Here is a 67,819-nt window from a genome sequence, read left to right on the forward strand (position 1 = left end):
ATTACTGAACATCTAATCATTGATAGGAAAACAGAAAATGATGATATGATAGAAGAAGGGAAGCAAATAAGATTCAATAACAAACTTGCATCATTGCAGCCTATGAGAGGAAAAAGTACCTTAGTCTTTGATGTCCTTTCACAAATGCAGAAACAGTTGTCCACAAATCCTGTGGATAGAGTTGCAGGGCTGGCATTCCTTTCCTACTCAAGTCATATTCAAAGATATAATGAGAATTGGCCTACAGAGGATGCCTAAGAAGACCTCATAGATGTAATGGATCCTTTTTATCATGTAGAATGGCTCTTCTTGTATTCTGAATATGGAAATAGAAACAAGTGTTGATGACTATTATGGAAGCAGATGATGATAAAAAGGCTTTCATCTTCCAGTGAACATAGGTTGATGGAGAGGATTATAATCATTGACTCCTATGCAGGACTCTATATCAACTCAGCTGATATGCAAGGATTCACCAACAGAGCATATCAGCACCACAACATGACTATTTGATTGTCAAAGATGACACTGAGATAACTCATGTTTACACATTCAAAATTGTTGCTCACACTTGCCCAATACCTGATGAGTCCTATAAGTAGTGAGAGAGATGATGATGTCTCAGAACATGACTGAAACAATTTCATGAAGGATTGGATTGTTAGGCATAAAAGACAGGATAGAAAGTTTGAGAAATTTTCAGTCTTCAGTATGGCAGACAGTAGACAACAAATAAGGCATCAGGAACTTCAAGTTGGAAAATAATATGTTAAAACAGATCTCTGTTGATTTAATCAGTTTTAAAGCTTGCTTGATGCAGGTTTAATTATGGAAAGTCAGAATGTAGAGTAGATACTATTCAGACTCACCAATTGACACATACTAGTCTCAAGTTTTATATCTCTTTCTCTTTTTCTGCTTACTTTTCTCTAACTGTATCATCATGTATATATATAAGAGCTTGTTAGCCTCATTCCTTTTCTGTTGACCAGTTTTTATTGGTTGGTTACCAAGACTATCTTAGTTATTATAAACTTTTATTTGTCTATTTTTGACCCTCTCAGAGTGAGCCTCCTAGGCTGCTCCTTCATAGAATACAAGACTGGTATGCTCTATTTCAAGTGATGTGGTGCTTTAGAACCCCCTAATACTCTTCTATTACTTCATATGTTAGTTTTCAATTAGCTAATATCTAGACATAGATTAATACTTTTATATAAGAATATTTTCTGCTTTTGGATGCAATCTTGGGTGAGATGTATATATAATCTATTGTGAGCATAGAGTTTAATTAAGAATAATAATAGGATTATACTGTAGTCTGTTGGTATCCAGATCAAAGCTAATAGCTATATAATCTAATCAGACTATTGATGTGCTTAGCAGTGGTGAAGTGACTGAGAGAGGTGAATAAGGAATGAACTCTCAAACACCAACACCTAACCACTCAATACACAATCACTAAATACAGTTAAGGTTGGTTGTTTGAGTACAATAGAAGCACTCTTACAGTCTTGAATAAAATCAAAGAAACAGTCAATAAAGACAGTTATTCAACTCTATCTTGCTTTCAAAGATGCAATACTCATGAGAGTAGTTTATAGCAATGTTTAAGTATAATTGGGACTTAGAATCAATGCAAAATTGTGCTCCAAATCAACTTAGAATATTCCAAAACCCAAATACTAAGTCTATCAAGCACTTAGGCTTGACTAGCTGCACTCTTGGCTGGCTAGCAGTCCTCAAAACCAAAGAACTTGCATTCTGATGCCAAAACCCTTATAGTTTCAAACCCAAATTAATCTGAAACCCAAGATACAGTTATTATTCCAATCCAATCCTCTCTCTAAGTGACAAAGCAACTTAAATAAATCACTAAGTCAAAGCAGAACTCAAAATCCATTGTCCCAGGGACTTGCTACAGTGGGATAGAAGGCCTGAATGCAGGGTGGGTCGCTTGCTTGCTATTTCCCCCCCATTCCCTTCTTTTATACATAAACAACAGGTACAGAATCTATAAATAAAGTATTCAAAATAATATTTCTCCTGTTTAAAGCAGAATCACGCCATTATTCCGGAATGGCAGCACTCCTGGACTCCTCTAGGCTTCCTCAGACCCACCTGACCACTGCACAGCTTTATTTTAAGCCTACAGTGCCTGTGGGTATCTAACTCCTCTCTGTCTACCCAAAGTTTTAATCCTCTGAGTTATTCTATTATGATTTTTCCCATTTCTCCCTACATTAACCCTTCTTTATGCTTAGTCAGAGTGCCTAGGCTAGCACTTAGGACCATGAAAAGGGCTTAGTCAGCACAACAAACTAATCCATCCTTGTCCTTCAATGTAGCAATCAGCTCTTGATGATGCACAACCAATCTTTTGTGTACAGTGACAACATCCAAGTGAGCTTTCTTATACTGTACACTATCTGGCTAAATATAAGACTACCTATTGTACATTTCCAAGTTCTTGTGCCCAACTTTCACTGGTAATCCTCAGCTTCAAGCTAAAGTTTATTCATCCTCATTCTACTCTCAAGCTACTCTATAAAGCCTTGAAGCACTTGGAAAACTAGACACAACAAGTGAACTCTGATGCAAAGGTTCAAACTTGAAACCATGTCAGTTTATCACATGTTTAGATCACATGTGGCTTGAGCCTAACATATTCTTAGTAGCTCATTTGATCAGGCCTAGTCAGATCCAGTCAACCAGTTCTATCCACTCTATTCCTCTCAATTCTAAGTCTCTTAGGTCACCTGATACTTAGAAAATTTAGACTTAGGCATTTGAGTCAAAACTCACAGTGCTAGCCACAGATCATTCGGTCCCTCTTCTTATTACTCCTGGATGATGCTGTCTTTACTCAATACTCCACAACTGGCTATGTTATTACCCTTAGCTGTCTTGGAATATACTTGTCTTAATGGCATATAGAATTGGCCCTAGTTGAGGTATCATTTCTAAGTCCAACTTGGACTTAGTATTTCCCAAGGTGTGATGCTAAACTTTCTAAGTTCAAACCTGACTTAGGATTTTTATCCTTAGGCTATGTTATTTTACAAAGTCTCTTTTAGACTTAGTATTAGTGACTAGCATGACTATCAGCTTGGAGTCTCAGCCATAATCCTCTACTAGCTAATGGTTCTCAGTTACTAGCATATTCTAGTGTCTTATACAGAATTTACAAATTATAAGGCTGAATGTGTTCTGAGCATATCAATAGGTTGTCTGATGCAGCCACTGATGATCATCCCACAATTGATAGATGCCCCTGATAAGCTAGATGCTCTGATAAGAGAGAAGATTATAAGAATAGACAAGATAAGATAAACAGAAAAATCATAACAAGTTAAGAATAATAATAGGCTTATTCTATAGTCTGTTTATATTCAGATCAATGCTGACAGCTGCATAATCTAATCTGGCCATTTTCTGAATATATGGTCTCAAAATATACAAAAACTGAGTGCAATGTGAACAATTAAACTTCTCAACTTTAAGCACAAAAGATCCTATCTTTCATATTAGTTCTTATCTATTTAGGCAATAATCTGATAATGAATATCAAATTGTAATCATAATGAATATAAAATACATTTCTGTTGTATAATACTATAATCTTATGTATCTCTTAAGTTATATGATAGATGGTGGTCAAGTTGAGTGTGTAATTTTTAAATCACATGATTTTTATCATCTAGCTTGATGAGCTGCTTTGTCAATATATTTGAAATTCACTATTGAGCTATAAATATTGGCAAAGTCAGCATCTGTATTGGCCCTTTAAGCTAATATTTTTTTCACATTTGTCTATGACTATCCAGGCTTTCATTGAGAATGTACTGTATGTATTGCACATCTCTATTAATTAATATTGCAGGATATTATAATTATACTTATAATATTTGTTTTTTATATATGATATTCTTTTAGCTACTACTTTTCTGTCATAGCTTGAAAAACAAGGCTGATACTATATTAAGTGTCTGTAAAATAGTTTTCATCTGGTTAGTGTCTTAAATAAAGAGTTTGACAAAAAATAAACAACTTCAATCATTAATTGTTCATATATATATTTGTGTCAGCATCTTAGAAAGGCTTTCACAGAGTCAACATAGATGTAAGGGCCTAAGATAAAGCACACTTTTGATAATTCCAATTAAGATAAAAATAGCAATAATAAAAATTATCTATTGTAGACATTGTCTCTGGGATCATAGTATCTTATATAAAAAGAACAAATATACGTAAATACTGAATATTGATATAACTAGTGTATAACCAGAGTATACCAGTCTTCTATTTCATAGCTCAGAGTATCAGTTAGAATCAGAGCAGGCATCAAAAAAAATATAGATGTATACACTCCACTGTAGCTCAACAAACTTTTTGACAAATTTTCTAAGCTCTTCTGCAGGTGTGGTATTGTGAAAGTCTGGGAATAATAGCAGGCTAGAAGGCAGATGCTTAAGAGTATTATACTTCTTGCAATTCAGAGAACAGTTGTTTAGCATTCATTCAGATTGCAGCAAAGAAATGATAGAGATAGAAATGTATATAGTATAGTTTTAGTATACTTGACCTAACTGTCTATGACCCTATCTCAGGACTCTTCTGCATTGAATAGAGGGCTACCCATCTGTTGTGGATGAAACACTGAATAAAGTCTAGTTCTGTATTCTGAAACCCTACAGAGCTTGAGAGTGAATACCTTTCAAGATGAATATTTTTATGCTTATTATGATATCCAAAGAAGAGGGTTAGACTGGCATTGCTGACTTAGTGAAGACCCTCACCAATTAAACTATTGAGAATACTAGTCATATTATATGCCAGTTAACATTGATTTCTATTTACCTTGTTAGAATATTATTGATATGCAAGCTGGAAGGAACTTGCTGATATATATCTTGCCCCACTTCCATGTCTCTCACTTGCTTATTCCATTCTTCTTTCTCTATACTGCTTATAGCATAAAAGAATTTCTTCAACTTGAATTGAAAGATAGTAGTATAGTGATAGTGATTGACTCTACATTTCTCATGCTTCAGTCTAACCATCTCATTGATTTTTATTTTATCTTCAAAAATAAAAAGATTCTGTGCAGAGACAACAAAGAGAATTTGAATGAAATACTATAATATCATAATGTTACAATTTTCTATTTTCTTCCCTTGACTTGACCTCTATTTATGCTTAGTCAGGGTGCCAGAATAAGCACTTAAGGCCATGGGATAAGGCTTAGTCATCACAACTAGCCAAGTCTGTCATTGTCTTTTGATGCAATAGCATTGCTCAGTGACACACAATCAGCCTTTCATGTATGGTAATGATGCTCCAGGACAATGAGCACAGAAACAGAGAGATATACAATAAGTAAGTAGTATTATTAGCAGATCTTGTTTAGTATTTAAGAAGCTTGCTCTTGCTGGTAATCCTCAGCTTCAAGCTAAAGTTTATTCCTTCTCATTCTACTCTCAAGCTAGTCACACAAAGCTTTGAAGCACAGGGAGTCAATACTAGTATATACAGTGAACTCTAATGGAAGGCTTGAACATGAAGCCATGTTAGTTTATTACATGCTAATTGATCACATGTGGCTTGAGCCTAACAATTAGCTCAAAGCTTCACCTTCCCTTTTTCAAGCCCAATTGTGCTGAGAAACCAAATGCCACCAGCAACCACTGCTGACCTTAATTATGGCTTCTTTGAATTGATAGCTTCCATGATCAGAATGCTACTAGGGCTTCTAGCTATCATTACTCTTTACTGCAGACAACAATCAGTTACTGCTTGGATAGTCAGGCACTATCAGGCATTTCAGCAGATTCGTACTATTCTCCAAAATGTAACCTCAGACTTACCTTTCCATGACATCCCCACCTCCATCAGAACATCCTTCCAGCTGCAAGAGCAACCCATACCAGAAACTGGGCATAGCAACCAGCCTTCAGGAAGAAGAAGGACCTTGATACCCCCCTCAATGACCCAGCAGAGACTGTAATCCTGCTCTCACAGGATTCTGGAACCCTTGGACAATGAATGTCACTCAGGAGCTTGAGGAGATCTCTGGTGACATCCCTTTGAACCCTCCCACCTCCAGCCATGCCATCTTCCCAATCACCTCAGGGATTGGAAACCATGCTCAAGACTCTCTTGATGCCACTCAGATGGCTTCAAGACTCCAGACAACCCCCAACTCCCCTCACCCTTCCCTCTATGCTACCCCTGAGTCAAGCCCATCCATCAGCAGGCTGGGGCTTGACAACCTCCACAGAAGGAGCATCCACCAGGATTTCATGAATATAGAGCTCACCATCACTGTGGCAGAGGACTCCCAGAACAATCTCCATGTCAGAAGCCAGCCAGAGGCAGGGACAGCTAGTGCAAGGAGGAGAATTGCCTGGGACTGAATCATACAATGAGTTTTCCTGGACTGGGATCTTAGAGTTCTCTTTGACTACAACCATGCAGTACAGCAGCAGCAGCAGATTTGAGCCAAAGAAGCAGAGGTTGAGTGAGCTCAGGAGGAGCTTGCTGAATATGCACAGGCAGAGGCACAGCAAGAGTATGAAGAAGCCAGGTACAACTGGCAAAGGCAACAACAAGAACAATGAGAAGAGGCTGCCAGACTGGGATCAGCCTCCCCCAGTTACTATGGCCTCCAAACTGACACTTCAGGTTCCCCTTTTAAGGAGTCCAACTCAGAAACTGACTTCTGGGCAGGATCAGTTGAAAGCATCATCAACAGAGAAGAGGCCATCTGACAAGACCAGGCCAGAAGAAACAGTCACCTCCCCTGCCTCCAGTACCCTACCAGAATAGATACTATCTCCTCTGATGCCAACTCTGTCCTCAGAGCCTATAGGCTCCAGGTATCTGACAACATCCATGTCTCCGACTGAGCTCTCCACTGGTTCTTGGGAAGTAGAGTTGCCCACCAGTTTCTCGATCCTGAGTTTTGACAAAACTTCAGCCTCTATAGCCAGAAACTGGAGAATGAAAGAGCATGTGGCAGGATGCGATACAGTCAGCTCCTGAACATCCCCATCCAGCAGATAGCCCCTGGATCTGACCCAAGTACCACCAGGCCCAGCACTAGGATCGACAATCAGCTCACTGGTGACACTCAGGCCAGCCATCCCATCCATCTATGACCCACCTGTCAGTTCCCTCCTCGAGGAAGGAGACAGTGGGGAAGAAGGCGACAAGGAGGACAGTGAAGGCCTCTTCAGACTTGAACAATTTATGGAATATGCCAATGAAGATACTGATGAAGAAGCACTAAGAGGGCAAATGGAACAAGAAGGAGAGAAGGAATACCAGGAACTATATGAGCAGGGGATATGCTTTTTATGGAGGGATGCCCACTGGAGGGCTATGCCCTTAGGACAGAAGTATAAATATGCAGATAATACTGAAAAACAGGATATTTTACAGTATGCCATGACAAGGTATGCTTGGAAAGAATACAGCTGATGGCATCCAGAGGATCCCCTCAAGCTGATACCCTCATATCAAACCAAAAACCAGCTGAAACCAATGCCAAGCTCCCCACCCACCCCACCAAAATGAGCCATCTATATGGCACCATCTATTTGCAGTTGGGCTGAAGCCTCAGACCCATCAATCCAAGAAACAGCCACCTAATTCACCAGGATCTGAAACCAGCTGACTCCCTCAATACCATGGCATAAAGGGTTTTGAAATGCCTGGACTGGTAAAAGAAGCTGACTTCTTGGTGGACAGCCACCCCCTGACCAAGCAGGAACCAGTGGAGCAGAGAAAGAACCAATATAGGATGACCCCAAGGCCATCTGTCTTGGATTCACCATATGGGATGGGGTGATCATCCAAAAAGATGCTGCCCCAAAAGAAAGTCCAGTTGCTGATGATCACTCTCTCCATTCATTCCCCAGGCCACCACAGAAATGGGAACAACCTCCATTCTCAGAATGGCCCAATCCAATGGGCACCCTTCCAGAAAATGCTGCCATTTTACAATACCAACCTGACTTACTGTGAAAGCCCCACCCCTTTAAGGGGGCCTCAGATGACATTGACCAATTCCTGGTTGATTGCAAACAATACTTCAAAGTTTATGTTGGATATCTCAGTACCAATATGAACAAGATAGCATTTGCCACCTCCTATCTTGAAGAGAAGGTGAAGATCTGGTGGATTCTAATCTCCCCAAACTTCTGATCATCGACTCAGGAGCATTACTGATATCCCTCATAGCCAGTATTCAAATGAATGCTGAATGACAAATTTATTGACCCTGCAGTACAAGAAGTTCACAAACAAAAGATCAAGGAATACAAGATGGGAGATAAGGCAGCTATGGACTATTTTGATGAGCTGGAATGCCTTGCAAAGCTCACCAGAATTCAGAATGATATAGAAAACAATGGGCAAATAGTTGAGGCTCTTAAAAGAGGTGTCCCCTCTTTGTACATTATGATAATCTCTGCAATTGGCATTAAAGCATTAATGCCAGTCAGATATGATGAATGGAAGGAATGAATCATCAAGATGTACAAAGAATAACAAAGCCAGAAAGCAGAATCATCAATGCTACAAGACTATACTAAAAAGTCAACCCCACCAACCCTGAACAAGTCAGGGCAAACTGCCAGAAAATCATTGGGACCCCTGATGGCCTCTACCTATGGAAGTCAAAAAACCAGAACAGAAACAACATATACAGGGACCAGAAAGCCAATGGATATAGACTGGATGAAGAAGGAGGGCAAATACTTCAATTGTGGCCAGAAGGGCCACATGGCAAAAGACTGCCCAAAGAAAAAATGGACATGTGAAGACATCAGGGCACAGATCACTGAATTACAAAAAGAGGATGAAGAACTTGGCAAAGAAACAAAGGTGGAAGAGGTAAAAGAAGGGGCCAACCAGTGAGCAATTCCACTGAGCTGGCCAAAGACTTTTATGGTGTGCAAATACCAGCTGCTAGTCAGACTGATAAAATCTCTGTATTTACTCCTATGCCTACTTTACCAGTGTATTCAAATATACCCCAGACTTTTAACCCACACACTGAAGAATCCCCTGAAAAAACTCAACTGCCTCTGGGCTGAACAAGGGCAGAGGGCCCTAATACCTGGCTAAAGCCATTTGATGCTGAATGGACTTGGCAAGCCATTAAGGATGCCAAGGATAAAGCAGCAGCCAAGGCCATGCTCAAGAATTGGGTCCACTGAACCCAAGCTGAGGAAGTAATCAATGAAATGGTGGAAGGAATGAAGAAGGCCAAATGATGCCAAGCCTTAGAGTGGCTCAATGAACTTCATGGACTATGAAAGTTCATCTATTGATCTAAAACAACTGGATGAGACCTACTTGCTAAAGCCCAAATCAAGACTCTTACATATCGATCCACCCACACAGTAACTGCACTCATTGACAGTGGATGCACAGGGAGTTTTATAAATCGAGCTTTGGTCAACAAGCATAAACTCCCAACCCAGGCCACCACAGCTCTGATCCCAGTTTACAATGCTGATGGGACCAAAAACCAAGCCAGTTCAATCACCAAATTTACAGAGCTTAGGCTCATGATCAGTGATCACTCTGAATGAATCAATTTGGTGGTCATGAATCTTGGGACTGAGGAAGTTTTCCTTGGTTATGATTGGTTAATACATCACAACTCACTGATCAATCAAAAAACTGGGTGAATCACATTTGTGAGGTGCCAGTGTCAGAAGATCCCATTCAAATTACCCAACGAAGACCTGGAAGATCGATGGGATGAGAAAATGGAGGATGGAGAAACCATCCTTGCTGTTGACCTACAATGAGAACTACATATTCACACCATCCACCATGCCAACAACCTCGCCACCAAAGCCAATGAATGGAGGGAGGAAAAAACCTTTGAAGAAATGGTGTCTGCATGGGCATGCAACTTCAAGGATCTGTTCGAAAAAGAAAGCTTTGACAAACTACCAGAGCTGAAACCATGGGATCATGCGATTGAATTAATCCCAAATGCAAATGCCAATCTGGACTGCAAGACATATTCACTTGGCAATAATGAGCAGCAGGAGCTCAACAAGTTCTTAGATGAGAACTTGTCCAGCAGACACATCAGACTCTTGAAATCTCTCATGGCATCACCATTCTTCTTCATCAAAAAGAAAGATGGCAAGCTCTGACCAGTCCAAGACTATTGAAAGCTTAACAAAATGATGATCAAAACCGATACCCTCTCCTATTGATCTCAGAGTTAATGGACAAACTCTGGGGTGCTAAATATTACACCAAGCTCAATGTCCAATGGGGATATAACAATGTCTGCATTAAGGAGGGGGACAAATGGAAAGTGGCATTCAGGACAAACCGAGGACTGTTCGAGCTGATGGTCATGTTCTTCAGACTCACTAACTCCCCAGCGACTTTCCAATGGATGATGAATGACATATTCAAAGATCTTATCACCACCAGGAAGGTTACCATCTATCTTGATGACATCTTAATCATGTCCAAAACAAAAGAGGAACATCGGAGACTAGTATGGCAGGTATTAGCCCTCATGAGGAAGCACAAATTATTCCTCAAGGTGGAGAAGTGTGAATTTGAGGTGCTCAAGACAGAGTACCTTGGGGTCATTATCTCAGAAGGAAGTATTTGGATGGACCCCATCAAAATTGCTGGAGTAATGGAGTGGCCAGAGCCAACCAGGAAAAAAGAGCTGCAGTCATTTCTTGGATTCACAAACTTTTACTGGTGCTTCATTTGGGACTACAGCAAAACTGTCCACCCAATGACGCAGCTAACCAGTAATGCCCCATGGACCTGGGGATTATCCTAACAGAGTGCATTTGATGACCTCAAACAATGGCTTGCTGAGGATGTGATCCTCACCATACCAACACAGGAAGGAAAATTCCAAGTTGAGGCTGACTTGAGTGGAGGAGCAGTTGGGGCTGTCCTATCTCAGGAACAAGACAAGAAATGGCACCCTGTTGCATTTCTATCCAAGGCACTCATGATCACTGAGCAAAATTATGAGATCTATAACAAGGAACTCCTTGCCATTATGCCTGCCTTGGAAGAATGGTGGCATTATCTCATCAGGGCTATAGAAGTTTTTGAGATCTGGACCAATCATTAAAACTTATGATATTTTCAACAACTGCAGAAGCTAAACTGCCAGCAAGCCAGATGGGTCACTGAACTTAGTCAATATCAGTACAGACTCCATCACAAAGCCAGTATGGCAAACAAAAAAGCTGATCTCCTGAGCCAATGGACAGACAATGATCAGGGGGGGACCGATAATGAGGGAGTGATATTATTATGGCCTGAACATTTTAGGGCCATGATAATGCCCATGGAGGAGGAGATCCATGAATGAATTAAAAGTGCCACTTGGGACAACCACAAGTGGGATCAATGAGTGGCCCTATCTCTCAATCATGAATGGGGGATGATGAAGGAAGGAGGATTAATCCACTATGATGGGTGGGTCTACATCCTGTGGGATCAGGGGTTGCATAGTGAGATCATCACTGCCTGCCATGATCATGCCACAGCTGGTCACTCTGGCATAGCCAAAACCAAGGAATTGGTGTTATGAGAGTACTGGTGGCCCAAGATGGGAAACAATATTACCACATATATCAAAGCATGCAAAGTTTGCCAATGCAACAAGTCATCAACTCAGGCCCGAGCTGCACTGCTTCACTCAAATGAAGTTCCATCATCACCCTAGACCCACATCTCAGTCAACATGATTACCAGCCTCTCTGATTGCAACAGCTATAATGCAATCCTCATCATAGTCAATCAGTTCTCAAAATCCATCATTTCCATTGCCTGCTCCACTGAATTAACCTCCAAGGGATGGGCAAAGGTCTTGCAGAATGAAGTTTACACTAAATACAGCATGCCGCAAGTGATCATCTCTGATCGAGGATCTCAATTTGTCTCAAAGTTCCTAGATGACTTTTATCATCTTTTAAACATCAAACACAATGCATTTACTGCATACCATTCCCAAACCGATAGACAGATGGAACACATGAATCAAGAGGTGGAAAAGTACCTCTGCCTCTTCATAAACTATTGACAAGATGACTGGGTGGAATGGCTAGCTCTCACTGCCTTCCAGCACAATAACTGGGTACACTCAGCAATGGGAAAAGCCTCATGTTTTGTTAATTATAGTTGACACCCCAACATTACACAAACATAATGATATCAGATGACCACTCTGGCATCTGGTGACTTTGTGGCCATCATGGCAAAAATCCATAAAGAAACTGAAGCCACTCTTGAAAAAGCAGCTAAAACTATGACAACCCAATACAACAAACATTGTCAGCTGGCCCACAATTACTTGATCAGCAACAAAGTCTGGTTGGACACCACCAATCTCCACTTGCCATGACCCAAATGCAAGTTGGTGGATAAACACACTGGCCCCTTCACAATAACCTCAAAAGTAGGGGCTAGCACCTGTAAACTCTGACTACCCAAAACCTGGAGGATTCACGATGTCTTTAATGAGATATTACTAGCACCCTACATCACACCAGCATTTTCTAATCAGGAATGACCACCACCACCACCTCTGGACCTTATCAATGACAAAGAACATTATGAAGTCGACCAAGTTTTGAACTATAAACTACAAAAAATCAAGGCAAAAGAGGGTGGTATAATGACCACAGTCAACTATCTGGTCAGCTGGAAGGGCTATGGACCAGAATCTAACCAGTGGGTAAACAAAAAGATAATGAATGCTGATGAAGCCATATACAACTATGAACTATCCCTAAATTAAGCCATCAGAATGATGGTCTTAAGGAGGGGGTAATGTTACAATTTTCTATTTTCTTCCCTTGACTTGACCTCTATTTATGCTTAGTCAGAGTGCCAGAATAAGCACTTAAGGCCATGGGATAAGGCTTAGTCATCACAACTAGCCAAGTCTGTCATTGTCTTTTGATGCAATAGCATTGCTCAGCAACACACAATCAGCCTTTTATGTATGGTAATGATGCTCCAGGACAATGAGCACAGAAACAGAGAGATATACAATAAGTAAGTAGTATTATTAGCAGATCTTGTTTAGTATTTAAGAAGCTTGCTCTTGCTGGTAATCCTCAGCTTCAAGCTAAAGTTTATTCCTTCTCATTCTACTCTCAAGCTAGTCACACAAAGCTTTGAAGCACAGGGAGTCAATACTAGTATATACAGTGAACTCTAATGGAAGGCTTGAACATGAAGCCATGTTAGTTTATCATGTGCTAATTGATCACATGCAGCTTGAGCCTAACACATAGAGCCATGATATGAGCTATGATAATTGATATAGAGAGATAAGATGATCAGCAAAGAGAAGAACAAGAGCCAGAACTTCATAGGACATATGATATAGAATTCTCAGAGTGTGAGTGACTGGCTGTGAAGATTTGAGAGGCAATGTTGTATTGGTTGATTATTACTAATGATATCAAATAGGGTCATGCTCTTCATTGGCAGTATTCCAGAATCAAAATGCCATTTAGAGACAAGAAAAAATCTAATATTTCTGCTGTGAATGACATTAGCTTGACATATATATACAATATCTGATATTTGTCTTAATGGCCAAGATCTGTATTATTATAGAGCTCCAGAGGGATAGATCCACTATAGCTGCTGTGAAAGTCACTAATAAAGATAAGACAGAGAAACTTTTATAAAAGCTTAAGTGACATATTAGTCAGTGAGCTATGGGCAATATCACTAAGATATGGTTACATCTGATCATAGGTCCTGAGTCACATAACATCCTTCAGATGATCTTTTAGAAACTATTTCAGCAGAGCCAAAACAAATTTTCTGCAACCTTTTTACTATCATATTGCCTCATTTGGATAATATTAGAATCAATATTCCTGTTGCTAAATAGCATGACCAATATGTCAAAAAGCCATTTCTTCCTCTTTGCACCCATTATCCATTACCATCTGCTCCTCTGTGATTGCTTTTGTCTAATGTCCCACTCCCACTGTAAAAGCTGCTGCTATTGTTGATGGTCTCTTCAAGAATATTTCTTTAACTGATTATCTCAGTTAATAGTATGAGCCCTTTCAATGCTTTCTCTGAAAGCAATAACAAATTGATTTTAAGATCATTCTCATCTTCTGTTATATATATGCACATATTTATCTCTCTTGTTTCAAGTCTAAATGACAATCAGAGACTTTACATTTGTCTGCCCTACTGAAATTCTGGCCTTCAATAATACTCTAGACAAGTTCATGGCTATTAACACCAAGGTTATTGGTGTGTTTGTCTTTGTCACATGAAGAAAATTCCTATTTCATTTTATTATTGACATCCAAATGTGTCCACTGACTCTCAGCACTCTCACTTTGCCTGGGTGAACCAGTCCCACAAGGAGGGTGGACTCTATTCCAATCTCAAACTGACTCTTATTGCTGACTGAAATATGTCTATCTCATGCAATTACAGCATACTTTTCAAGGAGAGCATTACTTTCTGTGATCTCTTTATCATTGATCTGAAGAGTATCTTCAAGTATTTTGCCACCCTTAACATACTTCTCATACTCTATTTTGTTAATGTCTCATCTCTAAGTAAGTCACTATCAATGATCTCTCTATCAGGTGTTCTGTTAATGAGACCATTCATCTCATGAAAGCTTTTTAATTCACCATATGTTATCTAAAAAAATACTTTTAAAGAAGAAAAATGCACACTTGTGTCAGAAGTTGACTTAGAAGGCTCTGCTAAGAAGAGAGTAAAACAGAGAGATTATAAAGTATGTAATGAACACTGTAATGAGGCAAACCTGAATGAGAAACCCAGTGAGTAATTTAGTTTTGAGGCTAGATACTTCTCATACAGAAGCTCTGATCATCTACATTGAGGAGACTTTAATTCTTGTGTTAAGAATTAGTTGTGAATCAAAATTTATGTATGACAATGAAGAATGATAGAATCAGTAGATAGATTAGACTAATGAATGTGATAGCACTAGCACTAGAGGAAAAAAAAATCAGAAAAAATCAGAATGACACAGAAAGTAGAAAGATGTCTGCACTAAAACATTGAATGGTATAAAGTTGTTCATAGTATAGCTTATAGGCTCAGTTAAAACATATAGTGTGAAACTGGCTATCAAGGATAGTGATAAAGACAAATCTATTTGTGCTATAAATTGTTATGCATGTTTCTGACATATTTATTATGAGAGGTTTGACAGATAGATGTGTCAATAAGCAGCTGGTGGACTGATATCAAGGTGAGCAGAGTTAAAAGAAAATTAGAAATGCATTACATGTTTTCTTTTCTCACCTCTATGCCTTAATGCCATAGAATATTGCCTCTGAGCTATTATAAGAGGAATTTACTGATAATATCACTGTGTTTAATGCTCCAGTCACATTAAATTGGACTAGAGAGATATTATCCATGCTTGATAAAAGAAAAACAGAGTCCAAGCAGTGCACTAACAACAGCTACCCAAGTTTTCTGCTCAGAAAATCTTAAAGAGAATGAATCTCATAATTATTTTTATTTTCATCCAATATAAAGCCTTAGTGAAATTTGAATACTCTTAATGACAGTGTAGTAATAATGTCAAGTATGCTTGCATCATTGACTATTAAAAACTTCTATTATTTCATTTGAACTGGTAAGATGTCACTGAGAACTATAAATCTATCTAGATTCATGGAGTGTTTTGGAAGGCAGATATGATATTCTATAAGTGCAGGTACCTGAATGATGTATCAGATGTCTGCCAAATAATATAGCTTCTCTGAGAAATGCATCAGAAAGCTTGCATTAAAAAGCCTCTGAGAGATCTCAAATAGACAGGAGAGATACACACATTAAAGAAGTGATAGTGAGAACAATATCTTTATGCTGAAGCCTACTTTTTTTATTGTGGAAGAGAGATGAAACTCTTCCAGCACTATCAAAGGGGTGTTCCCTGAAATTAAAGGCTGTCTCTTCAGATATTCTGGTTCACACATGCATATCCATTATTTTCCAGTACATAGATTTTTTGAGGATCATATCAAAGATACAATGAATATAGTCATATTTCTTGACTGAGCAGAAGCTGTTATAATGACCTCTTATTTCTACTCACAATAGATATTATGCAGAGTGACAAAAGTGATAGGCCAAGACCTCCACCATCAGATGTATAGAGGTTTCTGTTAGACTCAAGTTGCACATGGTCAGAACACATGATAAACTAGCACTGTATTGTATTCATACAATCATGCTAGAGTCCACTGTTTATGTCTATTGACCAATATGCTTCAAGGCCTTTACAAGTTGGCTCAAGAGTGAGGTGGTATAAATAAACTTTAGCTTGAAGCTGGAGTTATACCAGTGAGAGTGGTCCTACTTATATACTACTCATTTATCAAGATAAATATACTACTGCCTATTATACTAGTCTAAGTCTTTGTGCCTATTGTTCTGGAGTGTCACTACTATCTATAAAAAGGTTGTTGTGTATTATTGAGGATCATCATTGTGTCAGAAGACAATGATGGACATGGCTTGTTGTGATGACTAAGCCTGTCCCATGGTTCTAAGCACTAGCTTAAGCACTCTGACTAAGCATAAATAGGGGTCAATTAAAGAAAGAAATAGGAAAAATTGTAACAGTTTCACAATGATGACTGACTATAATACAGATGAGGACAATATGATATCTCACTAATATCCAGAGACTTAGTCTGGGAGCCACAAGCTGTTAGTGACATTGAGGCTGTTCTTGAGAGGATGCATAGCATAGGAGAATATCTCCAAGAAAACATTCTATGAAAGATAAAAGATAGGCAACAGAAGTGCTTTGTGCCTGAAAAGTAAATGCTTGAATCATTCTTTTTAGCATATCAGAGAGGTGATTTGCAGCTCTAGAATAGAAATCTCTTGTTCATATACAGTTATATCCTTTTCAATCCAAGATAGATCAGCATCCAGTAATGGCCTCCTTTTATGAGGAATCAATGTTACTATCAGTTCACATTTAGATTTGTCATCTAGTCACTGAACAGAATCAGCTATAGTGAGTGTAACAGTAAAAGAGAAGTTTTAATAATGTGCATGTTTTAATTTAAAGCAAAGCAATGAATCAGACTGAATCAAAGTCTCATCTCAGTGTCATTTAACTCTTGACTCAGAGGCCACCAGCTAATTCCCTTGCTTTATATAATCCAATAAAATAGTCTATGTATCTGATTTTGGATGGTCTTTTCTTTTATGCCTTTGCATATTCAAACAACTGCAAAAAATTATTTCTGAGCCAGAGATAATAGTTCATTGAGTGCAGACACTGCAGAGTCAAATGACTTATCAACTATAGAACAGATAGTATTTCAGGCCTTGAAGCTTCTCTCTGTCCACATCTTGATAGTATTTCTTCTATAGGCTCTATCAGACTGGTGCAGTTTGGCACTTGGAAAATATGATAGAGCAAGGTAAATTATCCATTTGCTAGTACAATCAACTCCTATGCTGATAGTCCATCTTCATAGGCCAGAGACATTGGAGATCCCTTCTGATACTTACATTGCTAAAATATCAGCTATCTGATCATAGCCAGACTAGTACTATCATCCATAATCAAGTCTCCCTAATCAAAGACTCTATATGATCTAATATTTAAAGGATGGATCTAAATCATCAATCAATATATATTAAAGTCCATGTCTGATCATATAATACAATGTTATATCACTTTCATCAGCTATTCATGTGACTCTTTAATTAGTTAGTGAATACCTTGCTCATTGTCACATTTATCCATATCCCTTGTGATAAGGTCTATTTCAACTTCTCTCTTAACCTTTTCTAAAAGCTTTTATCTCTATAAATATTAATAGTCTAGATCTATCATCAAAATTGACCATTTAATATCTTTATCAAATATTGACTTACATGCATGTCTCAGTGCTTCAAGTGCTTAGATCAATCACTGGTTCATCAACACTCATCAAATAAGGTTATATCACATGTTTCTATCAATCCTGCCTGTTTTTCTATGAAATAATATGTTTGTCTTTTTATACATAATATACTAGATGAAAGTCAATATATGACATATTTTATCAATTACACATATTGAAGCTAAATTAAGCAGAAAAACAAGAAAGTCTTTAAAAAAAGAGCTTTGAGCACAAAAAACATGTTGCATCATACTGAAATCAATGCAGCTATTATCTGAATACACTTATCAACATCTGCTACTATCTCCTTCCAAAGCACTGTATATTTGGCCTTGAGAATACTCTGTCTCCACCATGGGGATGGTATACTTGCATAGATGGCCAACTGAGGATATTATTATAGTCAACACTAATATTAGTGTAAGTAATAAATTCATTGGATTGCACAGATTTTTATCTGATGAAAATTCTACAACCAACATTTAGGTGAAAGTTAGATATCATCTCAAGGCTATCATGAATTAGTGTACATTAGTATAAGAACTAAAGCAAGGGACAAAATAGTCAGCTGTTAATCATAGCTGGCTTTCTTCACAAGCTGTGCCTGTTATCTCTTTGCTGAATGTGCCAAATAGATACTAGTCCAGTTTCTGTGAATAAGATCTTTCCATCTTGATGGTATATCTGGCAGTATAAATGAATATATATCATTATCCTTTTTAATGTGGATTGGGTGATAAATGAGACTCTAGATTTGAAAATTGAATGGTGTAAGACTTGCACAATGGCACATTGCTGGAGGGAGGAGTGTAAGCTGGTGAAGACTGATATGCAATATGTCAGATATACCCTCAAGCATGACACAAATCTGTAGCTAAGCTGAGCTGAAGGTGCTGCAAAAGAAGAGATATGCATCAATGCAGACAAAGATGCAGTGGTATATACAAAATGCTAGACTGCAATATGTACTATCATCAAGTCCAGTTTTCAGTGGAAATAGCAGTATGTCAATGAGTGGATAGTTTAGAGAAGACAGACACTGATAATGCTGAAGCAGACAGAAAGAATCTCTTTGTTTGATAAATATTTTACATAGAAATCATAGGTTTTATTCATATGGATGTCACTAAAATGAATAATCTACAGTGATAAGAGTAAATATTATATACCCATTGCTGAAGGTTTGATACATCATACTTAAAATCCTGCTGGAGAAAACTATGATGAGAAAAATCAGAAACCCAGTGCATGTACTGTTATGAGATTTGTATCTGAGTGGATCTGATCTAGCCTGGCCCCTGACATGATCCAACAAGTATTTTGGAGAGCAGTCAGGAACTAAAGAACAGAATATGTGAGGTCATCATCAGCTGTGCAGATGATGTTTCTTTCATTCCTATCCATTCAGTAACACCTCTCATCTCATCAACACTCCACCAAGAGATATTTTGTGTGTCTCTTCAATGTTCAGAAACCATTTGCATTGTTACAACACTGCTCAAAGCACAACTCCATTCAGCAACAGCATAGCATAGGATATAACTGATCTAGGTATCAAGTGCCAGTGCAACAGCACTTTACTTAACAATCATCTCAGTTGTCTGCACCATTGCACTGAGTTCATAGGTTGACTACACAAGCTTCTTTGTTGGACTGGACTGGTGATCTATGGTTATTCCATTTGCAGGATGCTTTGGAGGGTCTGTATTAGTTCAGAATATGGTGTTCTCTTTATTTTGGCTTTTTTTGCATGCTGTAGGTGATGGCAATGCAGAGACATCATCTGATTGTAAAGAGGGGCACATAGGAGCATTGGCATGGTCTGGTTCCTCCAAGATCATATGCTGCATTGCTGTAGATTCCTGCTTGTCTATAGCTACAATTGAGACTATCATCAGCCATTTCTGATTCTCTCTCTTGAACATAGCAATACAGTTCTATTGAGAGCTTATTTACCTAGTTTACATTGTGAAGAACTTAGTTTGATGGTGGACAATCTTTTACCTATCCCAATCCAGCATAAAATGTCATTACCAGCCTGGTACAATTGGAAGAAAGCAGAGGCATACAGATATCTTATGTATTACAAGCCATTTTTTCATTGACTGATGAATCATCAACCAAAGATTGGAGAGTTAGAAAGTCTCTCATATTTGGAGCATACCACTTAATGCCACTCTCTGCCTTCTCTTTGAGATTGATATCTTGCATGGGCAGGCTCAGTACTTTGCTCAGAGAAAGAACTGCATGGTCTGACTTCAGTGTCCATATTGGTCACTTGGAAGAAGTCATTTTTTTGGCCTAGCATGAAATGTAAGTGAAAGGAAAGTCAATATATAGATGGATTATGTTGACAGGAATCTATTAACCAGATCCATATATCTCTCCTGCTTTTCTCACATGAAAGTATGACTTGGTTTCTCTATGGTTACCCACTTGACTTGCTGAAAACTTCAGAAGAGAGGCTCAATGACAAAGTCCTATCTGCTTGTCCATTGATCACAAAGGTTGGAACATGAATGTGGTCAAAAATATTGATGATATTCCATGTATGAAGCTCTCTGGTGAACCTATAGGCAGACCTTCAGCATGTAAAGAGCAGTGAGAAATATGCCCCACATATATCTCAAATGCAGCAGAGATATCTGCTGATGGACTGGTTGAATGGTCTATTGAGTATACCAGCTCTTCCAGCCATGGGTCCATGAGACATCCATGCTTCTTGTAGAATACTTTGAGTGCCTGCCCACACGCTTTCATATCCATCATGCCAACAGCCAGTAGAACCATATTGCTAGGTCCAAAAGAGGTGATCAGCAATAGCTATGGATGATCTCAGTTGTAGCTACAGACAAGCAGGAATCTATGGCAATGCAACATGTGATCTCAGAGGAAGTGGACTGTGCCAATGTTCCCACCAGTCCCTTTTGTACATTGTCCAGGAAGGCCTTCCTGAGCTCTCCAGTCAATGCATTCCACATTCCCATATCAGCCAATGAGCTGGTCCATGCCAAGTGGCACAATCCATCTGGCTGCTTGCACACTTCAAACTCTAGACTGAGTATCCCATGCCATGAATGGCTGAGCAAGTCAAACCCATCCTGGATGTTGAAGTGCTTGAGAAGGTTGACCAATTCATTGATGAAGAGATCAATGGTCCAAAACAATGGGAACTTTGATTGGAGATATGTTCAATGAGAGTTTTCCATTTGGTCATAGAAGATAACTGAGATGGAAAAATTAGTGGCCAGGTCAGAGAGGGGGGGAGAGATATCATGGGATAGACCTAGTTGTGAGACAGGCATTTCAGCAAGTATTAAAGAAGACTGATCTGGCCTGCTGTGTGCCACAACCAAGGGTGTGCATGGATGGCTGTCGAAGTTTCCAGTAACTTTCTACCATGTCTGGTACTCTGCACCTGCATATTGACTGATACCTCTGAGAACATTTTCTGATCTCTCTGAAAGTGAATATTCACCATGGAGACAATGAAGATTATCCTGCCATTAAAGTCCTTGACATTATGGCTGATCTCAGGGTCAGATCATGTGGTGGTGATGAAGCACCTGAACTGGCATAGATGACAGATCCACAATGGCAAACCATTCTGGGGCAATCGATCTGGAAGATTGTATTGGAGAACAGGATAACAGGAAATTATGTGCTATCTGATGCGGAAACCGAAGCAGATTTGATAGATCAATGTAATCTCTTTCTATGGAATGCGAAAACTATGCATCATCCTTAGTCGTTGACTCTACAGTGCTTAAAACACAAATGACGATCCCATTTTATAAGGGTAATCAGAAAATCGAAGGGATCCAGAACAAGATCAAATATATGTCCTTGAAATAATACATCATCATATGAAGCCTATACTGAAATTCAAGGACCTGATACAAGGACCAGCCCGCTTTATTTATGACATTTCTTAGCAAATGAATCTAGTATAAAGTGACAGTAACCCGACCTGGAGAATTGCACGTCAGCATCTCAGGAGAAGAAAATAAGGACTACTACATCGTCATCTTATAGGTGACAATGCAGTCAGGACGACATTGTATAAATTATGAACACGAAGCACCCACATAATTCTCCTCCTCCATCATAGCCGCCAAAGTATGAGAATGACGTGGGTACATTGAACAAGTTTCTGGAAACGTTGATAAACAGTGAAATATGAAACCCAACATAACGACTTACGGTTGTAGGACCGAATGGTCCACATTAGAGCCTGCCCGAGCACCGTAGGATTTTTCAGAGTCATTTCCACGATGGTAAAGTACTCGTTATTAAAATCACAGTCATCAGTGTCGAGCCTGCTAAGAAATGAGAACCAATGAATCAGTGATACAAGGAGAGTAACTCACGCCATTGCCGATTCGAAGGGACCCGTGCCAGTGTATTCAGTTCCGGTCAAGAGAACTGTGAAATTCTGACTTAGGGTGAGCTACAATGACCGGATAATGAGAAAGTGGGGGCTGAATCTCGAATCTGAACTTACAGCTCTGGTATCACATCTATACAACAGTCAGTAGAGTGTAGGATCCATAAGGTGGTAATGTACTGACTAATTAACCATCTTCACAGTGTGCAACTCAACACGAGCCTATGGAATAGCACGAGAGACAACAGAGGCGACAAGTATGAGAGCTTTGCGAGCATTATAGTGTTCGGAAGAAGGATAGAGGAGTACGACTGCAGAGCGTCCTCTCTTAAGTGATTTCCTGCGGCAGCGCCAGACGTAACGACGCCTGGTCTTGATGGGCTTGAAACAAACGAAGAGATGAATTGGCTTACCAGACATATAAAATAAAATTCGTACGTACGAGCGCAAAATAACCCGCTGGAGATGTACTTGGCAGTGGAGCAACGTTGTCAAGGAGCGATAACAAAAAAATGAAGCGTAAGGACGATGGGATGTGAATTCTACTGTTGCAGAGACGGAGTAGGATTGAATGATAGAGTGGTTCGTTCCCTTGCATCACTCAAGTCATAGGTCGACGTCGGAAAGGAACGAAAACTGCAAGGAAGCACGAGTCATTCCATTCCCAGCTCATTGCTGTGGAAGTGATTCATAATGCATTTATTATAGTATATGGAATGTATCACTGTCACTCACGAGAGAAGGTGGCCGATGTCAGCCATCGCCATCGTGGTTCCGGTGAACGTGCAAAAGTCCCAAAATGTAATGACTGACTTCGTGATAGCGTGGCCACGTGATATCTTCTGTCACCGCCACGGTACACTACATGAAGCACCCATTCGAAGGCAAAGACAAAAAACGAGTCAAGATTTCGCTTACACACCTATTTCGCCTGCAAGGTGTTGAGTTTGCGTTTGTTGTTGTTCTGATCGAGTCGCACCGTTTTCGACGGCGTATATAAATTCAGAGTCCCACGTTGATTGTCAACACTAAACAGTCTACTACAGCGCTTCTCGACGATCCTGCTCTCGAACCGCCTTTTTCAAATCTCAACATTACGAACACTATCATTCACACCTTATCGACTCTACCGCCAGACTACCGCATATCAGGCGATTATGTATTTGCTATTCATCTGTCACTGCTGCAAAACAATGTGCGTCGAATGCGACCCCGCCGCTGTATGTCAGTGTAGTGAATTCTGGTGCTCCCAGATATGCAAAGACGTTGTACGTCGCATCCAGTATTTTCCTACCAACGAACAACTGAAAATCTTGAATCCAGTCCTTTCTAAACCATATCACGGACGCCCCACATCTACAACACAGATTTTATGACCATTGTCCAATCATCAATCGGGAAATAGCGTATCACCATCCAGGGAACAACAGTATTCGAGGTGTCATATTTCCGGGAAACAGTGCGTCTTCAGCTGGTCCTGGTACTCTCACACACAAAATAAATGCGTTAGACGCTTTTACCATACAAGTAACTGTCACCTTCGGATTTCAACACGGAACCGACGGCGAGATACTGGACTATATACCACAGCTGGATTCCTTCTTCCCTCCAGATGAACTAGCCTGTCGAACGGTCGCTGGACATGGGGACGACCCACCATTTGAGCTTTGGTACCTCAAGAACCAAATGCAGCTGAGCATCCAAGATCCGAACTCTGTGAATGACACAATTGTCCGTCTCACCGGTTCTGTTGAGAGACAGAATTCATGGTACGGCCCAGTGGTCGCTCTAACAATCGAGAAAGATGCTTTTCCGAAGAAGTACACAAATGCACCGTACTATTCATCGAGTATCTTCGTAAGATTTTTCCAGAGTTCTACCGGTCCCTGGTTCATGGGACATTAATGAGACCATTTATCATACAGTAGCTAGTTCCTATATATATTTTAGAGTCCATTTTGTTGAGGGAAACCATTCAAAGCAGATGTTTTTCACGCATTCTGGCTGCCACGAATCTGATTGAGGGGGAATAGGAGTCGGAAATATCTGCCTTATGACCTTACGCATTGTGGATGATATTCCCTTACAGCATCCTCACACGAGATATCTTCTCCCTCGATCTCAGCGCAGTCGTCTAAACATTAGACAGTTTACTGCTTTTCAGTCGACTGCGAGTCAGACTACAAGGAGTTCGCTACCTTTTATAGTGCGTGGTACTGCGAGAGATCTTTAAACACAGGAGACCTGGCCATCGAGGCTGGTCCGAATTTCCACATCTTAGCTACTTCCTCAGAGACTACAAGTTCCCTATTAACATTGCATTGGAATGTCGGTCCAGAGAATATAATCGTTACACCCATCATCGAATGTCTGAAGCACATCGTTTAGATCACTTTGCCACATGTAATGTATGGTTTACTAATGCAATGATGGAGAAATTATGGCCTAACGACTCACGAGATTGATATTTTGACCTGGTGCTGATGTTCCTCTGTTTTCCACTTGGAATTTGGAACAATCTCGTTGACTTTGCCAGCGAGGCAGGGAGAAGTTATCGGCCATACAAGCTCGTTTAAGCTGGATTGTTCATCATCACGAAGGAGACCTGTGGAATATAACGAATTTTCATTTCACAGCCAAAACTACAATTAGTCAAACTATAATATGTACACCCCGCTTCTTTTTAGATTCGTGAGGCGTAGACCTCACGACCCAGACCTTCTGTTTCTGGATGCTTGATGGTCCCTTGGAGAATTTGACAGAGAAATAGTCAGCATCTGATGTTAACAAAAAGAAGTGCTAGGTATGTGGGAGGTAACCAGCGAATTTACACTGGAAGGAACTAGAGTGTGCTGGATTTGAATCAGAATGATATTAAAGGAAGCCCGGCATTTTTGGTATGAAGAAAGTGATGCTCAGGAAAATGAGAGGATTGATTTCACCACAGGAGAAAGTGGCTCAGGGTCAGATAAATATTAAGCATTGAAACTAACAGTGAAGTAATGAGCACAAGCAACGAGCGTACACGTTTAGGCCACGATTATTCGCATCTGCCCAAGCGAAAAAATAGATCCACCTTTATAACTATAAATACAAGGGCATATTGGACCAAGGAGTATCGCAGACGTACTACAGTCGCATGCTCAGTGAGATTCGAGTATTGTAAGGGCAGAAGTAATGTACCTGGAGATTGTGGATGCCTCTATGCTGTTTTTCAGATAGTCCCATGTCGACAACTTATATTAGCGAGGCGGAAGACAGACGTTGATGCTTTGCAGTCGATTAAAACTGGATGTCGGGTACGAGGAAGCCATGAGGTCGAACTATACTTATAGATAGAAGTCCCAGTTAGCTAACAATCGCGTTATCTATCCAAGCCCAAGGCGCTATTCAGAGCCTGTATGTATATCATCAGGGAGATGTGGTCCTAAGGAAAACCAGTGCAAACCATGAAAGTGACAGTACATGCAATTATTGAAAGATAACTGTGGATTCAAGGGGAAAGATAGTGCGTTGTTATCAATTGTAAATAGAACCATGCACGGCGAATTGTATTCAGGGACGTAAAATATGGAAGAAGGGGCAGAGAGGGCGGGAGAAACAGAAGTTGTCAACGGCTACATCGGCCCGGTCACGTCACTGTATACGGCAGGTCGTTTTTATTGTCGCTCTCTTTACTATCGAGCCCTTTCATCTGTCCGTCTCTTTCCTAGGGTTGCAATAACCATCAACGACAAAGAGGAAGTCCTTGTGGGTGAAACGAAGCGAAGATATCTAAATGTGCTAGTTGCATACCTAGTCTGTCGTAGACAGAGGACGATAATCAACCTAATGAAGGATGATGAAGAGAAGAGCAAAGTGTCTGCGTCATCGAGTGAGTCAACGATGGACATTTGGACTTGGCCCGTAGATCGAGGGGCATGCAAGTGTCATCCATGAGTATTGCGTACAGCTCTTGCTTCTCCCTGCCTATTTCCCGGTGAAGCAACCGTCACAACCCTTCCATTCCTAACACGCTCGTCTGTGCCACTATCGCACTAATCTTTCATGACTTTCTCTCTACAGCAATTTCAAGATGTGGGATAGTTGGCCCAAACGACACGCTGTGAGTGTTTCGTGTCATACGGGAGGACCTCATGTCTCTAATGCCCACCCTCTGTGTCCCCTAATTACCATTCCATAGACAAGGTTGTATCTCATAGCCCGCTCTCTATCTCTCCCATCATTTAATATCCACGTTGTACACTACCACTCATCTCTTCAGTCAGGACCAGGAAAACCTTCTCATGTCGCTGGATGGACAGATTAATGTTGTCTTCTTGCACTTTCAATCACTCCTTTATGATGATGGAACTGTATCGCTAGGTCCAAGAGAGGGAATCGGGAATAGCTAGTGATAGTCTTCGTTGTAGCTACGAAGCGGGAATCTGTGGCAATGCAACCCGTGGTCTCGGAGGAACCGGACCGTGGCAACGCTCCCAACGATGACAAATCACCACTATCTACACTACTTCTGGCCATCCCGACGTTCGCCGGACCTCTTCTGGGCCCACCACACGAAGTCGACTCTCCCTGTTTCCGATGCCGCCTTTCTCGCCACCTCCCCGCCAATTCTACGCCGACTCAAGTTTCCTTCACGCATACCGCCGCCACCCTTCCCCCCAACCTTGCGACAGGTCCACCACATCTGATCATCCTCCTCGCGCCCTCTCGTCCCCTCGTCAACGGTATCTAACGCCATCTCTATCCCAATGTCTGCGGGTTTTCGGACGTATGACTACACGGTAGTCACTCCCTTCCTCGGTTCGCCACCTCAAACTCGCATTCAAATCCATGGGTAAGCGTACCGAGGAAAAGACACTCCGCAGTGCCGTTGTCGTATATCCCGCCATTGAGGGACTCCATATTGACGGAGAGGATGGCGAGAAATGCTTGCATGATGTCGGTCCTCAATTCAAAGTTCTCTCTGATCATGCATAAACTCAGCATGAAGGAGAAGCCGAACTCGTCGAGAGGTTCCTCTTCCCAAAGGAACTCAGATGCGGTCGACATTGTGAATGATGAGCAGGTCGGGTCACTCGATGGTCGTCAACGAACGTGCATGTGTACTCATCTAGCAGCCGCATGTCCTTCCCTCGAATGCGTCATCTTTCCCAATGGAGTGGAGAGGCCCCGTCTTCCTCCTTCGCTCACGACTCTTCCCTCCTCCCTGTGTTCGCCATCCAACGAGGCTCTCAGCATCTTGTGCTTTTCCTTGTGCCGTCTTGTGCTTTATTTGGCCAGTCTATGACAATCTCTACACCACTCTGTTAAGGATTTCGACCTCTTTAAAGCTATCCTGGTGTCCAATTTATGTGTAAACCCACACAGTGAAAGTAAAGAAAGAGGAGGTCGAAGAAATGTTTGCTCTCCCGGAACGTGCGAGAAGGTCATCAGCGTCATTTAAGATCAGCCATCCGTGCCATTCTGCAAAGACGTGTGTGATGCATGTACACTTGAACTCCGCCTAAAAGGTTTACTAAAAGGACGGCCTTTGGGTGCTTCGTTTACATTGACACACGTATTAACGCTTTCACGATCTCAGGCATTTCCCTCTCTGGTGGCACAGTCCCTCACTTCGGGGAAGACTAAAATGTTCAGAACCAATTGCGGAAAAGCAGTACTATGATCAACTAGCTGTGTTCTGGCAGGCCTGGAATCATGAGAGATATCTATGCGTCAGAGATTCCTTCGATGTCACCCTTCCGCCTAAAGCTAGGCGCAAGGGCGGCCGCCAACCTCTCCCATTTTCTCACAATGGTAGCGATTATGAGATCGTCGTCACCGAAGTCCTGCAGCCCTCCTTGGAATCTGAAGCTCATTAGTCTGTTGTCTGTGCTGAAGATGTTAGAACATGAGCTTCCAACGAGACTCATGGCTCTGTTATTTTGAACATCTTCCGAGCATTGCTCCTACCAGTCATATATCGCACGCCATTTTCTCTCGCTGTATCTCTGAAACAACTGGCTGACTGTGAGAACTATGCTTATAACGAACTGAATGACCTACAGGAAACAGTGCTTGTGTCCTACTATGGCAAGCACAAGGTGTATTTCCTTCGTGATGTCTTAGCCGACGATTCATGATGTTCGAATAACTGGTGATGATGAATGGGGAAGTCCCTCATGTGCTAATCCCCGAGCACCTCCATGGAATGTCCCTCGAAGGATGGTATGAATTCTTACCGAGCACGCCGACGCCGACGATCCGAGGAACAGTCTACCCTTCTATAATACCATGCTCAACCAGGCTAAAGCTGTGGTATATATTAGCTTTTTCTCAGACCCTTACCCTCGTTATTGACTATGTTCTAAGCCAAAGTAGCGCTTTGTGGTATTGCCGTGATCAACAAATGTGGAATTTTGCATCGAGACGTAGGGCCACAAAACATCCTCGTTACTGATGGCTTGACGAACGTTAGGTTCATCAATTTTCCGAGATGAAATATTGATTTGACCGAGAAAAAGATTAAGGAACTCAGAGATAACGAATGAAGAGCAGTCATGACATTGATGACGCTGTTTGTCTAGATCATTATGACGATCTCCTCGAATGGGCGGAGAAGGAGAGCCCTCTAGGAGGCGACCTTACTTATCCCGGGGTGTCCATATAAATAAATGTGCTCCATTTTCATCAAGTAGTCATCCGTCACTTTCGCTTACGGACTTCCAAATAATATTTCTCGGTGTCCGTTTTTCTATGAAATTTGATTATCACCATTCTTACGAATGGCTGTCGAATATATCCTTAACAGCTTTCAACTGTCACTTGTGCGGATCCAGGGCTGTACGGAAAGCCGTGCTACTTTGCGAACCTCCGTCGGTAAGCTTGGTCACTCTCGACTGATCTTTGAAGCCACTTACCATTGTTTCACGATGGCATTGCAAGATGAACTCAGCTTATTGAATGGACGAACTTGTCTAAGAACATGATAAGGACGGCTTCTGAGAAAATTCTTCTCTGTGGACGAGACACCAAGCATTAGAGTATTTCCAGGACCAGTCATGTACAACTAAGGCGGATTCATCATTTCTCAGATAAAGCTGGTTTTGAGCGCCATTCCAGATGGCCATGTTGTTATCGGAAATACAAGGTACGTTGTACTTCCACGGACTGCAATGCTGAACTTTTTGTAGTTCATAACGCCCAATGAGAAGTACACCAGCATTCTATCCTGGAATTTATCGAAGGAATGACACTTGCTGATGAGTTTGTGAGCCACGAGGTCCTTCATCATGAAGAGTTGTCTGTTGAAGTAACTGCTGCCATCACGAACAACGATGGATGCATCCCTCTGCTTTGTCTTATTCTGTCTCTCTTTCGAGTACCATGTTCCATGAGTATTCAGTGATATCTGGACGTTGCGGTATACCTCTTACGAAGAACCGATCATTGAAGATCATATGTCCATCTTTTCTTCCCTTCAACCACCACCTCCAACTTTCAAAGGGGATAATGTACTGCGAATCATATCCAGTAATGTGAAACAATCAAGGATGTGAAAGACGAGCAGCTATGGCGATTTCGAGCCGGTCACATCAGTTTAGGGCGGGTCCTTCTCTCCTTGTCGCTCGCTTTCTTTCACTGATCCATTGCATCTCCTGAACTCTACGAAGCATCTAGGAACTGTCGATACATAGATGTTGTTGTGGAAAGAAATGTCTCATGAACGTGCTTGCGGCAGACATTCCTCATGCGTCTCTCATCTCTATCAGATCTCCTTGCACTTTATGCAAGTCTGCGATGTTCTCGGATATCATAAATTCATTCGCCTCTCCCTGGATATCATCCTAGGAAACAAACAGCAGCGCCGGAAATGGATACACGGTCTTGGAGACAACGACGGTGTTCCTCTAGCTGCGACACAGGAAACCAGGTGATGAAGGGGATGTCGATTACTTTGAAGGTGTCGCAGAGGCTGGTGGATCATGGGAGAGTTCGTGTCAGAAAATAAGGAAAAGAGCAAGGCATCTTCTTCATTGTATGACCTTTGTAGGCCATCCAGAATTGGCCCGTCTATCGAGGAGTGTTATGCATGCTCATCGAGTTCCGGTTCCACCTCTCCCTGCCTATCACCTGACACAACAGACGCGATGAGCGTCGCCTTTCCTGTTGGAAGTGCTCTCTACAATTCTCTCATTTCTCCCATGCTCGTTGATCCCTGATCTTTCGCTAATTTCACTGTGCCACGCAGACCCTTTCGTGCGGCAAGCTCTACATGTCGGATGTTAGGTATGATGACACACTGTGGATGCACCTTGTCAAATGGCGGGACCTCACATACCCTCTGCGTCTCGGGGTGGCCATCTCCGCAGAATTGGATGCATCTTATATTGAGAGTACTCGCTAGAATGGACGGCCTTCGCTCTCTATCTTTTCCTTACGGCTGGATGGCCTGACCAACCTTAGATCTTTCTTCTTTTGTTAATGGATGGGGATCGGCTCGCTGTCTCGTCCGAAAGTGAAGGAGCTCAAATCGAGGAACGTGGTCGACCTTCACAAGACGAATGATGGCAGTCGGTATAAAGTACTGTCTAGCGAGGATAGAACGGCGTCGGCGCCTGGAGTATTGAACGTCGGGTAACATCTAGCTGCGACGTCTTGAGACGCCATCGTGGAGGCAGTGAAGGAAGAAAGAGAAGACAGTCTGGCGCTTACGCAGGGTGAGCATTTGTTGATGGCCCCGTTGCCGCATGATCCCTCCGGGAATCCGAGTCGCATCAACATGATCATCCCATTGGCTGCAGCGAGACAAAGGAAAGACATTCATTGCACAGAGACCCTGTGGACATAACTGAATGCTACACACAATTATACGCGTTAGGAATCAAGCATTATAGGTGAACGGGAAATTGCACACCAGAGCGTGAACATGAACCCGTCGCATGACGGTCGAAACTTGGATCCGATATCGGACTATCCAAATTGCAATGCAATCGGTGTTTGTGTGCTCCTATGCAGAGTGAGTCTTTGTGTTATCTTCGATTCGAGCAACGCGCTTGACGCTCTCCCCTGACAAAGAATCTCAGAATGATGAAAAAGTGCATCGAGAGGCTGTCATACCTTTGCTATGCACCCGATCCTTCGAATGGCCGTCAAGGGGCCTGAAACGTGTGATATTCAAAAGAAACAGGCAATATGAACTACGTACTCCTAGGGGACATGCAAAGGTCGACGCATATACTTCTTTTTTGTGTACTGACTTTTCCGTCTGATGGCCATTCCTGCTTGCCTGCTACTGAACGACGTTTCCGTCTTGGAGCAGATGTCGAAAATAAGGTTTTTGGTGGTCTGAAATTCCAATATAGGGCAGGGGAGAAGGCTTCTGCTCCTAGGAAACGTTGTCGTTCAGACGAACTAGATGTTTCATGTGAAAGAAGGTTGAAACGAGGAAGGATAACGTCCGAGTGGTCGAGGTGGTCCGGTCGGCGGTTCGATTCCCCACAGAAATTCATTGGAAATCTGTGGCATACCTATCTTTTCTGTACGGAAGTGGAAAGGTAGGAGATCCGTGCGTTAAATAATGAGGTGTGATACTCATACTTCCCAGCAAAGGAATTCGTTCCGCTGTTAACCGTCACATCCCTGAATCCAACGCCGTTCCGGTGTGGGACCATTTCGAGCACTTGTGCGCCTCCACGAGTCCCAGATCGTTAGGATTGACCGTGGCCCCTTGGATGCGGTCAGCAGCCATTTGTGCTGCCACCCTGGGATGAACTTGATCTCTGATACAGGTGAGCCCATTAACATCGTCTAGCTTTTGGGTGACAGAGAACAGTCAGGGAGCCATCGTGACGCGAGTCGGTATGCGTGTAGCGTGCGCTGTTCAAGATCGATATCATCGAGCAGGAAAAGATAGTCATTGGACAGAATGTTGAGCTTATAGGCGTTGGTCCATATGATTGGTAGCCTTGTCACTGCGTCGAACCGTTTACACTTCTGAAAAATCAGCATCCAGGAATTAAGGCCAAAGAGAGCCTCACCTGACGGAGTCGCAGAATATCTGGAACAGAGAGAAACGCGATGGTGCAGATCAGCACATCGTCGGCGAGAAGGATAAAGTCCATGTCCAAGCGCTGTCGCCCGATCTATCTCGTGACCAAATAGTGTTTATTGCAAATTGTCCCGATTTTCTGTATGCCACGACATTCATCAGCAGCATCCAGGTGCCCTCCGCCGGGCTCATTTCATGGTGTCACGGCTGTCGGGCTGGGAATGACATCAAAATGATCTATAATCGATATCAGTTTTCTTCCTCCCAGTTTTCCGCATACGAGTTGTCAATTTGAATGTTTATTGCGGATGTCATCTTTCTCTTCATTAAAAAATACCTAGTCACAGGCAGATTTATTCCATGTGGAAGCTTCATGATATACCTACGTTCGACCCTTTGGTGAAGAATCAGACGAAGGCGAGGAGCTTTATGGTTGGTTTACCATGGGTGTTTCCCTCCCATCAGTTGTGCTAAAGTACCTGCCGATGACACTGTGGGCTTATTCCTTGCTACCAGGGTTCGATTCCAGGTTGAAGACTCTCTTGTCGGAAGATTTATTTTTCTTTTTCTTCTTATGGTGCTCCCTCCCGACCTGCGACAGGATATACCGTAACAGCCTATTTAGTTTCATCATTTTATGATTGGAAATCATCTTTAGTTTAGATAGAGCAGGGTTCGGTTCGGTACAGGTTCAGGCACTCTTGCCTGAACCTCTAAACTAAAGAATAAAGAGGACATGAAGAAGCTCTGCAAAAGCATCACCAACACAATCTATATTATCCAAAACTTTGTCGGTACGCATGGGAAACCAGTGTATTTCAAGGACATTTCCACAGACATGGAACAGTATGCCATTACTCTCATGTACCGTATTTCCTCCACAGCTAATTGTCAAGCGGCAGGTGTCTCACCGGCATAGCCGAAGACCTGAAAGATACACAGCGGGAACATGGCGGAATCAAGGGCTTTCTTAACATCAACGACCTCAAAGACTCCACCCAAGGTTACAGAAAACGCGTCGACTCCTTGAAGATAGACTTCTTGGTATGCATACTTTTCAATTTGCGAGGCTATGGCGTGTGGTAGATCCATGTAACGGGGCACAGCATGGTAGCGCTCATTGAGACCCACCGTGTGCTAGCCGAGATACAAAACAAGAAATAAACAGCATTGGGATAAGGATCAGTGGTTAGAATCACCATTACACACACGCCGCGCTTTTTTTTTTTAGCGCCCCCGGGCACTTGACTCGAAAAGTCTGACAATTTATTTTCTCATGATCGACTCACACATCTATTCAATGTAAAACATTTAGAGCTGTATTATACTCCTGTCCATCGACGACATCTTTGACGTGAAGTAGAATCCTGCCTAAATCCTGCTGAACATTGCCACGACCTAGAGAGACCCCCCGCAGAGGCCAGACCACCCCCTCACTCAGGCCTGCCCTAGCGGGGTCAGAGGCTATGGCAATGAAATGTTGGAAAACTAACATAATCTTCGTAAAAGTGGCCTTCAGCCCTGGGTAGGGAACACAAAGTAGAATGAGGTCGGTTGTGGCGGGTAAGAAATCATCTATAATCGAGATGGACTGTTATTAAGAAGAATTATGGCAGTACAAAAACACAATATATAAGCAAGTTATGTATTAACACAGAGTCCATCCCCAAACGCTGTCAGATGAAATATTGGTCTTGCACAGTAAGACTATATCATTACCTATGGAATATTACAGAAGGAGAGGTCGAGAACGCGAGGGTGAGTTTTGATAGCTGTTTCAACCTAAGGATTTGGCACAACAAAGAAAACGATCGACGCAGTCATAACTACGCACCAATATTGAACCAACTACAGATACTTATACATGCAGACTCGATGTCCCGGGGAAAGTACGAGTATACAAAACGCCCGCTGTGCAGTTACTTGAAAGAGAGAAGGAAAGAATCAGATTAAAAAATGACAGTCACCTTAGAATGAGCTACGGTAACAGGAACAGCAAGGCCAGCTGTCAAGCAAACCTACCAGTCAACAAGGGCCATTTCACCATTATCGATGATCCTCGCTATATCCCTGTACGCCCTCCTGAGGTTCTCAGGAACATTTCTCAGAATTTTTCCAGTGAAGGATCAGCTTTTCAGTTGGAATTCTTATGACAAACCCAATTTTACATGTCATGCAATATATTGAATTGAGAGAGGACCCTTGATCAAGAACCACCACCATGTGGGGTTCAGCATCCAGCCACTGCAAGACTGGCCCAAGGGATCTTGCTCATCAAGGCATCGAGCAGGACAATTAGTCATTCCTGCACCTTTGCTGGTCAGGAGAAACATCTTGCAGTCTTGAGACATCCCAGAATTTCTGGCCAGAGCCACTAGCTACCTTCATGTTGAAGTTAGTTAGGTCCAACACCTCAGCAACTTGACCAATGACCATGTCAGGATCTGCTGCAGTGCCTCCTGGTACTGCTCCTCATGGAGAGACAAGGATAGAGTATGTTTTGATGTGAGCTGAGCTTCCTCTTCCCACCAAAACCTAGTTGCTATCCCATACATACCTGAGTAGTTCTCTCAAGAACATGGGAGCAGTGATAGATGTGCATACAATGTCCACTGCACTTCTGGCTCCCCAGGCATCAACTAGGCTGAGCACACCCTCGAGGTCAAATTTGCACCAAGGTGGGATCTCGAGCCTGCTGATAATATGTAGCAGTCACTCCAAGACAATATTGCCTGTGCTCCTCAATGACCACTAGTCCATAGTGGAATGATATATCATCCATGGTTCCAAACTGTAAATGAAAATGTATTAATCAATATATTCTACTGTGACACAATGATATATACTCTACTGTGCTGCCCAAATTAGGTTCTCACTGGTCATAGGGTTGCTCTACCTGCCCTAGTCACCATTGATGATGATGAGCTCACATATCCTGTGCCTTGGTTCCTGACTGCTCCCAAAAATGCTGCTTGTTGGATCACACCAGGGGCAAGCCCAAATTGGGCCCACTCAGGTACAAATCTCATAGTGGTACATGCACTGATTTTTCTCACCACAGTTCTCTCCAGTGGGATTTAAGCATGTTGTATCAAACCTTTGGCAATGTAATCTTTTCCCTCTTGTCACTGTAGACTATTCATTTTAGTGATGTCCATATGAATAAAACCTGTGATTTCTATGTAAAACATTTATTGAACAAAAGGATTCTCACTTTCTGCTGCAATACTATCAATGTCTGTCTCCTCCCTCTAGAGATGCACCCTTACATGATCTTTACACCATTCAATTCTCAAATCTAGGACCCCATTTATCAACCAATTCAAATCAAAAAGGATCATGACATGCATTCATTTATGCCATCAGGCACATCACCAAAGAAAGACATTACCCACAGAAACTGTACCAGTATTCATTTGGCACACCCAGCATGGAGATAATAGGTATGGCTTGCAGAAAAAGTCAGCTGTGATTAACAGCTGACTATATGGCCTCTTGCCTCAGTTTTTATACCAATATACACCAATTCATGATAGCTTTGAGATGATATCCAACTTTCACCTGAATGTTGGTTGTGGAATTTCCATCAGATGAGGACCTGTGCAATCCAATGAATCCATTACTTATATTAATGCTAGTGTCAATTATGATGGTATCCTCAGTCAGCCATTCATGCAAGTATACCACCTCTGAGGAACAATGTTAAGCTCATGCTGAAAGTAGTGCTAGGTCTTATGAAAGGTACATAATCCCTGTTTATAGAGCTGCTGCATATATGCTTAGTTCAAGTCAAAAAGTAGTATCAACCAAGGGAGATGCTACTGGTATGGGTCTCTCTCAAGGCTAAAGATAGAATGCTTTGAAAGGGAATAGTGGTAGATGTTGATAAGTGTATCCAGGTAATAGTCACATTGCTTTCAATGCAATGCCTTTCTTGTGCTCAGAGCCTATTTTTTTTGGACTTTCTTGCTTTCTTGCTTTTCTGCTTTCCTGTTTATCTGTAATTTGTAGAATATATAATATATTGACTTTCATCTAGTATGCTATGTGTAAAGGGACAAACACATTATTTCATAGAAAAATGGGCAGGATTGGTGGAAATACATGATGCAACCCTATTTGGCAAGTAATGGTGAACCAGTGATTGATCTAGGCACTCAAGGTAGACCAACACATTAAAGGATCAATTTTGATGATAGATCTAGACTATCAATATTTATAGATGTGGGAATTTCTAGAAAGGATCAGGGGTGGTATCACAAGTGATGTGCGATGGACATGATGATGAGCAAGGTATTTACTTATTGAAGGGTCACATGACTGGCTGATGGTAGTGATATAACACACTGTCACATGGTAGGATATGTACATTAAGACATTTTAATTGATGGTTTGGATCCATCATTTAAATATTAAATCATATGGATCTCTTGCAATGATGATGATGACAACTCTCCATATCTGCCACTTTCTGCCACCCCAACATGCACCTGACTTCTCTCCACATCCATGACATCCAGCCAGTTATCTCTCTTTCCCATTCTGCCTCTGTTGTCTATGCTGCCCACCTCTATGTCAACTCAACATTTATGCACTGATATATCCACCACTCTACTTTCTAATCTCATCACCTTGCATGGCCCGCCACATTTGATCTTCCTCCTAGTGCCATCATGACTTTTAATCGACATGTCAATTACCATATCCATTTTGAGCAAACAGTTTCAGCACTCGCTCGGACTTGGCATGTCTCTCTCGAGTATTACAGTGATGACAGGACTGTACCATAATTTCTGGTAATATCATCAACAAGCATAAATCTGTGCACTTTGATCTTTTGCTTGGGGATGATATTATCTTACATCAAGGGACCTCATCTCTCCAGCTGACAGGAGCTATATTCCCCCACTATCGCAGTACATTCATGCAAACATTAGACAGTTTACCACTTTTGAGTAGACTAGCCTCTATATGGTACATGTTCTCATTAATTTCCCACTCAATAAACGAGACCGGGACTTGGACAACTCCTGAAGAAAGTTCTGAAAATGTCCAAGTGATGGTATTCTGCCTTTGTGTATTCCAACTGACTCACGTCTCTCTGGAGTATTAGAGCGATGATTGGACCATACCATAATTTCTGTCGCTGAACAAAACCGGTCAGACCGACAATCGTGTCGTTCACGGAATTGCGCTCTTCGATGCCCAGCTGCATTTGGTTCTTGTGGTACCAAAGCTCAAATGGCGAGTCCCTGCCTCGTCTACCGACCCTTCGACGGGCGAGCTCGTCTGCAGGAAAGAAGTCATTCAGCTGCGGTATGCAGTCCAGTATCTCGCCGTTGGTTCCGCGTCGGAATACGAACGTGAGAAGAACTTCTATAGGAGTAGAGCCTAATGCCGTTAGTTTGAATTTCAGGATACGAGAACGAGGTGAAGGCGTGCGGCGTTGTTAAAATATGAGACCTTGAATACACTTGTTCTCTCGATCTTGATACACTGTTTCCTGACCTATTCTTGGATAATGATCGTAAAATCTGTGTTGTGGATGTGGGGCGTCCGTGATATGGTTTCGAAAGGACTGGATTCACGATTTTCAGTTTTTCGTTGGTAAGAGAATACTGGATGCCACGTACCGTGACTTTGCACATCTGGGGACACCAGATTTCACCACACTGACATACAGCGGTGGGGTCGCAGTCGAGGCGCACTGTTTTGCAGCCGTGGCAGATGAATAGCACATACATAATTTCCTGATATGCAGTTGAGTGAAAGAGGTATGAATGTCAATGTTGTCCGGGAAAGAGGCGATTCGAAAGGGGCAGTTTGAGTGAGCAGGATCGTTGAGAGGGGTTGTAGAGTTTTTAGGGTTGAGAATCAAGGTATGACATTCATATCCACGACCAAAGGAGTTTGAGGTCTGACTGGGATGAATCCAGATCCTGTTTCAGACTGAGACATCGACACAGATGGTTCGAGCCGCGATGTCCAAATTACCTGCGGATGTGAATCAATATTAGTCTGATTTGAGACAGCAGCTCGAATTGACCTCCACGAAAGGGCGACGAATCTAGACGGGACGGCATAACTATGTCATCGAATGCCCCTAGATTTAGCGTGACACAGGCCAACCAACTTAATCTCGCTGTTTTTTATATACAGCCCTCATTTATCTGCCTTTCAGCTTGGCTTGATTCTCGTTGTCCCAGATGTAGATCTGTTAACGAGTAGTATATTTTCTGCCTCTGTGACCGCTACTGCCAAATCTTACGCCGACTGAAGATTCGTTCATGCCTACAGTTGCCACTCTGCTCCCTAATCTCACTACCTTGCACTGCCCGGCCCCCCTGGCCGTTACATTTAGCAAATTATATATAAACGACGTGCCCCAGACTTTCGACTCTGGGTGTTACGGGTATATTCCCTGGGCAGACATGCTGGTGAAATGTTAATATGGACCTGTAGTCTCCGCATAAATAGTCAAAACGTTGAAGTTCTCGACCGGCGTCTGGTTTTGTTATAATAGGGATGGACACCATTGAACGAGGAGGTCTATTGCAGTCCCATGTATTGTGAAAGAGGGGAATCTGCTTGGATTCTGAGTCGCAGTTGAGTCCTGTGAGTCCTAATCTTCTCCAAAATGGGAAACTGTCCAACGTTTAAACCATTGCACACGCGAAATAGTTTTGTATGCGAAATAATATTGACTGGTTTTTTTGGTTATCGCCTTTTAGTGCTACCCCGCAAAATTCTAGTGACAAGCACTGAATCGGCACTTCATATAGTGTACCGTGGCAGTGACAGAAGATATCATACGGCCGCAATATCGATGTTCTTTCGTCTGCTGGAAGAGTAGAGGCGTCGTGCGCTTATCATATCTGTACATTACTGTGTTATGATGAAGGGCTCACTCAGGATAGCCCGTGGTGGGCGAAGAAACAATGGGGCGACCAAGCTGCGAGGATAGTCTCTACGCTTGATGCACGATGGACTCCGTGGTTAGGATGGCTCGAGAGTCAGTTGGATCAGGAGCATTAGATTCAGGTTTTTGATTTACTGCCGCAGATCCATGCTGGAGACCATGATCATTCGTAGTTTGCGACACACTGCATCGAAAGATAGAATTGATGTAACCCAAATACATACCGTTTCGTAAATGGAAAGTTCTGGTGATGTCGAGAATAAAGAATCCTAACGCCAGGTAGAGTATGTTTAATGCCACCATCGTCGAACATTGAAGCAGACATACCCGTACATAAAGCAGTCCATCCTACCTCAGCCGACGGCTCATCGGCATCTTTCCTCCTGGTTACATCCTGTATTGAAGCAAACGGACCATGCTTTAAGTTTTGAAGTTTCTTCATATATTACCTCCATAGGTAACGATGAAAGATAGACTATGAAGGAAAGGTAGTGCGTGTGATGAGTGAATATGACAGTGACGAGCATGCAATAGCTGCCAGAGGTGCGAGCAACAGCATTTTGGACCCCATCAAGAGTTTCTAGCGTCATTCCTGTATACAAATGCCTCTCTTCACCACCATCTTCTGAATAACTGGATGTTTCGAGGCTACGGGAATAAATTAACTTGATACTGGTGCAGAGCTGTTGTATGTGGTCAAAGAAACCCTTCAGATCAGGTTAAAAAAGAAGGCCCATTTTTTGGGATCCAGGAATGAACTCTGAGTGGTGCAAAATAACTGACTATGACCCATCACCTTGAAGACAGTGCAACTGCATCACCTGCCACCCATACATAGATCTATGTTATATACTGCATGAAAAAGAAATGGAATTACAAACATACCAGAAAGCCCATCTACATGCTTTTCCTTGTTCTTTCCCTTTGCTATAGAATCACACAAGCCACAACATTCATTTATATGCCAAAGTAGTAGAGTTAAAGATGAGTACAGCTACCTTTGTTCTCATCATCAATGTACAGCACACTGGAAACTTCAGCATGCATTGGTGACTTTGAGACAGATGTTCAGGGCAGGCTCTGATGGCTGGTGATGAAACTTGTGCTGCAGTGCCTGATACAGAAGCAGGATGCATTAAAGATGCAGCACTGTGGCAAAAATAGCTGAGGAAGGTAAAATTCATAGCAGTGCAGTGATTGTCTATCAGTCTCAGCTGGAGCTTCAAGAATTTTCAGTGGTGGCTGACCATGTATCCATTCTTTACCATATAGCATCTTCAGAAGGTATTCAGTGATTCTGGATTTAATCCAGTCTTCCTTGGCTAGCAGAAAGGATGATTTGGGTGCCATTAGAACAGTCAATGAGGCTCCTGAGACTTTAAAAGCTGGCAAGAATAGAGAAATTGTCAAACAAAGAACACAGGGCTTCCATCAACCTAGAACTAATGTGCTTCCACTGGAACCATGTTGTCCTGAACAAAGTTGAACAATAAAGTGAACATGCCACCTTCTCACCTATGCAAACAATGTCTTTTTCACTTGCTGTTACTCTCCCATCAAACATGCAATCTGAAACCCTTCAGTGACTGCAGAATATTTGGCAACAATTGCAGGTCCAAGTATCCCTTTTCACCAAAGCTAAAATCCTCCTCTGGAATGAGGTCAGTTTCCTAAACCTTTGAGCATGGTGAAGACTTATGTTCCAGTGGCAGTATTTTGATGATCTCTGAACTCTGCTCATTACATCCAATACAGCTGGACAGGTGATCCCAAGAGATAATGCCACTCTGTTGGCATGTGCAAACCTGGTAGAAGGTAATGAGTACAAGCTTTATCAGGCTGTCAAATAGATGGAAGTGGATTGGAACATACCTATTCCTGCACTACCAGATAACATGTTAATGTGCATTATGCATGTTAAGTTTCTAGATAATTTGATATTTATAGCTGATTTATTTAAATTGATCTGCACTAATTCAGAACATGCAATGAGTCAATGTATTCATTCTGTACTACATATGAAATAGAACTAGAGAACACTGGACTCTAATGAAATGCCCATGAGAATAAGCTATGATATTATGGGGTTGCCATGTTACATTCTCTCTAGTATACCTCAAAAAGAATTCCCAGCAAACTATAGACTGAGTACAGACACATTAATAGATCTCAATCTGTCAATTTACTCTTGAATCTTATAAGAAATGATGAGTATATACTATAGCATCTGAGAGCAGAGTCAGACTGTATCTAATAACAGAAGTAGCAGTAGTAGAATATACTGATACTGACACCTCCTCTCAAACAGAATCTATCAGAATGATTGATCTGGAATTGATTCTGTACTGGTGGCAGTATCATAAAATAAAACAGGGCTTATGAGAGATTAAAACACTACTGACCTTAATGATGATGAGATGTTAATCATTCTTCAGAACAGTATTAAACTATGCATAATGGCATCACTTGCATCAAAGATGTTAAGTAAGATATATATTGAATTTGACTCTATTTGCCATGTTTTCTGTCACACACAATAGTAGCATGGTCTGTCCAAGATCATGCAAGTTTTAGTTGCATCAAAGGAAGGAAAATGAGGAATTGCCTGTCTCATAAGCTCTTTTTCATTATCTTTCAAGTTATCTGCTTCAAACAAGCCACAATAAATATTAGGACAGATATTTCATGATATTACTGATAAACTGTATATTAATGCATCAATTAACACAGTAAGTGAGTATCTCTAGAAGACAACTTTGAGTCCAGTTGACAGTAGAATCAGATCTGGTTGTTACTAGTGAATGTAGTGAGGAAGATGTTCTTGATGCTGTTAACAGACTTTATAAAAAATAAAAAGTGCTATTGATATTTTGTTTTTGAATTGCACCTAGATACAAGGTGAGATCTCAACATTATGCTCAGAAATGTGACATATGCCTCACTAATTCCACCAACTTATATAGCTTGCAGAATGCCATTGATAGTATGAAAATCAACCACTATTGATACTATTATTTAGTGTATGAAAATGCAAGAACAGTCTATACTGGAGAGTGGCATTAGTGTTATTGAGTCCTCTAGCATAATCTTCGTATATGACTGCATGCACAAGGAGGTAAAACACACAACAGATGAGGAAATAGAGACAGAACATAATTGCCATAAAGTGGTGTAAAGGACAGTGGGGATAGCAACAATTATTGAAGATATGATCTCAGCAGTACTAGGTGAATTGTAGTCAACAGTGAGATTACACCTGTAAGAAAAACAGATACAAAGATAAGTAACATAGAAAACATCAAAAGTGTAGTGAACATACCATCAGCCACAATTCTGAGACTGTTTTCTAAAACAATGGTTCAGAAAGTGTATGCATGCAGACAGTAGTAATGAAAAAGCCAAAAATCATGAGAAAGTATTCATTAGCAGATGATATGCAGTGAAATTTCCTTAACTCTTAAAAATCTGATAAAGCTGAAAGATGTGAGAGGGTTTTCATCAGCAAACAATATACACTGAAGTCCAAAACATTAGCTTTACTGGAGTTAAAGAAATTTTGCTGCATATCATCTACTGATAAATACTCTCTCATGCTTTTTGGCTTTCTTCTATACTATTCTCATCTAACAAGTACACATCTAATCCCTCAATAGTCATGTCTTACTAATGCTGGTATTAGATTAGCCATATCTTTGGATAGATAATAAAAGTCTCAATAATGTCCAATAGAAATAAATGATTATAAGGTCTGTCCCAGATATTTCATACACTGGCCAGACCTTCAATATTATAATTCACTTTTTGTATTTAGCAGTTCTTCAAATTTCTCAATCTATCATAACAAGAAGTCAGAATACCCAGAGGAAGATGCTGATGAGATTCTTGGTATGTCTGCTTGACTTTCATTGAAAGATATTGAGACTAACAAACTGTTTTTAGATTTCTTGGATGATCTTTCAGACATTCAAGATACTTTAAGTGTATCTCTCTCACAGCCTATTGACAATGATGATTTCAAAGTGTAGATAGAGGAATACATGGCCAAACTCCATGAATGATTGCATAAATAGCATTATATTGACAAAGAGACATCAGAGAGTGATTTGTGCATAGTGCAAAGTTCCAGTGGATCAGAGAATATGCCTATGTAGAAAGTGCAGTGCAAAGTATGTGTAATATTTCACTGAAAATAGCTCATAGCTTCTGCATGTCTATCTAGCATAGAAGTCAAGGTCATTTGGCAACCATTCTTCTCAATACCCTAAACAGCAGAGAAGGAGACAATTTGAAGGTGGTCACTATATTTGCTCTGCTCCAAGTTCATGACTGGGTCTACTTTCAAAGTAAATATCCACAGCCTAATAAAGTTCTCTATCTACATCTGCTATTGTCTTTTTTAGTAGTCCAAATATGAAACAAACTGATCAGATTGCTATCTTTTAATCACATATAATAAGGATGGCTGTAGATCTGAGTACATAAGTGATCTTGTGCAGTGGTGCTTATTGCAGTGAGGCTGAGTGTGTGGTGATGGTATATGACTGAGACTTAGATGTGCTTATAGTCCCAAGATTTTTTCTATGTGAGCTATGGCTAAATATGAGGAAAATAAAATGGTCAGAGAGTCAGCATGGACTATGAAGAACCAGTGGAGTGATAGAAACATCTCTGACAATGAAGGAGGTTTATAGCATAAAAAGCCATCACCCATGCAAAGTTTGAGTATGACCATTAATTACTCCTGATAGAATGCTACTGTGAATATGCTGCCTCTGCTAAAGCCATATGTTGTTTATTCTGAGCTTATTCTATCAAATTTCACATCCTATTGTCCTTGCTGCAGAAGCCCAAGCACTGTGTCTCCATGAATAGAATTTTCATAATAGAGAGTTCATAAAAGTTGCTGATATAGCATTTGATAAAGTTGTCAGAACTATTGTTTTCATGCATACCATTAATATTAAAGTCAAAACAGAGGACAAGAGTATGCATTTCCTTCCATTCTGCTGAATTGTGAAATATTTTTCTGTTGAAGGCTACATCAAGTGTCTTGGAACTAAACAAAAGGGATATATAGGCTTTGTCTAAGTTTTTGAGGACTTTTATGTTATCATCTTGGAAAACAATGATAGTGGGATAGTCAATGTATGTTTTTAATATTTATGACAGCAGATACCTTTTAATTGGTTTCAATATGAATTTTCAATTCATAGAAACTCTATGGTTAAACATTCAACATCAGACAGGACAGCATTATTCTGTGGTGAGCAAATGGTTGTTTATGAGCAGTAACACTTTGGGTCTCATCTGGTGGAAAACCTTGGCCAGGAACTGATACCATTATTTTCCCTAGGAGGCATCCTTTGTGCACTCAGAGAGATTATATAAGAGATGTCATTTGTGCATAGGACAATCCAAGTGGCCTTCAACTGATTCTGATCCTGGATCAATACAACTCAGCATTCACCAACAAGAAGTATATAGTCAATGATGAAGATGTAATGAAGATGCAGTATATACTAAAATGATATGATTACTTTCTCATCAACTCACTCACTGTTTTTAGGACTAAACTTCTGCTATAATTGTATAAATCTCTTGATCTCCTCCAAATGGCCTTCTTGCCATGCATTACAAATCCTGGCAGAAGCTCTAAATCTAGCAGCAGATGAGATCAATGGTTGGCCCTCTTTTATTGGAGTGCCTGCTGACACCATCAACATCTATGAATAAGCTGTACTGCATTGTATGAGACCTCTGCTCCAAAACTCCACTTCTGATTAATGAGAATAACTCTGTGGCTATCTTGTCTCACTTAGCTGAATACATGCATCAGGGGCACTGGACTTTAGATTTCCATTTGACCAGTTATAAGTTTTGGATAATGATTAGGTGTAAACAGAAGATGGTTTATCTACAAAATATCTGAGATAATGTCCATGTTGAAGTTTATAAATGAAAAGGCAAGACAAAGTCACAGTGAATTTCAGCAGAAGTTATTAAGGTCATACATCTCACCATCCTCCAAATTTATAAACACTGGATTGTGATTAAAGAGCTGCATACCAGAAAATATATCTGTGCAATCTACTATGAAAAAAAATCCCAATCCAAAGATGCCTCTTTAGTAAACTATTGCTGTAGTCTAACCAACAAACCAAGATCATAACAAATTATTGGATAAGGAGTTGCACCTAATTTGCAGCAATCTATGTCTGGAGGCTGAGGACAAGAAATCATGGAACTGGAATGTGCAATTCAGTTGAAATTTGCATGGAGATGGTTCATATTGAATAATCACTTATTATATATATTATTGTCTTATATTATCATGTAGATCTTGCATTCATTGTGAGTGGCATCCAATGGATGTAGAAAAGCATCAAGTAATATCTCCTCTGCAATTCTCTTTCATCACTCTCATGTATTTTCCAGTCAAGCACTACAAGAAAATTACAAATATGTTTCATCTCTGGCTTGCCTCAGATGACCTTCTATTGTCAAAAGAGAAATATGACCTGGCAATGGTTTGCAATAGTTTGGAGGGGATTCACATGCACCATACTATGATCATATCAGGACATAACATTGAGGGTGTTTGGCTACTACTAAATAATCACAAATCTTCTGCACTGCTTCTACCAGAGTCCATTCTGAGGTTCTGTCATTGTTGTCAATACAGAAGGATGATAAGAATGATGAGATAAGCAATGAGGATGTGAGGAAGAGGAATGAAGCAGCAAGGCTGATAGAATATCTGCCATAGTGGCTGTTAGACTCAAGCTGCACATGATCCAAAATATGTGATAAACTGATGTCACTTTGCACTTCAAGTGGAACATCAGAGTTCACTTGATGTGAATATGGATTGTGATGTGACAAGGCCTTGGAGATTGGCTTGAGAATAGAATAATATATGAATAAACTTTAGCTTGAAGCTGGGGTTATTCCAGCAAGAGCTATCCTTCTTATATACAGGTTGTGGTGCTACTATAAATACTGCTACTTATTAGGTCTGTGCTGGTAATTATGCTCATTGCTTTTGAGCATCACTACTATCTACAATTGTATCATGGTGCATTGTTGAGCAATGCTGTTGCATCAAAAGACAATGGTTGATTGGGCTTCTTGTGATGACTAAGCCAATCCCATGGTCTTAAGTGCTGGTCTAGATGCCCTGACTAAGCATAAATAGGGGTCAACCTGTGGAAAGATAAGAAAATGTGAAAAATCATAACAGTGGCAGTGGTATTTACATCAGATAGTCAAAGAGTTTAGTAGGTGTATTAAACTTTAGCTCAAGACTGGAGTATATCACTGTAAGATACTGTCCTTAAATACTTATCTGAAAACCCTTTGCTCCACAGGTGACTATTATCTCATCTCCATGGTCCTATCTCATTGTTTGAATGACAAGAACTGTGCTTATCTGGTTGGGCATCATTGTCATTCCACTATGCTATTACTATGGTGAGGGTATTATATGCCATAGTGATTGCTATAAAAAGGGCATGAAGTAATATCTGCTATTGTGCCATTGCTAATCATTTATTGTGTGGTGCTGAGTAAGACACAGCTTGTTGTATTGTCATAGTGCTGTCATCCATGCTTTCCTATGGTCAGGGCTATGCTATAGTCATACTTAGGTAAGCATTGGCAGGTTGCAATTTTAGGAGTAAAGTGTGAAAATCATGACAGGGTGCCAGTACATCTCAGAGAGTAGTGAAATACTTAAGTCATTTAATAATGTTAACATCATCATCAGTGTAGCTATGGGTATGTTATTTGCAAATTGCTGCAACTTTCTCCTGCCAAAGAAATTCAGCTTGTTAATATTGTTCAGGAAGACAAACTGGCCTGTTCAGTCAAAGAGAAGATCAATATTGTCATTAGCTAACAGATAACACTTGATATAGTGAAGGAGAATCTACAGATGAAAACTCTGGCAGCCAAATGTATGTTCAGCCTCTTCTAACCAATAGACAGCATAATTATAAGCTTTGCTTAGGTATAAGTGTGCAGTGTGATGACATAAAACAAGAAATGATGCAGATCAAAATCCTCTGAGTCCAAGATGATCTCCTGCATGTGCAATATGAGAAGGCTTGCTGTTAAGCTCAAGCTGCATGTGATCAACTAGCACATGATAAACTAACATGGCTTTGTGCTCGAGCCTTCCATTAGAGTTCACTTTATGTACTATTATTGAATCCCTGAGCTTCAAGGCTTTGTGTGATTTAGCTCAAGAGTAGAATGAGGATGAATAAACTTTAGCTCGAAGCTGGGGATTACCAGCAAGAGCAAGCAGTCTTAAATACTGTATAGGGTCTGCTAATAATACTATCTACTTATTGTATATTCCTCTGCTACTATGCTCATTGTCCTGGAGCATTGTTACTGTTCATAAAAGGCTGGTTGTGTGTCACTGAGCAATGCTGTTGCATTGAAAGACAATGACAGACTTGGCTAGTTGTGATGACTAAGCCATATCCCATGGTCTTAAGCACTCATTCTAGCACCTTGGCTAGACATAAATAGGGGTTAAATCATGGGAAAGAATAGGAAATCGTAACACTTGCAGTGTATCTACATCAGAAGGATTCTTCACAGTAGAATGTTGCATAAATATGCTATATCTATTGAATCAGTTTCACTAGCTAATATTTACAACTAGATCAGTGAGCATTGAGGCACTATCTTCTCTCAATAGGCCTAATAGGTTCAGAGAAGGGGTCACCACTGAAGAGGTGGTTATATGCATAAGCCAGAAAACTGACACAGCATAGAACTATACACTGACCACATCAGACCAACACACACACATAATACTCTAAGCTTGTTGGAGGATTCTAATGTAATAGGAGTAGCCAGAGCTAATGCAATTGTATCCTTAACCATCCACTGGATACAAGTAGCAATAGTGCACATATACAGTTAAGATCTCTCTAAGTCTCAAAGCTTTTGTGTAACAAGAGAAGTGACAGATGTCACTGGGCCTCAAGGCAAAAGTATTGTAACACAACATACTACTTCAAACACTTCAGCAAAATTCTCAATAAGTTCTAAGCAATGCTCAGACCAAACTTGGAGACCTTAATACACACAATCTATAACTTAAAACTTCACACTCTAAGCAGAAACACTTCACAAATATGTCTACAAGAGCCACAAGATTTGAATCTATATGCCCAAGCTTCTAAACTGATCATAGGCCTACAGGATTTGAACTTATGCAATCTGGAGAAATATAAAATACAGCCAAACACTATCCACATATCCAAAGTGTTTAAACCTCTGCCAATCTATAGAAATAACCAACAAAGTGAGCACTAATCAAGCTAAAAGATTTGAACTTTTACCACCTGTAGTGCCTTATATCACAAGTATGACAAAAACTCAAAAGTGTCCTCAAAACACTTCTCTCTTATTCTCAGGCTAGAGTGCAAGTCAAAACTATTTATTAAATCAGACTTGAGTCTCATGTTAGCTTTTGATATCTTGTGTGGCACTCAAATCACTCAGAATGATATCAATATAAGGTCTATTCTCTCATCTAAAGTCACAAACAAATCTCAGAGGCTGGAGTGCAAGGACATCATATCTTTACACTGTAAAAATAGAGGTCCAAAACTTGTATACTACTTTCACACTATATTATTTAAATATTCTACAATAGCACACTTTAATACAATCTAATATAGTATTGTTAGCATACAGAACTCCTACTCAAAGCCCTGTAATAGTCATTCCTTCTCATGCACAGTTTTGCATATGTGTTCTGCTCTGACTCAGGACCAGGCCCACTATTTCCAAGTGGCTTGAAATCAGCTAACTTGGCTAGCCAGTCTACCCACATGTCTCTCTGTCTTCCTTATCATCTGAGGACAATTACACCATACACAGCACCTGTTCCAGACTGCCTGGTTTTTTGCTCATGACCAATACTCTGAGTCATTCTTATATCTTTTACCCAGTTGTCTGAATATTTGGGTTTATATTGCTACATATTATGTCTGTAATAAAGGCTTAGGTGACTACTTGAGTGAACATCTGAACAAGGCATCAGAGAAGGTTTATAAAATAGCAGAGTTTCTTCTGGAACTGAGCATAGTACACAGCAACAAATTGACAACTTGCTAGAAAAAGTGATATAAAGAATGTGTGTCTTGTATGGCATCAGAAAAGGACAAAGAGTGGAGCAGTCCTTATCATATGACATTGCAAAAATGTAAGCTTATTTGTATTTCTGTGACAATGGTAAGCATTGACTCATTGCAGTGTATATGCAAAATGATATTCTTTTTAGTCTAACCAAGCATCAGGATGTTCATGCATTGGGTGAGCTAGCAAAAGAGGAGCACAAAAAAAATGCTGATCAACTGTGTATTATCAACAATGAGATTAAACTGCAGGTTTGACAGTGAGTGATTTTGGGTATAGTTTTAGTAGAGTTTTAACTGGTATTACAGATACAAGCTAAAATCCATTATCATGAAGAATGAGACTCCAGCACATGATATCAACAAAATGAGAAAGGCTCTCACCAGTAATATCAAGTTCTGTAAGTGGTAGATCAAGGTATTACCTCTGCTAGAGAGCACAGAATATGATCTGGCCAAAAATGCTGAAGATGACATTTTTCTTCTTTCCTCAGATTTTGACATACTTGACCATCAAACTTATAGACTCAAGGATCTTGCAATTACAGAATACAAACTGCATGAAGAATAAAGAAATAATATGATTGCAATACTGTACATAGGAATCATCCACAGAATGGCATTAAATGATTCATAGAGAAAACATTCACATAGTGTAACTATGAATCTCCACTCAATGAAGTATATCAATACAGTAGCAAAAAAAAAAAAACAAGCATACTTCATATCATCAAGCATGAATAACTCTGCTTTGGCTGAAAGGAGTGGAGGAACTAACTGACTTTCCACTGATGAAGAAGGAAGATATATATTCTAAGAATGTTGCTGGCACATGAGGATTAGATGATGGTGCAGTAACAGATAGCTGGATTTGGACATATGGATGGTTAAGAGAAATGATTGATGTGAAAAAATATGAATTTTTGCTTGATGGTACATGCTCAAAATCTATAAAATGTTACTTGACATTAACAGACAGTGTTTGTAGCTCTATAATTTCAGTGGTTCTGAATGAGGAAGTTGAGATTCTTGAACAAGAATTTCATCAGTAGATCTCTGCATGCCAGAGAATGGAGCAAGTCTGAAATGCAAAGCAAGAGGCAAAATCACCACATCAGTCCTAGCATGGACTGGATCTGAAGGACAAACCAGCAAAAGAATATCAATTACAAGAGCCCATTGGTCAGGAAGTCACTGGTGGCTATGCAGCATATGCAGCACAGAAGGGACATGTATTTCAGGACATGTGGAAAACTGCCAAAAAAGCTTTCATTGCATGTAGAGAAGGATGGCCCACAACCAAAAAAGAACTAACCAAATATGTAGCAGCACATCAACCACAGATTATGGTCAGATTCATATCATGTGACACTTTATGAGTGACTGCCACTATTCTGAAGGTGTTTTCTCCAACCTACCACTATGCCCTGCCAATCTGTGAAAGAGAGGCTTCATCCTGCAATACAGAATAAGGTGAAGCATCTCTACATTATTCAGTGACTGAGGACCTGTAACTGGCACTGCAGACTATCACAGTTTCCCAGGCTTCTGACTGACTATGTGTAGATAGACATCAAGATACATTGGATACATTGAGCAAGTGGACTGTTTCAAGGGATAAGTATTTGGTAATAGGCCAGGATTATTTGAACAGCATGGTGTTGGAATGACCATGCAACAGGTGTGTTGCAACATGCTTACAGGATTGTGTTGGAACAGGTTCTAGTATTGGATGAGAAGATGGCGAACCAGGTCTACATTGCAAGGTGTTGGAATATAGCAATAGAACAGGCTATTGCAATAAGGACTTGTGTTCCAACATGACAGCTGCATTTAGTTTTTTATTCCAATTCAGAGCTATATGCTTGTTGCAATGCAAGGGGCCATCAGGTATCATTAGCATAAAGTATATTTATTGTGGTGTTGGAATAGAAACACATTGGAACATATTGCAATGGGCAACAATGTCTTAAACATTAAATATTGGAACAAAATCGAAGAATAGCCAGGCCTCCGGGGCGCCGGCATCTTCTGACACTACCTTCCGCACATCAGTTGAAGAGAACTTGTACCCTTATACCAGAATAGCGTATTATTTCGTTCGCATAAACGTGAATAGTTAGTTAATCATATTTCTCCTGAAGCAGAAACAAAGATAATTCCATATGAAGATACGAGTGCATATAAATCTCAAATTCACGGCCCAACAAACCATAGACCCAACACTCAAAGATCCTACAAACGGCTCTGCACTCCCGAGGCCACGCCATTCCGCTTCTTCCATTCCCCCTGAGCCAGCGTGCGCAGACTGCCTTTCACGATCTTTCCAGATGGCGTCAGCTCTATAGCACACAAACCCCCATGAAGATCCAGTTCAGACAACAGAGTGTTCTGGCACGCACCGAATGGGGTCTCCTGAACAAGGATCATCACAGGAATGGCATATCTCGGCAGGCTAGAAATACGAAAAAATAATTTTTACCCAAGAACAAAGAGGGAATAAAACCAACCTCTTGCGCGCAAGTGCCAACACAGACTCCTCCGTCACCTTTCCCTTGAAGGCATGCTTTACCGAAACGACGGCTGCGACGAGTTCACCCAGACGGGGGTCCGGAAGACCCACGGCCGCTACTTCAGCCAGTCGCGAATCATTGTACAGCGCATTTTCGATGGAGATCGATGACTATCAACATGAGGCACGGAGAGTAAGCTCACGGAGACAGACGGAACAAGCCAGACCGGAACATACGATACTTTCACCCCCGCGGATGATGATATCTTTGACTGGTGCATTGTTTAAGTCAAAGGAAAAAAAAAATGGGACTTTGCAAAGTGACCTACTTCGATCTTTGATATAGAGAAATCCATCTTGGTCTTGCACTCCCAAATCACCCGACTTGAGCCATCCATCGGTTGTAAGCACGCTCTTTGTGGCAACTACAGAAACAGAATAGAATCAGGTAAGTGTAAGCATTTAAGAGTGGCTGTGAACCAACCTGGATCACGCCAGTATCCTTTCATGACATTGGGTCCGCGTCTAGAATGAATTGAAGTTGTGAAGGAGTGCCAAAAAAGACGGATCGATATCAGGAAAGAAAAAACGTACAGCCAAACTTCGCCGATCTGGCCTCTGGGAAGTCGAACCCCATCCTCGACGATAGCGACCTCATTTACAGGCGAAGGTAGCCCGCTAGCCGAGCCGCATCAGCATCTGAAGGAGAACTAAACATAAATAACACCTACGTGCTACCTGGCCGAGTCACATAATCCTCTCCCGCGATCTCCAGATCGGTCAGGAATTGTTTTTTTTTCTGTTCAATACAACCAAAAGCAAAACTTACTGCGACCGATATGGAATTGGTTTCTGTCAACCCGTAGCCTTGGCTCCTAAGGAATGCATGATCAGAACCTCCGGGCCACGGTATCATCGTGTTTCCAGGTGACGCACAATTCTGCAGTCGGGAAGACTTCTCTCGCTCTAGAGGAGAGAACTTCGGGAGCTGGCGATCCACCGAAGAATAGGCCATCGAGGGGGTACCCGGCAAGAGAGCTGTCCATGAGGTCGGAGACCATAGCTGGGACACTGGATGCGGAGACATCAGACATCGATGATATGACGATGAATAATATCATACCCTCCAGCGACGCTGACATTTTCTTCTCTTATCAGTCTAGTTATCCAATATAAATTCCATTACCCAATAAACCCAACGACAAGCATACCGAGAAGCTAAACAGAAATATTTCAGTAAGAATTCGACGCGGCAGACCTGTAATCGTACGAACCTTCTTCTGGAATCCACTTGGTCATGAGGATAATCTTCATCCCGGACATGGTTGCCAACATCTAAACAAGTGAGTGAGCATGAATCATCCAGCATAAAGCAGAAGGGCGTACGCTATAGCTAGTAGTTCCGGTAACGTGAAAGAGCGGTACGGCGATGAGGGCGCCCTTTTGGGGTCCTTGAACCGGGGCCGCAGGGTCCGGGAGATTTCCTCCTCGTCTGAGGAGCGCTCGCCTTCCACCAACGATAGTCTGCGTGTTATGTGAGCGATGACTGCAACGAAGAACAGCCGCGTACGTTGAGAGTATTTGTGAGAAACTGGCGCTGAGTGCTTAATACGCCCTTCGGTAAGCCGGTCGTACCTAGGGCAGTATGGTCGGTGAACGAATATAAAAATTAGGAGGTTGACATATTTACCGGAAGTGAACATTATGGCAGCGTTGTCCTCGGGGCTGATAGTAGGATAATTTTCGAAAATATCCCTGTAGGCACCTAGGTATTTGTCGACGGCATCGTGATAGCTCTCCATCCCTTGAGGGAAATCTTTTGGATGCAAAACCAAGACAGCGACGATTCCAGCTTCGGCACATGTTTTGTCAATGGCAGGCGCAAGAACAATGGAACGTTCAGCGTCAACTATGAGTAATCGGGGCTGGGTATGTACGAGACAAAAGGTCAGCGGCTCGAGAGGGAGCCATCTGAGTGGGCGACTGATTAGCAGTCGTAGACACAATATAAACTGACAAGATGGCTTACGCATTGACAAGAACTGGAACGGCGCCAAGGAGGTCTATCAAAGAAGAATAAGTGATCGTAGTCAAGGGTCATTGAGAACAACTTACGGACGGCCCAAAAAATGACTAAATACTCGGCTACATTTCTAGAGCACAAGGCAACTCGGTCACCTAACAAGGAGCGCGACAATGAAAAAGAAGAGCTGGACATAGAGCACAAAGAGACTACCTTTCCTAATACCGTAAACAGTGTAGAAGATGCCCGCTGTACGCACCGAGCGGTCAAAAACCTGGCGGTAAGTATAGCGCTCGCTCTCAAATGCGATGTACGTTTTGTCGCCATTTTTGTCCACGGCCGACACCCAGAAGTCGCGGAGCGTTGGGGCCAAGTTCTTGTAGACCTTGAGGAGTTTGCCGTCGACTAAGCGAGTCTCTACTTCGTGAAGACATCCGGGAGCGCAGAGTATGTCCTCGGCTGCGAGGATTTTGGGAGAAGATATCGTGAGAGAGAGATAACCACATGACGAGCGCCAGCTTACTTTCAGAAAGAGAACGTTTAGGTGTCCACGACATGGCAAGAGTAACGATGACTGTGCAGATGAGCAAGAAATGGGAATTAGAGTCGTCCTACGGCGGTATAAGAGTGAATCCCAGCAAAGGGTAAGAGGAAAAGGACTCGTTCATTGACGAACAGGGACATACAACATGTCCGAGGCCTATGACAGTTCCGCGGTTTTTGTTCTGTTCCATGTGTTGGCCGTTCGATGTATGAAATTATTTTGGGCGTTAACGGCACAGAAGCCGCCCAAAGCCGAAAGTCGGGTTTCTTTTAGATATGCACTCAAGCGCGTATCATATTTAATAAGAAAAAGTTGCACCGTCGCGGGAGGTTAACAGACAACTTTCATCCTAGGCAGAAGGTCGAGGCATACTGGCACCAACTAAAAGGAGTAAAGCCGTAACCGGATTATCAATGATCCTACCCGTCGTCAGGTTTGCGTCAGGTTAAAATCAGCTTTCTACCGAGCCGGACAGGTGTTGACAAATCCAAAATCCTTGCAAGACTCGCAAGATAGAAATATAATGTCCTGGCTCCAAGGAAAGAGTAAAGGCCCTATCGGCTCCATAGGACCCTAGGAAATGAAGACCTGGTACGGCGAAGTCGGTTCAAAGGCACAAGAGGCGACTCCAGCATGCGCGAAAGCAGTGCCTCGAGGCCGTAATGAAACACGGGCGCAGAGATGATTACTCTATCATTTCGATCCTTACGTCGGCCGCGCATCCGAGGGCCCTTGATGGTGACAAATTTTCGTCCGCGTCACGGGTCACAGCACCGTCAACCTGCCTACGCATACCTAAAAAGAGACATGCCGAGGATTTTCGGCGGCCCTCGAGACCGGCGACTGACGAATCCAAAAATTCGTCCGTCAGGTCACAGGTCACACCACCGAATCCATAGAAATAGTACAGTATCTCCGCGGACGAAAGACTCTATCTCCGTACACAGCTAAACACATGCAAGAACATTCACAAATCAACAAACGTTTTCTGATACGTGAATATCGCAGCTTGAATATTGTAATAGGGGGAGTAGAAATCGGAAATGGCATTGTAGTAGTGTGAATTGAATACCAAAAACAGATCAACATTGTCTCGATCCTAACGCGGCAACTCAGTGTCCAGTTTTGGTTGTGCTACAGGATTGCAAGGATATTTACCCCTCCTCGTGGTCCCATCGGGCTGAATAGAATGCTGACCAATTACGGGTATATTCTACCGACTTCAGGGAATTTTTTGGTGCAGTTACCGTATTTAAGACTCGGCCATAGAAAGACCATGTTCGTATCGTTCCCCTAATAGCGACGCCGAGATAAGAGGAAGCAACGTTCAGGCCATCCGAACAGACGGTCAACTCCTAATATCAGTGCACATGAAACGCCAAGGAAATGACTAAAAAAAAACTTTCACTGCAAGGACCTTGAGCTCCGTTCCTATTTCATAAAATATCAGAGGAAACCATCAGAACATTCCTCCAGAGATGTCCCGCATTGATTTAGATCGCAACTACTCACAGTCTACAGAGAGTCAACGGTGACTACTTTCCGCTCTGATCCTATACAGACTGGTCTAACGGTAGGTTCAAGCTCAAGGAGCGCCGCAAGCGCTCAAGATTCGTTTCCCCAAACTCGATGAATCGATGTAAAAGATAATATATATTGCCAGTTTCGTCTCTTTGCAAAGAATCACCCAATTTAGCCGGCGTCCAACAATAATGAGTCGACGATCTATCTCTCAAAAGCACGTTATTATTTGAAGCGCTGGTACAGACATTGTACAAGCTTGGAACAAGAATCAAAATCCACTCTTTCCATGGAAGATAAAACAGTAAAAAAAATTCTCTAGCACTGAGTATAGTATCCAATTCCGGACGAGAACAAAAAGAGTTGAGGATGGTACGGATCAGAATGAAAAAATCCGTGATCGGATTCAAACCCTAACCTTACTGGATGGAGTCCGTAATCATGGTTCGTCAGAGTAAATTTAAGTAGATTGCTTTATGGAATTATCATTTTAATAACAAAAGATTTCTTCTCCCATTAATATCAACATCCCAACGGAACCGCATCATCATCACTGTGATTGGCGGCGTTTACCCCCAGCCCCCGACTAGCAAACGCCCTCCAAAAAGCGCACGTATTATCACTATCATACCTATTCGCATCAGCCTGGATCTACGCATATCTCCCAGTCATGACTAAATAGCTCTCATCAGAATCCAAAATACAATATTACCAAAAACAACATACACGTAGGGTTACAAGTCGACGACTCCTGCGTCGTCGCCGATTCGGTTCCCTTGAACGAGATGGTATTATTTCCTCTACGGTGATCGATCATTCATCAAATACTGCTCCATATATAAAACAGCCAGCTACTCACAAAGTAGCACTGAAAAGAGTGAGAAACCATGCCAGCAGAGTGTTATGAAACTCATGTAGGTAATCAGTCATTGTTGGCTGTAGAACAGGGAGTGGGATGGCAAAAAAGAGGGAGATGTCCCCCGTGCAATGAGCTGTAGCTACTCATATACTACACTACATAGGTGGCATAATCATACTTGTAAGGTACAATGCAATGGACAATGGGAGTGATACAAGACCATGTAACCAAGCCAATGAGCAGAGTCTAGTGGCACAAAATCTCCTACATCCCATACAAACTTTTCCTTTCAACCTCCAGGTCAAATCATGTGTCACTGAATCATCAGCAATTTGAATAGTAAATACCCATGAATTCTGAGTCATCTCCCATGCCCTTGCTTCTGACCATCAAGCTCCACATGTGCACATCAACGTAGCACAACAATGACTGCTGTAAGCCCAAAGCAAGTAGGGCCCCATCACTCTCCAAACAGTGGTCCTTGATCTGTGGGTAGTATCTCAATAGCTGGTATGGGTTTCAGCACATGGAAGTTGGTTGTTTGAACTGGAATTTGGGTCATCTTCTTGGATGTGATTGATATCTTCCTCATAGAATATAGGATGTCGACTGGTAGTGTGACTGAAGGGTATAGACCTGGCTGATAAATGCAAGGAAGACCGGTGGGATCATCAACTTGAGAATTGGCCTGCCAGAACAAAGAAATCTTGATGGTTGACAAGAAGATTCTGGTCCACGTTCAGATCGTCTTCTGGATGCATCAAAAAGAATGAATTAGTGGGGTCAAAATTCCAGAAATGTTCAATAACTCGCCAGTACCCACAATGTAACTGCTCTTTCTGCAGTGCTTCCCCCATCACCTGCAAACCAACTCTCTCCAGTTGACACCTGTAGTGAAGGAGGTCTAGAAAACTGGTTTATGAACTAGGAAGGCTGCGAATGATGGAATCCAATGGGGTCGAAGAGCAGGAAGGAATGTCGAAACTGAAGTCAGTCAAAGCTGAAGCGAAATGAGATCCGATAGACATACGCCTTATGCCGACCTTTCATAACAGGAAAAGTAATTTTTCGTCGGTAGGCAATGTTTGCGGGCAGTTTCATATCGCGGTCTGAGCAGGCCTGAGTCCAAAACTGGGAAGACGAGATGAAAATGTGAGAGAAACATATGGAAATAAGAGGAAATGTTTGATGGCAAGGGAAATCATTGGTTCATGAACAGACCGGGAATCACGTCATAAGCCAACTGTATGCTGAAAGCTGTACTGACACTTTTAAAGTTAACTACAGAATTTACAGGAATAATTGACGACCCAAAGATCAGGTAAAGGTCACCCCTGCCTTGATAATGTCTCCAGTTAGCGATTGCACTCATTCCTGGTAGATACAATACTCACCTAATCCCGCTATTGTCCCGGCATCCCAGAGTATTGCAGAAATAGTATCAATATCAACATCAATTGCCCTCCATAATTCTACCCTTTTCTACAGACACAGATTGTGTATGGAGGGCATCGGCGATCAATGTAGTCGAGAGAAGAAGAAGAATGTGGCTGTGCAGGGGGGTTAGCGCCTCAAGGCCTCAGGCCTTAGGCATCATATCCGAGTGAAATCTCCGCCATGAAAAATTTTGTCTTTTACGTACTTGATTCCCTCTCGCCTCTGTCGCGTAGTAGCGCAACAATGCATGAATGTGTGTACTACTCCAACCAAGCGAAAATAAATTTGATGGAAAAGAAACGGCACAGAAAATCTTTAATACTACAACAGTGAGAGAACGGTATAGGGGCAGATAAAGAAGAATATTAAAACTACCCCATCATTTGGTGAGTCTAAGCAGTGGCCCAGCACTGTTCTTCGTCACAATTAGAATCAAGCAAGAGCAAGCGTTAAACCTGATTAAATCAACAAAGACCCGTTTTAACATTTCTTTGCCTGACTTTGAGTCCCGAAAACCTCACCCGTTCTCTGTCATCTGCCATACTGAACACTGATATTTTCTCAAACCTTCCATCCCGACGTTTCCACCCGACTACGCAATGCTTCATGAAATTGCCTCGCATACGTTCCGGGATGGCATCATCTCCGTTGCTGCCTAGTAGTGAATATAGCCGTCGGGTATTGGGCAAGCATGGAGGGTGATGATTTTGAATGCGTGCGTCATACCAGTGGCATCTTTGATTGATATCTTCCCTCTCGAGGTGTCCTGTCATATGGTCTGTCAGCTAATCCTCACACATAGGCTGAGTTGATATGGGGTCCCTCATATGAGTCGACACATCGCTCGAAGAGACTGAAGTGTAAAATGTACGAAGAGAAATGGTAGGTGATCTAAAAACACGAAGTTGACAGTATAGTTCAGATCAGCAGCTCTCATCATTGATGAACCAAACACCCCATACGCCACCGAAAACACCCTAGATGGCGAACTTAAGCAATCTCACGCGAGCCATAGAGTACCAATGCCTCTTACCCTGTGGTCACAGCTATCTGGCTGATCGAAATGATGCCCATCATAGTCCGCGGGGGTAGTAGAACACATCTCTCGCCAATTATCCCATGGTGGCTGGTGATTCCCCATATGAGCTTCGATACGCTGCAGCGACATTAGCCTAGTTGATACATCAACACAGATGGACATACACGGCGCATCGAACCCTTCGCAACACATCCCTGCAGAACCTGTCAAATCGCCGATTATCAATGAATCGAAAGCAGATCACACCTTATCCTGGAAATTCTCCCACAGCGTCTTACAGCTTGGCTCATTGGACTCGACCGTCCAATGTCCGTAAAATCGGCGTTTCGTGGGCACCTAAAGGAAGATCAGACAACACGATTTCTGGATACAATGCTTGACTCACCGAATAATCCCTGTCGACAGTGCAATACCCTGGCTTTTCAAAATCGATGCCGTGAATGGTAATCTCCTTCTCCTTGCACCAACGCAAGCCATGTTCGCCTCTAGGTACGCCCATCAGCTGAGCAGAGTACTCGCGGGTGCCATAGCGGAGACATCGTTTTGACGGAGTTATGTCAGCCCATGCGAGACCATCGTGTATGAGCTGATGTCTCTTCTTCTTCGCGGATTCGGCGCGGAGGTGAAGAACGAGTAGGAACATGCAGATTATGAAGATTACTATGGCTCGAAGCCCTCTCCTTCAAATATCAATCAGATTTTATAAAATAGAGCGGTGGGGACACGTACTTGGAAGACAGTTTCGAGGCATAGGTCCTAAGCGAGCTATTAGTTATTGAAGTATCGACAATGAATAATTAATCACAAGGTAGGTGGATTAGAAAGGGCTACTGCATTTGCGTTGGCTGTAAAAAAGAGAAAGATAAGCCAGCACCATCAAACGAAAGAGCAGTAGCTACCGGAATACAAAAGACCTCCACTCTCATTCGCATGAGTCTCTGCAAGCTCAATGTCTCTGCTGGCATAAGGAGGCAGCGGGGCCACTGCACAAGTACAAAAAGTTGTGTTTGAGTTCGTTGGTGGCGGTATGTGTGACGGCTGCACGTCGTCGACATCATCCTCCATGATCTCAGTCATGCTGATGGTTGGAGATAAAGCAACAGCGTTGGGTTAGGGTTCTGCTCCGGGATTTCGGATGTTCGGCCCGAATCTTGGCAACCATCTATAATTGAACAAGATTGACACGTTCAAGGCCGCAAAGCGAAATTTATTCATTATATAGCTCCTAGATCTTCCCATGGTGGTCGATCGTAACAGTCCAGGTTATCCTGACTATGCAAATGCACTGACTACGAGCATCGTATCACGTGGAATGTTATACGGTGTCACCAACCGGAGAAGCAGGCGCTAGCAACGGCATCAGAAAAGGATAGTCCATCAACGAAAGATGGAACGCTTACAATAGAGGTCTTCTAAAATTATATGCAGGGAAAATTATCGCATCAAACCCGGAAGTAGGGTCCACTTGCGGCTTCTCCTGCATGGTCAAGCATTATCATACTACAGCCATTATGGAACCGTTGAAAATTTCTCATGCCAGAAAGATGTACCTTTGCTCATCACATGGATGTCCTAAAAATACATCACTTAAAGTCCACATGTAAGTGATATCCATACCACTTTGTTAACTTTTATACTACCATTTTATAAACTACATTTGTCATTGCCCTATTGATTTATACTGCTAGCAAAATACTTAACATTATCTTAGTCTCTTCCTTACTAACACTAGATGGATCATCACTTCTGTAGATACTTGATGAATGTTAGGAGTAAAACAGAGAGTGGAATTGTGAGAAAGAGGGAGATATGACATATAATATTTAAATCTACATACTGTAGCTACTTATATACTGGTAATCCTATATAGTGGTATGATGTAAAGTAAGACAGCAGTATGACTAGTAAAGACAAGTAATAATGAAAACAATAAGATAATTTCTGTTAAGCCCAAGCGTCACGTGAACTGATACACGTGATAAACAGGTGTTCCTTCGCACTTCAAGGAATCACCTGAGTTCACTATATGTATATCCGGATGGTGTGACTCAAGGTCAGATATAGACTCGAGGTAGAATGGTATGTATAAACTTTAGCTCGAAGCTGGGGTATACCAGCGAGAGCTGTCAGTCTTAAATACTGTACAGGTAAGGCTAATAATATGACTACTTATTGTGTCGTTCTGTGTCCATGGTGCTCGTCGCCCTTGAGCATCGTTGTTGTGCATAAAAGGGTAATTGTGCGTTGTCGAGCGTCGTTGTATCTAGGCGGCTCAGTTGTGCTTACTAAGCCCTTCCCATGGTCTCGTGTTCTGACTAAGCCTGAATAGGGGTAAAAAGGAAAAGAAAAGGGAAAAATCATAACATTACCCCCTTGTTAAGACCATCGTCCCGATGGCTTAATTAAGGGATAATTCATATTCGTGTATTGCTGTCTCTGTGTCCATATATTTTTCGTTTACCCACTGGTTAGATTCTGGGCCGTACCCCTTCCAGCTGACTAGGTAGTCAACTGTTGTTGTCATTCCGCCCCCTTTTGCCTTGACGCAGCACAGTTTGTGATCGAGGATTTGATCGATTTCGAAGTGTTCCTCGTCGTCGATGAGATCTGGCGGTGGGGGCAGTGGACATTCCTGGTTAGGGAAGGCTGGCGCTATGTAGGGGTTTAAGAGTGATTCGTTGAAGACGTCGTGGATTTTCCAAGCTTTTGGCAGCCGCAGTTTGTATGCGCTTGGACCAATGGCTTTTAGGACTATGAAGGGACCCGTACGTTTATCGGCGAGTTTCTTTTTTGGGCGCGGTAAATGAAGGTTCGTTGTGTCCAGCCATACTTTGTCGTTTGGCTGGTATACCCGACTTGTGCGTCGGTGTTTGTCATAGTTCCTTTTCATCGTCGTTGCAGCCTTCTCCAAAGCAGTCTTTGTTTCGTTATGGATTTTTTCCATAGCGGCGGCGAAATCAGAAGATGCGGGTGTAGTCGTGTGAAGGTGACTTGTCTGAGTCACGTGAGGGTGTCGTCCATGGTTAATAAAGAATGGGGTCTTTCCCGTCGCGGAGTGTACACGGTTGTTATGTTGAAAGGCTGCGAGTGCAAGCCATTCAGTCCAATCATCTTGTCGGTAATTGATGAAAAGCCGTAAGTACTTTTCAATTTCTTGATTAACGTGTTCCGTCTGACCATCCATTTGAGGATGATAGGCGGTGGATGCGTTTTGCTTGATGTTTAAGAGGCGGTATAAGTCGGTGATGAATTTTGAAACAAATTGGGGGCCTCTGTCTGAGATGATGACTTGGGGCATCCCGTGTTTGGCGTATACTTCGTCTCGTAAGATTTTGGCCCATCCTTCAGAATTTAACTCCGTGGAGCACGAAATCGGGATGATTGCCTTGGAGAATCGGTCTACTATGACGAGGATTGCATCATATCCATTACACTCGGGTAAACCTGTGATCATGTCGACCGAAATGTGTGTCCATGGGGTCGAGGGCACTTCGTTAGGATATAGGGGTGCTGCTCGGGCTTGTGTAGAGGACTTCCCTCGTTGGCAAGTCTCGCAGGCCTTTACATATGCTGTGATGTCGTTTCCCATTTTCGGCCACCAATATTCTCGTAATACGAGCTCCTTGGTTTTGGCAATGCCCGGATGTCCCGCTGTTATGTGGTCATGGCAGGTGGCGATGATCTCGCCGCGTAGCTGTTGGTCCCGGGGAATGTAGATGCGTCCGTCATAGCGGATCAGACCTCCTTCCTTTGTCATTCCCCGCTCATGGTTAAGTGACGGGGCTACCCATTGGTCCCACTTGTGGTTGTCCTGTGTCGCACTCTTGATCCGTTCATGTATCTCCTCCTCTGAGGGCATTATCATGGCTCGGAAATGTTCCGGCCATAATAGGGTTACTCCTTCGTTATCAGTTCCCCCTTGATCGTGATCGGATCGTCGGCTTAGCAGGTCAGCCTTCTTATTTGCCGTTCCCGCTTTATGATGCAGGGTATACTGGTATTGGCTGAGTTCCGTTACCCAGCGGGCTTGTCGTCGATTGAGTTTTTGTGGCTGTCGGAAATATCGTAGGTTTTGGTGGTCTGTCCAGACTTCAAATATTTCTTCGGCCCCAATGAGGTAGTGTCGCCATTCTTCCAAGGCGAGCATGATGGCGAGCAGTTCCTTGTCGTAGATTTCATAGTTTCGTTCCGTGACGGTTAGAGCCTTGGAGAGGAAGGCTACGGGTCGCCATTTTCCCCCTTGTTCTTGGGAAAGAACAGCTCCGATTGCTCCCTCACTTGAATCGGCTTCTACTCTGAACTTCCCTTCCTGGGTTGGGATGGCTAGGACAACGTCTTCCACTAGTTGCCGTTTGAGATCATCAAAGGCGTTCTGTTGAGAGAGCCCCCATTTCCAGGGAGCGTTGCCTGTCAGCTGTGTCATCGGGCGAACGATCTTGCTGTAGTCACGGATGAACCGTCGATAAAAGTTTGTGAACCCAAGAAACGATTGTAATTCCTTCTTTTTACTGGGTTCTGGCCACTCGGTGACCCCTGCTACTTTTATCAGATCCATTCGGATGCTTCCTTCGCTGATGATCACCCCAAGGTATTCCGTTTCCAATACTTCGAACTCGCACTTCTCGGCTTTGAGGAACAGTTTGTGCTTCCTCATCAGGGATAGCACTTTTCGCACCAGATCCCGATGTTCCTCTTTTGTCTTGGACATGATTAGAATGTCGTCGAGGTAAATCGTTACCTTCCCCATGGCGATGAGGTCTTTAAAGATATCGTTCATCATCCACTGGAAGGTAGCCAGGGAGTTTGTGAGCCCGAAGAACATGACCGTTGGCTCGAACAGTCCCCGATTAGTGCGGAATGTGGCCTTCCACTCGTCCCCCTCCTTGATCCTGACGTTGTTATATCCCCACCGTACGTCGAGTTTTGTGTAGTATTTGGCGCCTCGGAGCTTGTCCATTAGTTCCGATATCAAAGGAAGTGGGTATCGGTTTTTAATGGTCATCTCGTTGAGTTTTCGGTAATCTTGGACCGGTCTGAGTTTTCCATCCTTCTTCTTGACGAAGAAGAAGGGAGAGGCCATGGGGGACTTCGAGGGACGGATTCTGCCACTCGATAGGTTTTCGTCTAGGAACTTGTCAAGCTCCTGTTGCTCGTGATGACCAAGAGGATAGGTTTTGCAGTCCAAGTTGGCGCTGGCATTGGGGATCAGTTCAATTGCATGGTCCCAGGGCTTTGGGGCGGGTAACTCATCAAAGCTCTCTTTCTCGAAGAGGTCTTTATAGTCCCGCGCCCATTCGGGTACCATTTCTTCAAACGTCTTCTCGTCCTTTCCTTGGTTCGCCTTAGCGGCTAAGTTGTTCGCATGGTGGACGGCTCGTATGTGGATCTCCCTCTGGAGATCTATGGCGAGTATGGTTTCTCCGTCTTCCATCTCCTCGTCCCACCGATCTTCAGGGTCTTCATCTGGTAACTCGAATGGGATCTTCCTGCACCGGCATCTGGCGAAGGTGATTCGCCCGGTCTTCCAGTTGATCAGCGGGTTGTGGCGGATCAGCCAGTCATGACCGAGAAAGAGTTCTTTTGTTCCGAGATCTGTTACTGCTAGATCGATTCGTTCGGAGTGATCTCTGATGGTCAACCTAAGTTCGACGAATTCTGTGATGGAACCAGCCTGGTTTTTTGTTCCATCGGCATTATATACTGGTATTGGGGCCGCCGTTGCCCTTGTTGGGAGCTGATGCTTGTCGACGAAAGCTCAATTGATTGAGCTCCCTGTGCAACCACTGTCGATAAGGGCGGTCACTTGGTATGTAGCCCGAGAAGCTAGCGTTTCGATCTGTCCTTTTGTGGTTAGGTCTCGTCCGGGGGTCTTGGTTCGTAGGATGTATTTCTTTGGTCCCCGGAGCTCGTCTAGCCATTCGAGGGCACGACAGCGCTCAGCTTTTCTGATTCCTTCGATTAGTTCGTCGACCACTTCTTCGGCTCTTGCCCGATGAATCCAGTTCCGAAGTACGGCTTTCGCCGCCGCTTCGTCTTTGGCGTCTTTGATGGCTCTCCACGTCCACTCGGTGTCGAATGGTTTGAGCCATGTGGTGGAACTCTCTGTCCCCGTTCGGCCCGTAGGCGGTTGAGTTTCTTTTTGCGATTCAATAGTGTGCTTTTTTGTGAATATTTGGGGTATATTCGAATGCGTGGGAGGTGACATGGATGTAACTACAGGAGTACTATTAGTCTGACTAGCGGCTGTTATTGACACACCATTAAGTCCTTTGGCCAGTTCAGTGGAATCGCTCACTGACTGGCCCCGTCTTTTACTTCCTCGACCTTTGTTTCCTTGCCGAGTTCTTCGTCTTCCTTCTGCAATTCGGCAATCTGCGCTCGTATATCCTCGCGGGTTCGTTTCTTCTTCGGGCAGTCTTTGGCCATATGACCCTTCAACCCGCAGTTGAAGCATTTGCCCTCCTTCTTCATCCAGTCGATGTCCATTGGTTTACCGGCACCGGTATATGTAGTCCCCGTCCCGGTCTTCTGACTCCCATAGCTCGGCGTCTGAGGAGATCCTGGTGATTTCCCGGCAGTTTGCCCTGACTTGTTCAGGGTTGGCGGGGTCGGCTTTTTGGAATAGTCTTGCAGCATCGTTGCCTCCGCTTTCTGCCTTTGTCGTTCCTTGTACATCTCGATGATTCGTTCCTTCCATTCGTCGTATCCTACGGGCATCAACATTTTGACGCCCATGGCCGAAATCATCGTGAGGTACGAGGAGGGAACTCCTCGCTTGAGCGCCTCCACCATCCTTCCATCATTCGCGGTATCCTCCCTAATTCCGGCAAGCTTCGCAAGTCGTTCCAGCTCGTCGAAGTAATCTGTGGCCGCCTTGTCTCCCATTTTGTACTCTTTGATCTTCTGTTTATGTACTTCCTGTACTGCGGGATCAATGAATTTATCGTTCAGCATTCGTTTGAATACCGGCCACAAAGGATATCGGTAATGCTCCCTAGTGGTGGAGCGGAAGTTCGGGGAGATTAAGATCCACCACGTTTTGGCTTTGTCCTCCAGGTACGAGGTGGCAAACGCGACTTTGTTCATGTCGGTACCAATGTATCCGATATAAACCTCAAAGTATTGCTCGCAGTCCACTATAAAGCGATCAATGTCATCTGATGCCCCTTTAAAGGGGTGGGGCTTTCGAAGAAGATCAGGGTGGCATTGTAGGACGTTGGCGTTGGCTGGGAGTGTGCCCATCGGGTTAGGCCAGCCGTCAAATGGCGGTTGCTTCCACTCTGCTGGTGGTCCGGGGAAGGAGTGTAGAGAGTTGTCGTCAGCGATCGGACTCCCTTTCGGTTCGACTACCCGGACGATTACCCCGTCTCGTACTGTGAATCCGAGGCGGACTGCTTCGGGGTCGTCCCGAACGGGATCCTTCCCGCTTGATTCCGCTTGGTCCGGGGGGGGCTGCCCGCCGAGGAGCCGGCTTCCTCTGCCGGTCCAGGGATTTTGGGTTTGAGCGGCTTGCCATGTTGGTTGGGTTCTGGTTCGAGTAAGCCGGGAGGCCGTACTTCGGATTGACGGGTTGTCGTCGGCCCGACTCCGAATAGAGGGGGCGATATAAATCACTCATTTCGGTGGGATAGGGGGGGTGCGCGGCATTGATGCCGGTACCTTCGGCTTGGTAATGGGTTGGTATGGGGGTATCGGCATGAGTGGATCTTCCGGGTGCCGTCGCCCATATTCTTTCCAGGCGTATTCCGTCGCGGCATACTGTAGAATCTTTTCTTTTTCAGTCCCTTCCGCATACCTATATTTGAGTCCTAAGGGCGTCGCTCGCCAGCGCACGTCCTGCCATAAGTAATTCCTTCCCTGCTCGTACAGCTCCTGATACTCCTTGCTCCTGGCTCTTTCAATCTCTTCTCACAGTGCTTCTTCGTCCGTGTCCTCTCCTGCTCGTTCCAGTCGTCGCCGATACGGATCATCACTGTCTTCGTAGTCCTCCTCGTCGCCCTCGTCCCCGCTGTCCTCTCCCTCGAGGAGGGAACTGACGGGCTGGTCGTAGATGGACGGCACGGCTGGTCGAAGGGTCGTCGGGGACCCTCCCGTTGACTTGGGTGCTGGGTCCATCGTCCCCTCGGTCACTTGTCTGGGCGATGGGAGAACTTCTGAGCCGGCTGTAGCGCGTCCCTCTGCGCGCTCTCGTCTCCTCCAGTTCTCGGCTATAGACGCTGAAGAGTCGCTGGAACTCGGGATTAAGGAACTGCTGAGCGACCCTGCTACCCAGGAATCGCTGGAGGGCCCTGTCAGGGACATGGGCGTTGTCGGGTACTCGGAGCCCGTTGATATGCAGGCTACATGTCCAGCCCTATAATTTGCAAATTCTGCATAACACACTAGAATATGCTAGTAACTGAGAATCATTAGCCAGTAAAGGACTATGGCT

The 67,819-nt window shown here is 42.5% G+C and overlaps 11 protein-coding genes across 11 annotated transcripts; 3 read left to right on the forward strand and 8 right to left on the reverse strand.

The window, feature by feature from the left end:
- Positions 1–14,207: 14,207 nt before the first annotated feature.
- BT62DRAFT_924499 (uncharacterized protein) lies at positions 14,208–15,384 on the forward strand (the record flags this gene model as incomplete). Its single annotated transcript, XM_043184617.1, has 6 exons — positions 14,208–14,304; positions 14,384–14,423; positions 14,494–14,618; positions 14,727–14,803; positions 15,248–15,286; positions 15,361–15,384. 6 exons carry the CDS (start codon positions 14,208–14,210, stop codon positions 15,382–15,384), a joined length of 402 nt encoding a protein of 133 aa, XP_043033227.1.
- Positions 15,385–21,885: 6,501 nt separating this feature from the next.
- BT62DRAFT_998142 (uncharacterized protein) lies at positions 21,886–22,696 on the reverse strand (the record flags this gene model as incomplete). The annotated part of the gene is made up of 6 exons (XM_043190707.1): positions 22,543–22,696; positions 22,459–22,474; positions 22,325–22,404; positions 22,158–22,273; positions 22,043–22,107; positions 21,886–21,924 (listed from the first exon to the last, which is right to left on the reverse strand). Exons 1-6 carry the CDS (start codon positions 22,617–22,619, stop codon positions 21,886–21,888), a joined length of 393 nt encoding a protein of 130 aa, XP_043033228.1. The 5' UTR covers positions 22,620–22,696.
- Positions 22,697–23,091: 395 nt separating this feature from the next.
- BT62DRAFT_1013533 (uncharacterized protein) lies at positions 23,092–24,246 on the forward strand (the record flags this gene model as incomplete). Its single annotated transcript, XM_043178074.1, has 5 exons — positions 23,092–23,118; positions 23,165–23,333; positions 23,388–23,536; positions 23,595–23,609; positions 23,665–24,246. The coding sequence occupies 5 exons, from the start codon at positions 23,092–23,094 to the stop codon at positions 24,244–24,246; spliced, it is 942 nt and encodes a 313-aa protein (XP_043033229.1).
- Positions 24,247–30,038: 5,792 nt separating this feature from the next.
- BT62DRAFT_1013535 (uncharacterized protein) lies at positions 30,039–30,730 on the forward strand (the record flags this gene model as incomplete). Its single annotated transcript, XM_043178075.1, has 4 exons — positions 30,039–30,256; positions 30,296–30,322; positions 30,377–30,533; positions 30,575–30,730. 4 exons carry the CDS (start codon positions 30,039–30,041, stop codon positions 30,728–30,730), a joined length of 558 nt encoding a protein of 185 aa, XP_043033230.1.
- Positions 30,731–30,781: 51 nt separating this feature from the next.
- BT62DRAFT_691684 (uncharacterized protein) lies at positions 30,782–31,336 on the reverse strand. Its single transcript, XM_043181890.1, has 2 exons — positions 31,241–31,336; positions 30,782–31,181 (listed from the first exon to the last, which is right to left on the reverse strand). Exon 2 carries the CDS (start codon positions 31,144–31,146, stop codon positions 30,877–30,879), a length of 270 nt encoding a protein of 89 aa, XP_043033231.1. The 5' UTR covers positions 31,147–31,181; positions 31,241–31,336; the 3' UTR covers positions 30,782–30,876.
- A 621-nt stretch (positions 31,337–31,957) lies between these two features.
- BT62DRAFT_1081379 (uncharacterized protein) lies at positions 31,958–32,447 on the reverse strand (the record flags this gene model as incomplete). The annotated part of the gene is made up of 3 exons (XM_043179662.1): positions 31,958–32,105; positions 32,150–32,316; positions 32,364–32,447. The coding sequence occupies 3 exons, from the start codon at positions 32,445–32,447 to the stop codon at positions 31,958–31,960; spliced, it is 399 nt and encodes a 132-aa protein (XP_043033232.1).
- A 426-nt stretch (positions 32,448–32,873) lies between these two features.
- Positions 32,874–35,403, reverse strand: BT62DRAFT_924504 (uncharacterized protein; the record flags this gene model as incomplete). The annotated part of the gene is made up of 11 exons (XM_043184618.1): positions 32,874–32,966; positions 33,233–33,258; positions 33,286–33,511; positions 33,684–33,965; positions 34,239–34,296; positions 34,397–34,444; positions 34,686–34,756; positions 34,801–34,909; positions 34,932–35,066; positions 35,251–35,270; positions 35,305–35,403. The coding sequence occupies 11 exons, from the start codon at positions 35,401–35,403 to the stop codon at positions 32,874–32,876; spliced, it is 1,167 nt and encodes a 388-aa protein (XP_043033233.1).
- A 1,834-nt stretch (positions 35,404–37,237) lies between these two features.
- Positions 37,238–38,118, reverse strand: BT62DRAFT_924505 (uncharacterized protein; the record flags this gene model as incomplete). Its single annotated transcript, XM_043184619.1, has 4 exons — positions 37,238–37,282; positions 37,470–37,765; positions 38,008–38,022; positions 38,052–38,118. 4 exons carry the CDS (start codon positions 38,116–38,118, stop codon positions 37,238–37,240), a joined length of 423 nt encoding a protein of 140 aa, XP_043033234.1.
- Positions 38,119–51,564: 13,446 nt separating this feature from the next.
- Positions 51,565–54,697, reverse strand: BT62DRAFT_957763 (acetyl-CoA synthetase-like protein). The gene is made up of 19 exons (XM_043188427.1): positions 54,512–54,697; positions 54,202–54,447; positions 54,081–54,143; positions 53,995–54,028; positions 53,656–53,936; positions 53,536–53,600; positions 53,352–53,489; positions 53,236–53,300; positions 53,089–53,127; positions 52,902–53,036; positions 52,795–52,840; positions 52,697–52,734; positions 52,560–52,643; positions 52,450–52,490; positions 52,295–52,390; positions 52,203–52,237; positions 51,964–52,136; positions 51,856–51,908; positions 51,565–51,795 (listed from the first exon to the last, which is right to left on the reverse strand). Exons 1-19 carry the CDS (start codon positions 54,543–54,545, stop codon positions 51,689–51,691), a joined length of 1,773 nt encoding a protein of 590 aa, XP_043033235.1. The 5' UTR covers positions 54,546–54,697; the 3' UTR covers positions 51,565–51,688.
- A 230-nt stretch (positions 54,698–54,927) lies between these two features.
- On the reverse strand, positions 54,928–55,708 carry BT62DRAFT_1081381 (uncharacterized protein; the record flags this gene model as incomplete). The annotated part of the gene is made up of 4 exons (XM_043179663.1): positions 54,928–55,182; positions 55,242–55,461; positions 55,516–55,631; positions 55,691–55,708. The coding sequence occupies 4 exons, from the start codon at positions 55,706–55,708 to the stop codon at positions 55,087–55,089; spliced, it is 450 nt and encodes a 149-aa protein (XP_043033236.1). The 3' UTR covers positions 54,928–55,086.
- Positions 55,709–59,349: 3,641 nt separating this feature from the next.
- Positions 59,350–60,471, reverse strand: BT62DRAFT_938678 (uncharacterized protein; the record flags this gene model as incomplete). The annotated part of the gene is made up of 7 exons (XM_043187585.1): positions 60,288–60,471; positions 60,194–60,233; positions 60,118–60,144; positions 59,774–60,068; positions 59,635–59,724; positions 59,553–59,582; positions 59,350–59,505 (listed from the first exon to the last, which is right to left on the reverse strand). Exons 1-7 carry the CDS (start codon positions 60,451–60,453, stop codon positions 59,350–59,352), a joined length of 804 nt encoding a protein of 267 aa, XP_043033237.1. The 5' UTR covers positions 60,454–60,471.
- Positions 60,472–67,819: the final 7,348 nt, after the last annotated feature.

Source organism: Guyanagaster necrorhizus (genome assembly GCF_019112545.1).
Source record: "Guyanagaster necrorhizus MCA 3950 unplaced genomic scaffold BT62scaffold_63, whole genome shotgun sequence".
NCBI classification, from domain to species: Eukaryota; Fungi; Basidiomycota; class Agaricomycetes; order Agaricales; family Physalacriaceae; genus Guyanagaster; species Guyanagaster necrorhizus.

Excerpts from the sequence above, each read along its gene's own strand:
- BT62DRAFT_691684 (XM_043181890.1), bottom strand. The coding sequence starts at position 31,146 with ATGTCTTTCCTTTGTCTCGCTGCAGCCAATGGGATGATCATGTTGATG.
- BT62DRAFT_957763 (XM_043188427.1), bottom strand. The coding sequence starts at position 54,545 with ATGTCGTGGACACCTAAACGTTCTCTTTCTGAAA. Across the intron at positions 53,037-53,088 it reads AATGTCAGCGTCGCTGGAGG|TGTCCCAGCTATGGTCTCCG; the intron begins GTATGATATTAT and ends CTCCGCATCCAG. Across the intron at positions 52,841-52,901 it reads GTCTTCCCGACTGCAGAATT|GAGCCAAGGCTACGGGTTGA; the intron begins GTGCGTCACCTG and ends TGCATTCCTTAG.